The sequence below is a fragment of the Rattus norvegicus genome, chromosome 1, assembly GCF_021556685.1.
Source record: "Rattus norvegicus strain SHRSP/BbbUtx chromosome 1, alternate assembly SHRSP_T2T, whole genome shotgun sequence".
In the NCBI taxonomy this organism is placed as follows: domain Eukaryota; kingdom Metazoa; phylum Chordata; class Mammalia; order Rodentia; family Muridae; genus Rattus; species Rattus norvegicus.
The window spans coordinates 147,998,203-148,059,150 of record NC_141534.1 but is presented as its reverse complement, the minus strand read 5'-3'; the positions used below and the strand labels follow the sequence as shown (position 1 = coordinate 148,059,150).

Sequence of the window (60,948 nt, the reverse complement as noted above, 5' to 3'; positions counted from 1 at the left end):
TAGACATCACAACCAAGGCAACTATTATAAGGAGCTGAGAGTTCTACATCTGAAGGCTGCTAGAAGACTGACTTCCAGGCAGCTAGGGTGAGGGTCTTAAGCCCATGCCCACAGTGATACACCTACTCCAACAGGGCCACACCTCCTTAATAGTGCCACTCCCTGGACCAAGCATACATAAACCATCACAATCATCTTCCAGACCCAGCTCTTCTATCCCGTGAGCTCGCGCTGGAGAGGTGTGGCTACTGCCTTTTCACTGTGTCCTTTATTCATACTGCTTCTGAATCTTGGAATGCTCTGTTCCAATCCTGTGCCTCTTCTTAGGTCCAGGCTAAAGGTCCCATAAAATCCAACTACTCCTAGGGGCATTTCATCCTCTGAATAACTCTGACTGAAAAGCTCTCAGGGAGAACTTTCCCTCGGGATGGAGACCCTCTAACTCCAAAGACCAGACCGAGACACCACAGGATGCAATCAGCAAGAGGATTTGGTTTATTGTCGGGATACACAGGCACAGGCACCTGCGGGCGCTACAGTCACTCGGGGGACTGGCGCACCCCACAGAACCAAGGATGGGCTTTTATAGGATTTTGGGGAGCAGAAGCAAGCATACAGAAGCAGATGCATGGTTACAGGGATATAATTGGTGGATTCTAATATGGCAAGGGTTTAGCCCGGGGGCAAGTTTCCTAGCTACCTTCCTGAAACATAACGACTGACTCGGCCCCCCCAAGGGTTCAGCCTGGGGGCAAGTTTCCTAGCTACCTTTCTGGAACATAACAGCTGACTCGGCCCCCCACCAGGGTGTGGGACCTCTCCCGGGGCTTTTCTCATTGTCAGGTGCTCAACTGTAGTCGTCCTGTTGCCAGGCCTTCAACCAAACACATCTTGCTTGGCAGCCGCTGTGTACTCAGTGTTCTAACCTTTCCCTGAACCAGTCATCTTAAGTACAGCCTTGCAAAATGGCGTTACTGCTGCTAAGCTGGGGTCTTTCATTCCCCCATTTTTTTTGTTAACTTTGAGTGAAATCTTTCACTCGACTTGGTCAAGAAATTTCTGTCTGGTGGGGGCTTATTCCCCCACTGACTCTAGGCCACAAAAGGACTAGGAGGAGCCACGTAGGAGTTTTAACTTTAAGGGGTTTGGAGTGTGCTGAACTCTCCATGTCTGGGGTGTAGTGTTGTGATTAGTCAATTCCTCAGACCGGACTGCCTTGACGTGTGGTGTGTGGATCTAAGCCGAGACTCCGTCTACCTTTAGGGCGGTCGGGGTAGTCAGGAGGACGGTGTAGGGTCCTTTTTACCGTGGCTCGAGATTCTTGGTCTGGTGTCTGTGCACCCACACGGTGTCTCCAATCTGGAACGGGTGTGGCACCACCTGATGCTCAAGCTTGTCCTGGTAAGCAGCGGCCAAAGGTCTCCAGACGTCTCTCTGTACAATCTGTAGGGCCTGTAAATGGGCCCTCAGAGAAGGGCTGTCAGCAAAATCAGCAATGTTTGAATCAAAGAAATGGACAAATGGGGGTGGTGTTTTATATATTATTTCAAAAGGAGTTAGACCATGGGGGCCCGGGGTATTCCGGGCCCGATATAGAACTAGGGGAAGGAGGGCCACCCAATCCTTTGAGCCAGTTGTAAGCGTTAGTTTGGATAAAGTCTCTTTAATTGTTTTATTTATGTGTTTTATCTGACCTGAACTCTGGGGTCTATAGGCACAATGTAATTTCTAATCAATCTCCAGCAATTTGGCCACCAACTGACTTACTTGGGAGACGAAAGCGGGCCCGTTGTCCGACCCCAACGCTTGAGGCATGTCATACCTGGGAAAGATTTCCTCGAGGAGCTTCTTGGTGACCATTTTTGTAGTCTCGTGCTTCGTGGGGAAGGCTTTGACCCATCCTGAGAAGGTGTCTACAAACACTAGGAGATACTTGTATCCATATATATCTGGTTTAATTTCAGTAAAATCAGTTTTTTAATGGATGTCGGGACGGTGTCCCCTAGGACGAACTCCTTGTCCAATCATGGTCCTTCCCAGGTTAACCTGAGCGCACGCTTTGTAACTCTCAGTCACCTTTTGTATCGCTTTGTCCCAATTAAAAAAAAAAACAGATTTATCTCTTCTCGATCTAGTAAGGTTTTTATCTTCTTATGTAAAAAGGAGATCAATTCAAAAGTCCTTTGTAGACCCACTGTTTTAGTTGAGGGTGGTAGATGGCCCCCATTTTTTTAGGAGCTCTATGTCCTCATGGGCATAAACCCAACTAGTTTGTCCCACTGGTGGGGGCGTGAGTTGGTCTGGGCTATTTAAGGGCAAGATTTGTTTGTTCATGGCCGCTTCTCGCGCCGTGGCATCGGCCAGCCGGTTTTTTCGTGCCTCTGGGTTGTGCCCTTTTTGGTGTCCTGGACAATGTATAATATTTAGTCTTTTGGGCAAGAATAGGGCTTCTAAGAGGGCCAGAATTTTAGCCATATCTTTACCCTCATATGTGAGCAGCCCCCGCCTCCGGTAGATCTCCCCGTGGGTGTGTGCCGTGGCAAAGGCATAACGGCTGTCTGTATATATATTTAGCCTCTTACCTTTTGTCATCTTGAGCGCCTGAGTCAAGGCGATGAGTTTAGCCCGTTGTGTGGAGGTACCAGCAGGCAGGGCTTTTACCCAAATCACTTTGTCCTCCGTAGTGACCGCAGCTCCAGCCTTTTGCTCTCCCTCTGCCAAGAAGCTGTTGTCATCCGTGTACCATGTGTGGTCAGCATTCTGAAGAGGCTGGTCCGATAGGTCCGGCCTGGTTCCATGTACTTCTGCGAGGATTTGTAGGCAGTCATGTTGTTTTGCCTCCTCTGGTAGAGGAAGCAAGGTGGCAGGATTGAGGGCGACTACGGGCCCAAACTGAACCCGTTCTGCATCCAGTAACAAGGCTTGGTGCGAGAATTAGAGAGCCAGCGGTCTGGGGGCTGCTTTACCAAGGCCTCTACTGCGTGGGGTGTTAGGATGGTGAGTGGCTGTCCCAAAGTCAATTTTTCAGTGTCCTTGATCAGGACAGCAATAGCAGCCACCATCCTTAGGCACGGTGGCCAGCCGGAGGCCACAGGGTCCAATTTCTTAGACAGGTAGGCCACAGGGCGTTTCTAGGGTCCCAACCTTTGTGTTAGGACCCCTTTAGCATACCCCTGTTTTTCATCGATGAACAGTTCAAAAGGTTTGTAGGAGTATGAGGGTGGGATGTTGAACCCTAAAGTCAGGAGCAAATTGTAAGGGTTTGGAACAGTCAGATGAATATCTTCTATCCTCTTGTTGACCTTTTTCAAGTCTTGTACTGGCCTATAATCTCCAGTGCCAGGTTTCTTACAGGCAGAAGAGGCGTATTCTAAGGCGACCGGCAGGGGATTAGGATGTCTTGATCTAGAAGCCTCGTAATGTGAGGCCTTATACCTTGATAAGCTTCATGTGACAGGGGGTATTGTTTTATGGAGACTGGAGTTGTAGTGGCCTTTAACTGTGTAATTAAGGGGGGCTGTTGGAGCGCCAACCCCATCCCACCAGTCTCTGCCCAAGCCAGTGGAAAATTCGTGACCCAAGTGTCTATTTCTAGGGATTGTGGCTTGTCCTGTCCCGGTTCATATAGTCTATATTCATCCTCTAGTTGTAGGGTTAGAACTTGAAGGGGAGTTCTGTGGGGGCCAGTTATTTGGGCCCCTCCTTCCTCAAAATGAATTTAGTTTGGTGAGCAGGTCACGGCCCAGCAGAGGGTACGGGCAGTCCGGAACATGTAAGAAGGAATGGGTCACCTTACCAGTAGCCAGCTGAACCCGGCGGTCCGTAGTCCATCGGTATTGTTTCTCACCAGTAGCTCTTTGTACCCAGGCCGTCCGGTCGCTGAGTTGTCCTGAAGCTTGAGTGAGGACTGAATGCTGGGCTCCTGTGTCTACCAGGAAAGTAACCGGCTGCCCCCCAACTTTAAGCGTTATCCTGGGCTCAGGGGGGGACTCCTGGCCCTGACCTCCCTAATCTTTATCTAGAGCCAAGAGGGAGGTTCGTGGTCGAGGCTTTCGGGGTCCGCCAGGCTTCTTGGGGCACTCTCTGGCCCAGTGTCCTTTCTCTTTGTAATAGGCACATTGATCTTTATCCAGCTTTAGCCCCTTTCGAGCTCCCCCCCCTATCTCCCTTCCTTTTTTGGCCCTGAACTATGGCGGCCAAGATTCGACTTAGTTCTTTGTTTCTTTTTTTATCTCTCTCTTCTCTCTCTCTGTGAACTCTATCTTCTTTTTTTTTTTGTGTCTCTCTCTTATTAAAAATCTTTTCAGCTTCTTTAAGTAAATCCTGTAATGTATAGCCCTGTAAATTTTCTAACCTCTGTAACTTAGTCCTGATATCTGGAGCAGCCTGCCAGATGAAGGACATAGAGACACTCGTCATTTGTCCTGGGTCATCTGGGTCATAGGGAGTGTATATACGGTAGGCCTCCTTAAGTCTCTCTAGAAAGGCGGAGGGAGTTTCCCCTGTTTCCTGTAATACCTGTTTTACCTGAGCCAAATTAGTAGGGCGTCGTGTAGCCCCTCGGAGACCCGCTAGAAGCAACTGGCGATAAAGGCGTAGGTGTCCCTTACCTTCGGCTGTATTAAAATCCCAGTTTGGTCTCTTAAGTGGGAATGCAGCATCAATTTCCTCAGGCAGCTGGGTGGGACGCCCATCATCTCCCAGAACATGCTTTCTGGCCTCTAGGAACACTCTTTGTTTTTCTTTTGAGGTTAAGAGAGCCTGTAAGAGCTGTTGGCAGTCATCCCAAGTAGGCTGGTGGGTAAGTAAAACAGATTCTATTAGGTCGGTGAGTGCCACCGGATCTTTGGAGAAAGAAGGGTTGTGTTGTTTAAAACGGCCAGTATTGGGTCTGGCCACCGGTTCCCTGTCTAAGTGGGAAAACCTGGGAGGTTGAATCTGGCATCACCTCGCGCTTATTGCGCAATCTCCCTGCGACAGGGGAGAAACCCTTATCAGACTGTGGCCCGGCAACTGATCTGGCCGGCAGCTCTGCCTCCTCCGTTTTAGCCGGACCTGTAGGAGAGAAGATCTATGAGAGGGGAGTTTGGGTCTGCCGGGAGGACAGGTTTCTTAAGACGTGGCCGGCAGACCGGGCGGGGCCGAGGGGACAGGCTGGGGGTTGAGGGGAGGCCAATTCGGGTTCACGAAGGGTTCCGCCCGGGGGGGGGGGGTTAAGGCGAGACTCTCTCAAGTGATAATATAAGAAACCTGGTCAGGATGTCCGTGGACGGCCCGATCTTTAACCTGTAAAATAATGATCTTATTAAATGTGTCATTCACTGGCCATCCCGCTCCGAAAGTGGGCCACTCAGATGTGCAGATAGTCTGCCCTTTTCCTTTTTTTTTTTAACCTCGACAGACTGGTTGTGTGCCCGGTCGTGGACGTCTTTCTAATGATCAAGAGTGAGACTTAGGGGCGTTGTTAGGGACTGTCCCATGTTAGTTCTAAGGAAGATTAGAACACAGAGAAAACAAACAACACCAACAGTCAAACAAACAACAGACAGGCGTGCTGCACGGCTTTGGTACCAAACTGAAAGCAAAAAGTCAGATGGAGGTGGCAAAGGTCCGGGGCCCTCTGAAAGCCAAAAATACAGACAGAGTGCCGTTAGTCCGGATCTTCCTCCTCTCCCAGATTGGGCCCCGAAAAGTCGGGCCCCAACACCCTTGGAACGTCTTCCAGGGCTGCGGGGCGAGAAGTCCGAGCTCGTCAGCTCCTTCTTCGTCCCGCCCAAATTCCAAACAACCTGGCTGAGCACTCACAGAACAGACCTGGCTGAGTGCTCACAGAACCTGGCTGAGCGCTCACAGAACAGACTTGGCTGAGCGCCCACAGAACAGACCTGGCTGAGCGCTCACAGAACAGACCTGGCTGAGCGCTCACAGAACAGACAGAATAAGGTAGAACGAGACAAAATTAGACAGACAGACAGACGTCGGCCGGCTTACCTCCCAGTGGGTGGTCGGTGGTCCCTGGGTGGAGGATCTCCTTTCCCGGCCAACGCACCAAATGAAAAGCTCTCAGGGAGAACTTTCCCTCGGGATGGAGACCCTCCAACTCCAAAGACCAGACCGAGACACCACAGGATGCAATCAGCAAGAGGATTTGGTTTATTGTCGGGATACACAGGCACAGGCACCTGCGGGCGCTACAGTCACTCGGGGGACTGGCGCACCCCACAGAACCAAGGATGGGCTTTTATAGGATTTTGGGGAGCAGAAGCAAGCATACAGAAGCAGATGCATGGTTACAGGGATATAATTGGTGGATTCTAATATGGCAAGGGTTTAGCCCGGGGGCAAGTTTCCTAGCTACCTTCCTGAAACATAACGACTGACTCGGCCCCCCCAAGGGTTCAGCCTGGGGGCAAGTTTCCTAGCTACCTTTCTGGAACATAACAGCTGACTCGGCCCCCCACCAGGGTGTGGGACCTCTCCCGGGGCTTTTCTCATTGTCAGGTGCTCAACTGTAGTCGTCCTGTTGCCAGGCCTTCAACCAAACACATCTTGCTTGGCAGCCGCTGTGTACTCAGTGTTCTAACCTTTCCCTGAACCAGTCATCTTAAGTACAGCCTTGCAAAATGGTGTTACTGCTGCTAAGCTGGGGTCTTTCATGACCATATATAGGATTCTGTTTTGTTTAGGTAGTTGAGTATCCCAGGATGGTCTTGACCTCCGTCCTCTCACTTTTGTGGCTGGCGTATTTCCTTTATTATTAATCCTGTTTTGTTACCTGTTTTTGTGAAGTGGACCTTGTACATCACAGCCTGTGTGGAGGCCGGTGACTGTCCAGTGAAAGCACGATGTACTTGGGGGTACACTCGAGACTGGTAAGCCCTGTCTCACTTTAAGTCGGGATTTTTGAGTGCAGCCCCTGCCTGCCCCTTGAGGTCCTTTTTATAGGAGAGATAAGGAATACACCGGGGCAGGAGTTGGCTGTTCTTTTTTTTTTTTTTTTTTTTCCGGAGCTGGGGACCGAACCCAGGGCCTTGCGCTTCCTAGGCAAGTGCTCTACCACTGAGCTAAATCCCCAACCCCAGGAGTTGGCTGTTCTACATCATTGGAAAGACACCAGGAGAGGGAAGGAGCAAGGAACACGCACAAGCTTAGTGTAGGTTGAAATATATGCCGTTTACATCAGGTTTAAAAAACAGGACTTATGCTCCATGATAAATAAGAACCTTAACTTGTGAGGACTTCACACAGACACCTTAACCTGCATGGGATAAACGGGAACTTCCTCTTAAGTGTCCGTCTGAACTGCAAACAGAACCCCTAAGCCTGCAGGGTACATATTTCCTGCTTTAGTCTCAGACGTGTGTGGTTCCAAGGATGAATTCAGGTTGACAAGCTTGGTGGCATGTGGCTTTATTTATTGAGCCATCTAACCTGGCCTGACGTTACAACGTAATGTGTATGTTTGTATGTGTGCCTGTGTGAATGAATGCATGTGCGTCATACGCATACAAGTGGCCATGGAAGCCAGAGGGGGTGTGGGATCCCCTGGAGCCAGATTTGCAGCAGGTTGTGAGCCTTGCAGTCATCTGCATCAGGGGCTCTTACTGCCTGAGCCACCCTTAGGTCCCCAGAGGTCAGTGCTTCTGAGGAGTTTCAGAGCAGCTGCTCTCTGGGTCATCAGCCCACTTCAGAAGGGCTTCCCAGAGCAATCAGAGTTCTGACCCATAATTGTTCCTGTCTGAAAGAACTACATAGGTGGAGATGGAGAAGAGCCTGAGGAAACGAATGTCCAGCAGCAGGCCTAAAGTGTGACCAAGGGTCTCTGCGGAATCCCTGCGATCTGTCTCCTAGATGGTCTTAGACTAAGAGCCCCAGAGGAACCTGTGACTACTAAAAGGCTTATGAGCGGTTTACCTGCATGGTCTGGGTGGATCCCGTGTACTCCGTTTTCTCTGGCAGAGATCGGAAGATGCTGCCAGTGTGTATGGCCACCCCAGACTCCATATCCCCAGTCAAACCAGCTAGATAGGAAACCCCACCCTGCTAGACTATTCACTTATCTTTTGAGACTGGGTCTTGCCTGTCCTGAGCTTGCCTAGGGCTTATGACAAAGCCAGGGATGGTGTTGAACTCTGGATCCTTAAAGGTTATGCACTGCTGAGCCTGGCTATCCGCCATGCTAGGAATTAAATTCAGGGCTTCGTGCATATTAGAGGCATGCACTCTACCAAGGAAGCAATTCCAGTCACCTAAGTTTCAGAGCAGGACTATGGGGGACAGAGACCAGCAGGGTGGAGACTGGGTTAAAACCTGCAGGGGCAACAGCCGGTTCTCTGAGTAAGTGATCAGGCAGCGGGGCTGGCCCTCACCTTGTATATCAAGCAGCAATGCTTAAGAGACCACTGGGAGGTCAGACTGCAGAGGGCACACTGCCCTCACGTTCCTGAATCCCAGAGGCCAGAGCATGGGTTACTTGAGGGCTTAGCTGAAGTGGCTGGGGTGAGTGGTAAGGGAAATGAGTGGGAGAAGGTTCTAGAGAAGTTTGCAATACTAAAACACTGGATTAGGAACTTTGGGAAAACTTGTTTGTGAAAAGGGTCACTTTTTGAAGGCTTCTCAAAACCTTTGGCAAAAGCAAGCTGAGTTAACCCAAACCTGATGCAGCTTCCCGACACCTGCATTACAATCCTGAAATTGCAATACAGCATGGGAACAAAAAAAAAAAAAAAACTAAGACAAGCAAAGTCCTGTGAAGCTGTGATTCGGATGGTTTTTCAAATACCAAATTCATTCTGGAGGAGCAGGAGGCCTGAGGCAGTGACTAAAGCCCCCCTGAACCTGCTAGGGAGCAGGTGCCGAGGCAGTGTGAGCCTGTGTGCTTCCCACACACCAGATGTCAGAGCCAGGCTGGCAAAGAGGAGCCTTCAGCCGTGTCAGCCCAGGGCTTCCTGACAGGTGGCAGCCACATCTCCAGCCACAGGTCCAAGTACAGCTGCTGAAGGGCTCAGACCTCTCTCCGTCATGCCGGCAGGGACTGGCCAGATGGAATACAGAAGAAACTGAAGGTCTTTGGAAACAAGAAACGTGGGTTCATTTAGTTTGGTAGAAATGCAGGATTGAGGATTGGGGTGAGTGGTTAGAAGCACGGAGGTGGGGGCAGTGTGAGCAGCGACCAGGCTGCTGCTGCTGCATATTGTCCAGCTCCATCCCTGACTTAGCATGAAGTTCTCAGGAGAGCAGTTCCTGAGGTGGGCGGTGCTGGTAGTGCCCTTAACAGTTGCTCAACTGAAATCTTGGGAAATTTTCAACCCAGTAGGAAGAGCTTTGCTTTCATGGTCAGAGACCATGTTCTCCTAACACAGATGCACTATAAATATTGTTTATTATGAGTTTCTGTGTTCAGTACACAAAATAACATTTAAATATTTAAGTATTTCTGGGATATATACAATTCATTCTGATTATTGCTAAAATGGTCACATTCAAGCCTTGAAGTGTGAGGAACCAGTGTTCTATGCATGGACGCTGTCTAACGTGTACCACAGGCCTGTCCCTGCAGGGTCAGTGACTCTGGAGTGGACAAAGTACTGCTCCCATATCCAGCCTACCCACCAGTGGATGGTGTGTGACAGTCAGCACTCCTCACTGTCCTCCCAGTGTTAAAGGCTTCCCAGGGAAGCCTCGCTGACCCAGGCAGGGTTCTGGGCCTGCCTGCATCTGTCAGCCTAAAAGCCTAGCGGTCCCACTCGACAGGGCTCTGTTCATCATTGTCCTCCTCTGAGTCAGCAGACACTTTCTTGATTCTCTCCAGGGCTTCTCTGATGCTCCTCTCCAGGTCGCTGGTGCTCTTCTTGCTGGGGTCCACATTGGGGCCTGTGTGGACTTTCTTCAGCTGCACCCCCTGCCTGATGGCAGCCAGAACTTGTTCATTGACCGAGGTGCGGGGAGGGGGCCGGGCGGTCATTTCTACTTTCCGGAGAGAGGTCCTGCCCTGCCGGAGAGAGGCCAACACTTCATCCATAGAGCCTGAAATTAGAGAGCAAGTATGGTGAAGACCTGGGCTTCCAGAAAACATGGCAGTTCATGCCGTGATCTAACGGACACACATGCCAAAGGGAAGCACTGACCGCACAGACAGACCAGCTCTCAGCGCACACTGTTTCAATCAGGACAACTTGACAGCTGAGGGGTTATCTTGCTTCCTCAAACCCATTGTAAGTTCCAGACCACAGTATAACCATCTCTGCTCACATGACGTAAGACAGACACCCTGAGGAGTAGAGAATCTGACCCACAGGGCAAGACTGAGCTCCCTCTAGATTGTACCTGACATTCCCTTTTCCATTAAAACATCCTGAACGCTCACCCCACATTCCTCTACCTCAGTCTTGGCAATTACTCGGTGACATCACCTCCCCGTGACGCAGGTGGGCAGGTTTCTACACAGGAAGGCTTAGAGTAATAGCTTTGTCATCGTCTCAGTGAGGCTGAGGAGAGGCACAGCACATTTCCTGTACAGTGTGCTGAATTCCACACACCTTACCTGAGGGGCTAAGGGCTCTATTTTTGAGGGTGTAAAATGCTGTCAAAACACAAATTAGCTAAAAGTTCCAAGACACTGGGGAGAAGCTATTTTTCAAAAACTCTGGCACCCCGAGACCATGAGGGGGTGAAACCTTTCATCACCTGCCAGACGCAGGGGCATGAGTAAAGCTATTTGACATCTGCCAGGTGAGCCTTCAGGATTAACACTCATTCTAGCTGGGACTATGGCTAACAATGACTTCCATTCTGGACTGGAGATCTCACCTAATGGAGATCTCGTGGAGAACAGATTGGGCTGGTCCCACAGTTGAGAGCTCTAATTCACACTTTTTTAATCTCTAGTACCACAGAGTAGTGTAAGTTGAACAGAGCCCTCAAAACTGTGTGTATCCAACCCAAGACCTGCCCATATCCAAACTCTAATCTGGGCAGACAAAGACCAGCCACACGGTGTTGCAAGCCTACAGATGGGCTGCTTGCCACCTGAGCCTGTTGGAATTTTTCCTTCAGACCTTGTTCTGAACACACTGAAGCCCCAGACTAACCAGCGTGTAACTGTTCCACAGGCTTCACACTCACCCCTATCCCTGTAAGTATGTGCTAGGGGGAGCAACTCAGCCAGAGCACAGCCATTCACCAGTTTCTCTAAGACAACCCTCCCCGGTGCAGTAGGCATTGAGTCCTGGCAGATTCAGGAGAGAAAGTTTCCCCTGAACGTAATGTCTAAAGCGATGATAGAATTATGCATGAGAACGTGGCCCTTGCTAAACAAATGCTTGAGTGTGTTTAGTGTGAAGACAAAAGGTGGCGCACTTTTCTGGTATTCTCAGTTAACTTCAACACTTCAGTTCTGTGGATGACTCAGGGATGTAACAGCGCCGGTCACAGCTGTACTGAGAAACTCTGGTAGTTTCTGAAGAACAGGGAAGCCGATCTTTGCAGAGACGTGGCTTCAGGCTGAGTTAGCATTTGTCAGGTTGTCTTGTTTGTACTAATTGCAATAGGAGAGTACTAACAAGACTGATGGTGGCATACTCTGAGACAAGATAACTCTGAAGAAGATTCTAAATTGAAACTAAGAGATGTTTTCGACATCTTACGAACCCAGAGAGAGGGGGCAGAAGTGCAGTGGGTTACCTGGACGCTGGAAACCCTCCTGGCAATCAGACCCTCCTGGTCTTCTGGCAGACATATCACAGGCTAGAGGGAACGGCTGGTCCTCTGTTGCCAGAGTCTGGAACCCTATATTCTGATGAGTGGTACCTTGAAAAGAGGGCAAAGCAGAGGGAGGAAGAAGTGGTGGAGGAGGAAGTGGCGGAGGGGGGGGAGGTGGTGGCGGTGGTGCTAGTGACATCTCTTCACTGGATCCGGAGAGCGTCTGGTCACTAACAGGAGCAAGGGCCAGGCCAGGGGCACTGCCACAGGGATCTTGATGCTCAGGGGGTTTCACAGTGGCTTCAGGTAAGGGAGAAGCACTTCTGGTTTTGCTGGAGGCAGGATGAGCTGCGGTCTTGTGCTGAGCTGTTGAGAGCCTCTTCTGAGAGCATCCACCTGACAGGTTTGACAGCATGGATTCTGAGCAACTCGTTTTCAGTGCAGACCGAGGAGCTGGACCCTTCTGAGGATGAAAAGCTAGTGAGAGACTGGCCACCATCCAGGCCGTCAAATGGTGCAACTCTGCAAACAAATCTATAAACCAACACTGCCCCGAGCATCCCCTGGCAAGCACACTCCTGAGCCCGCTTCATGAGTTCACGGACCACTGCCCAAGTGGCAGGAGCAGTGCTGCCTTGAGGTTGGAACCACCCTGGGCCAGAGTGACGCACTATCTTAATAACCAAACAAAAACCCACACAAAACAATACAAAAACCTAAAAGCAAAACCCCACAATTATGTTTGCTTTTGGGGGAAACTAGCCTAAACCTGCCACAGCTCAGAACCTGCTTTGACCAAGCGGCCATAGTACTTTGTGTAATAAATGAGGACGGAGAGGGGGCACTGAGAGGAAACGCTTGTCACCCCAGCGGGGGCACTTTGGTTGTACTTACAGGCAGTGCTTCCTCCTTGGTGACACTTTGGAGATTACAAAGAAAGAGGAAGCTAGGTGGCTCAGGCAGACAGAGTGCCTGGGCAGAGAGCCTGCCTTCACCCCAGCGTGCACAGACAGTCGGGTGTGCTGGCAGGAGCCTGTAACCCCAGAGCTGGGGAGAGCTATGCTGAGCTCCAGGCTTCAAAAAACAAGATGGAATGCGTCTGAAGACTGACACCTGAGATTGTCCTCTGACCCCTCAGGCATGTGTGCTTAAACATACACAAGAAAAATGAAACCAAAGAGAAGCCAGCTAACACCAAGGCAGCAGGAACCCAACCAGGCATGTTTCAATGCTGTCAGTAGCAGCATGGTGGCACACACTCATGCTGTCACCAAGCGTGCAGCACACACACATACAGCAGTTGGGATGACCCAGGAGGACTGAAGACTGGGCTTCATTTTGAACGAGCAGGGCTCCCATATGCTCCCATATTTGAAGGCTTTGTCCCTAGTTAAGGGGCTGTTTAGGAAGGATTAGGTGTAGTCTTACAGGAGGAAGTAGTCACTGGGGGTGAGCCAGTCAGGCCCCACCTCTCTCTCTCTGCCTAATGCTTGTAGATCAAATGTCAGCTTTCGGCCTCTGCTCAGTGCCTGCCTGCTGCGCTCCAACATGATGACACACACAAAGCTAAGCCCCGACAAATGCTTGCTTTTTTTTTTTTTTTCCGGAGCTGGGGACCGAACCCAGGGCCTTGCAAGCGCTCTACCACTGAGCTAAATCCCCAACCCCAAATGCTTGCTTTTTTAAGTAGACTTGGTCATGCTCTCTCACCACAGCGACAGAAGGGTAACTAATAGGCTGCATCTTAAGACCCTGCCTCAATCAAAAGAGGAGAAGGCAGCTACTGTGGCCTTGAAATTCATGTTCCCAATTCATGTTTTTATCCATAATAGCATTTTAAAATTCTATGTTGTGTGTTCATAATGTGTTATACTCTTCTCTAGGGTTGGGGAGACTCCCCAGATAAATGTGCTGAGTGATCATTCTAGAACGTACCTCCCTATATGCTCTTAGCCGCTCCAGTGTTTTCTGGCGTTCATGGTCTATCCATTCTTTTTTCTTTTGTTCCTCTTCTTTTATTTTGTCTCTTTTCTATATGTAAACAAACACATCCTTGTATAAAATGCCCATAATTCCAGTTATGTATATATTTACTAGGAAGGAAGACCCACCCTCATCTGTCCCAGCTGCGTAGTTTCCACAGGCTAGCCCACTGTCACACGACAGCTATGACTTGTTCTCTCAGGTACTTACCATCTGGATGCTGTGATGGTGGTGAAAATGTCTCACGTTTTGTTTGGCCTGTTGCAGTCTAAGCTGATGATTTTCTCGGCAGTGATCCTGGTGAGAGAATTTCAGTCACACATGTGGTTGTTAGTAAGACACGGGCTGGAGTAGAGTTGAAAGCATTGCCCTTTAACTAATACGTAAGGTGGTTGGTTTTTTCAGTGAGGGCCAATAAGAGGTCCTCCTCCATAGTCTTTTGACAAGGGCAGCCCACAGGTTCCCAATGGAGTGCATTGAGTTAGTGTCCCGACCATCTGTTCCATTACATTTAGTTATGCTGGTGGGGGACCAACCATGCACATGCACCACAGCATGTGGAGGTCAGAGGACAACCTGCTGGAGTCAGCTGTCTCCTTATATACATGGGTCAGCAGCACACACTGTCTTGGGGTGCCACAGCCATTCTAATGTGACTGTGTAAACCCATGTCTTCATACAATAAATACTAATTATATTTCCAAACCCATAGCCCGCCTAGAAACACTTGGGAAGACCATGTTTAAAACTGTACTTCCTTCTCCCATGCTGACCACTCACTATAATGCTTCGTATACAGTGGGGAACGCAGTAAGAACGAATACTAACATTCACTATCTTTTCAACCTGAGCCATGGTACTATTTTACCCTCGTGTAACTGTGAGATTTGTATCACTAGATTATCTTCCTAACAAATAAAAAACCTGAGCTAAAGAGAAATTGCAGGGGCTGAGTGCTCTCTGCTCTTGCAGAAGAAGAGTTCAGTTCCCAGCACTTACGTGGGGCAGCTTGCAATGGTCTGTGACTTCAGCTCTAGGGATCTCATGCCCTTATCTGGGATCTCCCATCTATGTACACACACACCTACATCTGAAACCTGCCCTCAGCCCCATCCTGTTAACCCAGTAAAGAGCTTCTAGGCTGGGCAGAGAAAGAAACACCATTTGCAGGATGCTGGCTATGCTCCCACTCACTCTGAGACAGTGGCTGTCATCCTGTGGGTCACAACACCTTTGTGGCTGGGGATGGTGGTGGTGGGGGGGGTCAAATGACCCTTTCATAGGGTCATTAGCCTAAGACCATTGGAAAACAGACATTTACACTACGACTCAAAACAGCAGCAAAATTACAGGTGTGATATAGCCTCAAAATAATTTATGGTTGGGATCACGCCAACATGAGGAGCTGTATGAAAGGGCTGCAGTGTTAGAAGGCTGAGAACCACTGCTCTAAGAGAGCACATTGTCCTGTCTTCCTGACTGAGATGAGGCTTCTTCCATCTACCGTACCACAGTGGCACAGAACCAGGGGCTGAGCCACACTGCCCTCGCTCAGTCTCTCTGAAGTGTAGGGCAAAGGGCAACAGGCTGTGGAGAACAGCTCTAACCCGAGACTATGGCTCACTAGCACAGACTCCCAAAGACACTATTGCAGGAAATGACTTTTGTGTGGAAGAGTGGCATCCTTAGAGGCTAGAAAGGAAGAGGAACTGGGCATCTGCCTATAATCGCAGCCGCTCGGGAGGCTGAGGTCAGCAGGATGGGGCGGAGCACCTGCGTGATGAGCAGTCCCTTAGGCAGACAATGCTTTAGAGCTCCAATAGGAAAAGCACAATAAACATGGCAATTACTGTAAAATGCAGGAACGTTCTCTTCTGTTGGAAAAATTCTACTTCTCAGTGTTTTTATGTAATTATACTATTTAAGGATTAAGGGAGCAAATGAGGGTCTGGAGAGGTGGGTCACTGGTTAAGTCTTAGCGTTCAGGAGGCAGAGGCAGGCACAGCTCTGAGTTTGAGGCCAGCCTGGTTTTGAGTTCCCTGTTTCAAAAAGAGCACTAACTGTTCGATTCCCAGCAGCAACATGGCAGATCACAACTGTACATAAAATAACCCCAGTTCAAGGGGACTGGACACCCTCAGACACTCACAGGCAAAATAATGAACATGAAATTTTAAAAAATGACATTTTTAAAAAAGAAAGTGAATTAGTTTCATTCTGCTTTGTTTTTGCATGTTCTTGCCTTACTAGTCTTTTGTTTGTTTTGAGTTTCACCTTTCAGTTTTATTTTTTTCATTCATTTTTTTTTGGTTCTTTTTTTCGGAGCTGGGGACCGAACCCAGGGCCTTGCGCTTCCTAGGCAAGCGCTCTACCACTGAGCTAAATCCCCAACCCCTCAGTTTTATTTTTTTAAGAGACAGAAAGAACAAAATTGCGTGGGTAGGGAGGTGGGGAGAATCTAGGAGGAGCTGAGAAGGGAAAACATGATCAACACATACTGTATGAAAAAAAACTGCAACAAAAAATCTGCTCTCTTTCTTGTTTTGTTTCACTGGATGTAAAATATGAAGTGAGATGAACACTGCGTCTGTGACCAGCTTTAATACATAAAGAGGAATAGAATGTCATGCTGCACGTTTCTCCTGTGACACCGGGGATTGAACTGAGAATCAATCCTATACTTGCCATCAGTGTCTCCTGCTAAACTAGACCTGCAGCCACTTCTTCAATTGGAAGTGGTGTCTCTTAAGCTCCCCAGCCTGCCTTGACCCTGCCCCAGCTCCTCGAGTAGCTGGGGTTCCAGGCCTGAGCATCAGCACCACACCCAGCTCCCTTTCCGTCTGTTTTCATTTATTAAGTGTCTGTGGGCACTCTTCTCTGTTAGTGTCTGTGGGCACTCTTCTCTGTTAGTGTCTGTGGGCACTCTTCTCTGTTAACTGTGTGTGTGGTCAGAGGACGGCTTCTTCCCGTCATGGGCTTTGAGACTAAGCTGAAACTTTATGAACTGCATAAAGTGCTATGCACTATGTGCTGCACTTTATGAACATCTCATGGTCCCCACTCTTATTGTGATGATGAAAGAACTATGCTTCTAGAAGGCATTCAACAAACAATTACTGAATGAAATAATTAAAATCCAGACATAAAGACAAACATTGCAATCTTGAAAGAAACATAACTTTCTAACATTTTAAGTACATTTAGGTCTAGCCATTGAGATCAAACACACAGAGCATTAATCACTATGTGGGTAAACCTCTTAACCTTGTATTAACAATGAAAGCCTAGATGGGAGGAGGCAGGCAGCTCGCCACGGTACCTTTCTGTTCCTGAGTTGGGCTCTCCTGGAGCAGATGCGGCCCCGCTGAGCCTCCAGCTGCTGGCACTGCTGACTGAGTGCTCTCAGCTCTCTGTTGTCACCAAGGTGCAGCTCCAGGTCAGGAGCCAGGCTCTTCAGCTCCTCAGGGCTTTCACATGGGTCGTAGTAGACCACTTCAGCTTGTTTCTCTAAAAAGATTCATGATTTTCTTAGGCATGTTTTACTATAAGAAATAATTCAAGGGGTTGGGGATTTAGCTCAGTGGTAGAGCGCTTGCCTAGGAAGCGCAAGGCCCTGGGTTCGGTCCCCAGCTCCGAAAAAAAAAAAAAAAAAAAAAAAAAAAAAAAAAAAAAAAGAAATAATTCAAAAACTATCTTTAAATGTAAAGACTGCTGTAATTGCATAATGTAGGGGAAAACAATATTAATATTACATATACACATTTATTATATAGCTGCACAAAGTAACAATGTTCTCTAAAACATGTTCCATGTGCTGGAAATAGCATTTTAATGGCCACATAGTATTCACTAGAACATTCTCAAAATGTCCCAGTGTTCTGTTATTTCTGATTTTATGGTGATAAGTATAATGTGTGTGTGTGTGTGTGTGTGTGTGTGTGTGTGTGAGAGAGAGAGAGAGAGAGAGAGAGAGAGAGAGAGAGAGAGAATGTCCGTGCGGGCACCCACGTGCTTGCTCACTTCTTCCTTAGCAAATGGAATGAGCGCTCAGGGTTCTTCACACCTACTGTCTAAATGCCCCAACACAGCACAAACTGCCTCACCAGTCTTTACTCTTGACTACATATTAGTTTTTAAAAATAGACGTGGCAACAATTCCAAACCCTCAGAAGCACACAGAATAACAAGTTTTCTATCTCTTTCCTAAACCTGAGTCTCAAAGGAGAATGTCCTTCCAGATTAACTTTTTTAAAATAAAAGGGTCCCCTAAATATACAAAGTGTTCACAACTGATTAAACCAAATGCCGAGGCCCTGTGTGAGAGCCATGAACCGGAAGGGGCTTGGGGAAGAGACTGAAGGGTAGAGAGACCTACCATGATCTTGGGTGAGAAGGCTCAAAATTGCAAGACGACAATTCTCCCCCAGTAATCTCTAATTTTAAGCACAATCCCAATCAAAATTCCGGGGAGTTTTTGTTTGTTAAAAGCTGCCAAAGTGATTCTAAAGTTCATCTGGAAGAATAAAGAAGTGAGAAAGTCAGAGACCATGGAGGAGCAGGTAGCGGGAGAGGCAGGGGCTGACATCGGTGTTACAGGTGAGAAGCAACATGGAACCCACACCAGGAGGCCTCACAAGTGAGTGCAAGAGAACCCTCAGACTACATCACTGGTGCTGGCTCTGAGTCTGAGAAGCAGCAGGAGACAATTTTTTAAATCAATGATTGATACCAATTTGAGGAGAAAAGTTTCAATTTTACCATTAGTATGACCAACAATTAAATAAAATCTTTAATGTAGAAAATACTCTAAAATATTAGATACACATGGAGTGATTGGTTTTTCAGCTGCAGAGCCTAGATACATTACAGCAGGGGTGTACCATGCTGAGGTCCCAGCATAGCTGTGGCCATTTTGTTCCACGCCTGCCAGCCATTGACACAGAGAAATAACTTGACTCAGAGCAGGGTCAAGCTGACCGCATCCCTGCTGTGTTCCGTATGAAGTTTGTTAATCTTAAAAAATTCCGCGAAGCTTTACGTAGGAACCTTCAAGTTCGAGGTCAATATGAACTGTCTTGTGTAAAATGGCTTTAGTCAGAGCTGACCACCGGGAAACACGTCCTGCACCTGCACAGGAGCTCATTATGGGTTTTGTGGATTTTTCCTTTAAAAGACTGATACAACAATTAGGCACGTGAGTCCTTTCTGTGGTCCTGAACATTCAGTCTTGGGTGTGCATCAGTAAACTATTTCTCACTTCGCTGAGCTCAGTGTTCACGTGGTTTGTGTGGTGATTCCTGAACCCCACAGTGCAAACCTGCATACCCAGCAGTTGGGAAATGAAGGCCACCACTGACTACACAGAGATCCTGAGTCAGGGGGCCAGTTACATCAGTGTGCCTCCAAACCAAAAGCCAGAAGAATCGATGACACTGTGTGTGTGTGTGTGTGTGTGTGTGTGTGTGTGTGTGTGTGCGCGCGCGCGCGCGCGCACGTGTCTGTAGACACCACAGTGGGAGGATAACTATTGGGAGAGAAAGATGACATGGTGTGGGTAAGAACAAAGATGGGTAATGGGGTGGCAAATTCGAGCAAAGCACAATGACATGCATGTATAAAAATGCATTATAAAGGGGCTGGGGATTTAGCTCAGTGGTAGAGCGCTTACCTAGGAAGCGCAAGGCCCTGGGTTCGGTCCCCAGCTCCAAAAAAAAGAACCAAAAAAAAAAAAAATGCATTATAAAACATAAAAATAGAGCCAGGCCATGGCAGTGCATGCCTTTAGTCCCAGGACTCAGGACACAGGCTGGTGGCTCTCTGTGAGTTTGAAGCCAGCCTGGTCTGCAGAGCTATTTCCAGGACAGCCAGGGCTACACTGAGAAATGCTGTCTTAAAACAACAAAAACATTAAAATCTCAGTAAGGAAGCTGATGTGAGGTGTGGCGGTGTATGTCTGTGGCCCTAGCCCTCAGCAGGGCTGTGGAAGGAGAACTGCAGTGGGTTTGAGGTCAGCTACGCTACATGGTACCACTGCTTCCGTGCCCTTTCGTGTAGCCTCTGAGGGTTTACAAGCCAGGCCTTGGAAACAGCAGAGGGGGGAGGAAAGCATCTCAAGTGACTGTTAATGTCATTTTGGCAGACATATACTAAAATGTTAAAGCTTTGCCCTTAACCCAACCATTCCATCTTTAGAAATTTATCTCATAAATTATCAGAAATCCCTGCTTCACACAAGGACACATGCAAAGAAAATTGTTTACTGCACCGAAGTTCAAGACAGGAAGAAACTAGAAATCACAGCATGCCTGAGAAAAGGAATACTATGCAGCCATTAAAATTCTGTGGGTATTATATTATTATTATTATTATTATTATTATTATTATTACTTAAATGAGTTTTATGTATTGGGTAAAAATAAGGTTACTTGATAGAGTTTATGGTTTTGCTTTTAAACGCTGATATTCACTTTTCCATTGTAGCACATTTTAAAAACAGCAAATTGCTTTCACTGAGTGCCTCTATGTAATGGGCATAGGATTTCTTTGTCTCTTGTATATCTGAATAGACTGTTGAGTAATAAAAACACTGAAGAGAACTAAAAACATTCAGTAGATATAACTGGTCATTTATAAGGAGAAACTGGTAACTGGTCTGTTTCTCCTCAAACACGTGGCTCGCCTTCCTCTAAGAGAACACTAACGTTACCTGCTATAAGTCTCTTAACAGAGTCCAACCGTGTGACAAGGATCGTCTCCTCATTCCTCAGTATCTCAAGCTTAACATCATATAACTCCAACTGCGTCTCGTAATACTGGATTTCTAGCTCATCCACAACACCTACATTCTTTCCTTGGTCTGGAAGATCTTCCACCTGGTTTGTAAGGAGAAACAGATTGGGTAGCATAGCGAGAGAACTGCAAAGCATTCTGGCTGTCCTCTACTCTTCCGTGGTGCTCACTGTCAGACAGGAGACAGCAGAAATACATCAAGAGACACACTCAAACTCATTCAGCATTTTCTTTTTTTTCGGAGCTGGGGACCGAACCCAGGGCCTTTCGCTTGCTAGGCAAGTGCTCTACCACTGAGCTAAATCTCCAGCCCCCATTCAGCATTTTCTACACACACTTCACCTTATCCTTTAAGCAAATCAGCATGTTCATGGTTTAGAAACACAATGGCAATGAGATCGTGCATGGGTAGAGGGTGTTACCCAAGTTTGGATGTTGGCACTCTAAACCCCAACGGGGTTGGAGGGAGCCTTTGGAGGTAATTAGCTTTGATGAGGTTGAGGGCGGGGTCTTGTGGTGGAGAAGGTTCTTAGTGTGCGTCCTCTCTCCATGGACACACAGCAAGAACAAGTGCCACAGACAGAGAGCCCTCACCAGACACTGAATCCCAAGACACCTAGGTCTTGGGTATCTAGTCTCTGCAGCTGTAGAAACAGTGAAATATCTTTGTAGTCACTCCAACTATGGTATCTTCTCACAGCAGTTGGATCTAAGACAGCTACTGACAAGACTGCTTTAAAGTCCCAAGATTATGGGAACTACTTACCTGACTGTGATCCTAAGAAGAAGAGCCATTTAGTTAGGACAGGATGAAGCCTATGCTTAGCCATGCTGGGCTGGGCTCAGTGATGGGGAACATGCTTAGCTCCTGCATGAAGGAGTTGGCTATACAGGACACTGCCACATGCATGCACATGTATGCACAAATGTTTGCATGTGTATGTACATGAGTATGTACTGAACATACTGCTGGACTGATTTTTAAAGTGAGTCCCCACTTCAACCCTAAACTCAGAGTTAGAGAACCAGGAAAGGAATCTTCCTGGCCCACCCACTGTGTGCTGAGAAAACCAGAGCGCTCATTAGCAACGCCCAGCATGGACGGTCAATCTAAATGACGACATGGTGCTAGAGAAAGGTCTATTTATTTTTGCCTTACCTTCCTCTGGATTTCAGCCTGTCTGTGTTTTAGACACAGCTCTTTGGCTCTCATAAGCTGCAGAGTCTCCCGAGCTAACATGAGCTTGAGGTTTTCTAGCCTGGGCATGGCTGTGGCCCAGGCAGCCTGGCCAAATCTCCTCTGATCCTGCTCCATTTGCTTCTGCATTCCTGAGTTATAATTAATAAAGTTAAACAAAACAACAACTCATTAATGAATCCTGAGTTCCTTGTTGACTCTTATTACTAAAACAATTACCACAAAAAGTAACACAAAGCCACTAATGGAAAACTTCAGGTATTCAATTTATGTGCAGGACAATACACACTCATGACCCACCTTACTGAGAGCCCTGCTTTTTTTTTTTTTTTTTTTTTGGTTCTTTTTTTCGGAGCTGGGGGGACCGAACCCAGGGCCTTGCGCTTCCTAGGCAAGCGCTCTACCACTGAGCTAAATCCCCAACCCCGAGAGCCCCGCTTTTTTTTTTTATACCTTGGTCCAGACTATTTCCGTAGTTAGACAGGTTCCTATGAACAGTCTGACCAACACCGGGACCATTACTCTGCTTTCAGTCTAACCCCAAATCCTAAACACTGATGTGCTGGTCAGTCTCACCAACTTGATGCAAACAGTCGCCTGGGAAGAGGATAACAGAGCAATTGACTCCATCAGCCTGTCCTGTGGGCATGTTTGTAGGTCATTTTTTTGACTTGTATAAAAAAGTAGGATGTTGACAGCCAGAGAAGCAGCCTCCAGCTCCAGCAGGCACTCACTGACAACCCAGGACCACTGTGGCCAGGGAAACAGGTAGGTTAACTAGATCGCCTCTCCCTTACCCTCTCCACAACCCCTAATCTTATTCCTAGGTCTGCAGCAGAGCGTCTGCTGAGGCCTCTCTCCCCCTACCCCCTCCTCCAGGAAATCACACAGATCTTCCTCTCCAAACTCCCCTCCCTGCTTTATCCCAGTCCCCAACTCCAGCAGGCATTCTCTGGGGACCAACAGGCAATTCTAGCCAGGGGAGCAAGCAGGCTAACTGTTGATCTCTCCCTCAGCTCCTCCAAATCCCCCACTCTCATCTCCAGCTCTGTAGCAGACCACCTGCTACAGCAGAACACTAGGCTTTCCTCTGTCTAGTGAACCCCCCCACACACACACACACACACATCCTCTCCTAGCCCATCCCTATTCCTAGGTGTCAACTCCCAGTACCTAGAAACACCTGGAACCCACAGTGGCCATACCTCTCAGGGTCCCAGAAGAAATTCCTACCCAGCAACACATAGCCACCAAACCCCAAGAACCAGAGAGGGCAAGAGAAACCAAGGAACCAAACACTCAACAACAAAGACAAGAGCAGATATCAGACCCTAGAATTGCAACCACCCCCAGCCCAGATGCCTAGACACCAGCAAAAAACAACAACCAGGACAATATGTCTTCCCTAGAGGCCAGCAACCCTAACACAATCAGCCCTGAGTAAAGACAAAGATGTTAAAATAACCTTTATGGCTATGATAGAGATCCTTAAAGAGAAAATGAATAAACCCCATAAAGAAACCTATGAAAACACAAACAGTGGAAGAAAATTAATAAAACAGTTCAAGGCTGGAAAGTACATAGAAACAGAATCAATAAAGAAATCCCAAACTGGGGGCTGGGGATTTAGCTCAGTGGTAGAGCACTCGCCTAGCAAGCGCAAGGCCCTGGGTTCGGTCCCCAGCTCCAAAAAAAAAAAAAAAGAAAAAAAAAAGAAATCCCAAACTGAGAGAAATCTGGAAATGAAAAATTTAGTAATTCCAACAAGAACCTCAGAGGCAACTCTCCAACATAATACAAGAGATAGAACAAAGACACTGAGGCAGATAGAAGAAATAGACACCTATGTCAAAAAAAGGAAGAAATTGTTATATCTAAAAAAATTTTTTTTTAAATTCTGGCACAAAACATCTAGGAAATCTGGAACTCTACAAAACAACTAAATCTAAGAATAATAAGGAAGGGTGAAGAAACCCCAGTCAAAGGCACAGAAAGAATTTAACAAAATCCTAGAAGAAAATTTTTCTAACCTAAAGGAGATGCCTATCAAGGTCCAAGAAGCTTACAGAACACCAAATAGAGTTGACTAGAAAGAAAGTCCACTTAGCATATAATAATTAAAACACTAAACGTACAGAACAAAGAAAGAATATTAAAGCTACAAGGGAAAAGACCAAGTAATATATATAAAGTAACATAACCTATTAGAATAACACCTGACTTCTCAATGGAGACTCTAAAAGCCAAAAGGGCCTCCTAGGCAGATGTTCTACAGACACTAAGAGACCATAGACACCAGACTACTAACTCAGCAAAAATTTCAATCACAATAGATGGGGGAAATAAGACATTCCATGATAAAACCAAGTTTAAGCAATATCTATCTACAAATCCAGCCCTACAGAAGAGACTATAAGGACAATTTCAACCTAAGAAGATTAACAACACCCAAGAAAACACAAGGGAATAAATAATCTCAGACCTGCAAATCAAAAGAGGGGAAACAAAGGCACACAGGCACAACAACAGGATTCAACAAACACCACTCACTGATATCTCTCAACACTCATGGTCTCAATCACCCCCCCAAAAGATACAGACTAATAGACTGGCTGCAGAAAAGGACCCATCCTTTGCTGCATCTAAGACACCTTAGCATCGAGGATCATTTCAGGATCAAACAATGGGAAGACATTCCAAGCAAATGAACTACACAGCAAGCTGGCATAGCCAGTTTAATATCTGACAAAACAGACTTCAGCCAAAACCAACCAGAAGAGATAAAGACACTGGAACTCAGAGTTGGGGATTTAGCTCAGTGGTAGAGCCCTGGGTCCCCAGCTCCAAAAAAAAAAAAAAAAAGACACTGGAACTCAAAAGGAAAAACCTACTAAGAGGACATGTAGTTCTTTTCCTTCTTCTCTCTCTCTCCCTTCCTTTCTTCCTTCCTTTCTTTCTCCCTCCCTCCCTCCCTCCCTCCCTCCCTCCCTCCCTCCCTTCCTTCCTTTCTTTCTTTCTTTCTTTCTTTCTTCCGTCCTTCCTTTCTTTCTTTCTTTCTTTGTGGGCTTTTGAGACAGGGTTTCTCTGTGTAGCTTAGGCTGTCCTAGAACTCACTCTGTAGACCAGGTGGCCTCAAACTCAGAGATCTGCCTTCATCTGTCTCCTGAGTGATGGGATTAAAGGCATGGACCAACCATTACCCAGGGACATTGAAATTCTTAACATCTATTCACCAAACACAAGATCACCCAAGTTCGTAAAAGAAACACTACTACAACTTAAACCACATATTGACCTTTACTCACCGATAGTGGGAAACTTCGGTCTTCCCAACAGATAAGTCATTTAGACAAAAACTAAACAGAAAAATGCTGAAGCTGACTGACATTATAAACCAAATGGACCTCACAGATATTTACAGAACATTTTACCCAAACATAAAAGAATATACCTTCTTCTCAGCACCTCACAGAACTTACTCCAAAAATGACCCAACACTTGGACCTAAGGCAAGCCTCAAGAGATCCAAGGAAATTAAGGTAAAACTGTGTTCTAGCTGACCACCATGGATTAAAGCTGGATAGCAACAACAGAGAGCTTACAGACTGAGGAAACGAACAACTCGCTGGCGAGGGAACAATGGGTCAGGACGGAGGGCTAGAAATACAGACTTTCTAGGACTGAGTTAAAATGCACACACAGCACACTCAGCTCAAGGACACAATGGAGGCTCTAAGAGCACGCTCAGAGCACTAGAAGCCCACATGAGAAACTACACAAGACCTCAGACTAGTAAGTTAATAGCAGACTTGTACACTCTAGAAAAAGAAGAAATCACATCCAAAAGGAGAAGACAGCAAGAAATAATCAAACTCTGGGCTGAAATCAATAAAATAGAAACAAAAACATACAAAGACTCGGTGAAACAAAGAGTTGGTTTTTTGAAGAAAAAAAAAAAACAAACAGTTAAGATTGACAAACTCTTATCCAAATTAATTAATTAAAAAGTAGAGGGCTGGAGGGATAGCTCAGTGGTTGAGAGCGCCGACTGCTCTTCCAGAGATCCTGAGTTCAATTCCCAGCAACCACATGGTGGCTCACAACCATCTGTAATGAGATTCGATGCCTTCTTCCGGTGTGTCTGAAGACAACGACAGTGTACACATATACATAAAATAAATAAATTAATTAAAAAAAAAAAAAGAGTACTGACTGCCCTTCCAGGGGTCCTGAGTTCGATTCCCAGCAACCACATGGCGGCTCACAACTATCTGTAATGAGATTTGATGCCCTGGTCTCGTGTGTATGAAGATAGCTACATTGTACTTACATGTAATGAATAAATAAATAAATCTTAAAAAAAAAAAAAAGTAGAGACAGAATATCCAAATTAACAAAATTAGAAATTAAGAGGGACATGACAACAATACTAAGGAATAGAATCATAAGGACATACCATAAAAACCTGTACTCCACCAAACTGGAAAAAATTTTCATTATTAATTTTCTCAGTACATACCACTTACCAAAGTAAAATCTAGATTAGATATGCAGGGTTAGATAGTTTTCGTACAAAATTCTACCAGACTCTCAAAGAAGAGTTAATGCCAATTCTCCTGAAATTATTCCACAAAATATAAACAGAAGGGAAAACTTCCTAGTTTGTTTTGTCAGGCTACAGTTACTGATACCCAAACCACATAAAACTACAACAAAGCCAGAACCACAGACCATTTTCCCTATGAGTAGAGATGCAACATTTCTCAATAAAATACTTCCAAACCAAGTTTAAGAAGATACCAAAAAAGATCACCTACCATGATCAAGTTGGCTTCATCCCAGAGATACAGGGATAGTTCAACATCTACAAGTCTATAAGTATAATCCTCCATGTAAACAAACGGAAAGACAAATTCCACAGGACCATCTCATTAGATGCTAAAAAGGCCTTTGACAAAGTCCAACACCCCTTCCGATAATGCTCCTGAAGAGATAAAAGTCCCTGGATACAGGGTCACACCTCGGCATGATAAAGGCAGTTTATAATAAGCCCATAGACAACATCAATTTAAAGAGAAAGACTCAAATCAATTCCACTAAAATCAGGAACAAGACACAAGTGCCCATTCTTCTTTCCATAGTATTCAACCAGAGTCTGTCTCAACCAGCACCATAAGACAACGGGAAGGGGGCTGGAGAGATGGCTCAGTAGTTAAGAACACTGACTGCTCTTCCAGAGGTCTTGAATTCATTTCCCAGCAACCACATGGTGGCTCACAACCATCTGTGATGGGATCGGATGCCCTCTTCTGGTGTGTCTGAAGACAGCTACAGTGTACTCATATACATAAAACTTAAAAAAAAAAAAAACAACTGAAAGAGAGCAAGGGGATATAAATTGGAAAGGAAGTAACCAAAGTATCTTCATTTGCAGATGACATGACAGTGTATACAAGAGACCCTAAAAATTCCACCAGGAAACTCCTACAGTTGATAAGATTTTCAGCAAAGTAGCCGGATACAAAGTTAACTCCGAAAAATCAGTTGTCTTCCTATAATACAAATGACAAACAGACTGAGAAAGAAACCAGGGAAGCAACATCCTTCACAGTGTCCTCCAAGAATATATAAAGTATCTTGGGGTAAATCTAACCAAGCAAGTGAACGACTTGTATGGTAGAAATTTTCAGACAATAATGAAGGAAATTGAAGAAGATATCAGAAGATGGGAAGATCTCCTATGCTCGTGGCTCTGTAGAATTAACATAATAAAAATGGCCAATGTATCAAAAAGTAGTCTACAGATTCAACACAATCCCCATCAAAACTCCAACACAATTCTTCACAGATCTTGCAAGGACAATTTTCTGCTTTGTAAGAAAAACTCAAGATAGCTAAACCAATCCTGATAAAAGAACTTCTGGAGGTATCACAACCCCTGATTTCAAGTTGTATTACAGAGCTACAGGAATAAAAACAGCATGGCACTGGGACAAAAACAAACACACTGCTCAATGGAATCAAATTGAAGACCCAGATATAAATCCACACACCTATGGAAACCTGATTTTTGATAAAGCAGCCAGAAATACAATCTGAAAAGGAAAAAAAAGCATCTTCAATAAATGGTGCTGGTCAAAATGGACAACTGCATGTAGAAGAATACAAATAGATCCATACTTATCCCCTGCCTGAAACTCAGCTATTGATCAAAAGGATCAAAGGCCTCAACATTAAACCAAATATACTGAATCTGTTAGAAGAGAAAGTGGGAAATAGCCTTGAACTCACTGGCACAGGAGAAGACTTTCTGAACAGAACACCAGTAGCACAGGCACTAACTAAGACCAACAATTAATGAATAGGACTTCAGGAAGCTGAGAAGCTTCTGCACAGCAAAGAACATGTCATTTAGACAAAGTGGCAGCCTACAGAACGGGAAAAGATCTTCACCAACTACACATCGGATAGAGAATAAATACCCAAACTATATAAAGAACACAAAAAAACTAGGTATCAAGAAAACAAACAACCCAATTACAAATGGAGTACAGATGTAGACAGAGAATTCTCAGTAGAACCTCAAATGGCTGAGGAACACTTAGAAGAAATGTTCAACATTCTTAGCCATCGGGGGAAATGCAAATCAAAACGCCATTGAGATTTCATCTTTACACCTGAGGATGCTGGTGAGGACATAGGAACCTCATCCATTGCCTATGGAAGTGCGAGCTTGTACAGCCACTGTGGAAATCAGTGTGGTGGTTCACCAGGATATGGGAATCGTCTGCCTCAAGACTCAGCTATACCAGTCTGGGTTATAGACCCAAGGGACACTCTGTCCTCCTACTGAGACACTTGCTCAAACAAGGCCGTTGCTGCTCTATCCAAAGTAGCCAGGAACTATAAATAACTTAGACACCCCTCAACAGAGGAATGCATGGAGAGAATGTGGGACATTTCCACATTACTCAGTGGAGTATTACTCAGCTGTTTTAAAAGTGACATCATGAAATCTGTAGGCAAATGAATAGAACTAGAAAAAAATAGGAATTTCTTATATGTGGTTATTAGCCACTAAGTCAATGATAACCAAACTACAATCTGTAGAACCAGAGGTTATTTATAAAGTAAGGGACTAGGGGAGACAAACAGATCTCATTAGAAAAATGAAATAGTAAAGATAGTTAATGGATGGGGGAGGGGCTGGAATGGGAAGATCAAGAGGAAAGAAGGGGATGAGGAATAGGGGGAGAGACAGCTAAATTAAGGGCCATCTGAGGAGTAGTGTGGAAACCTAATACAGTAGAAGCTTCCTAAAATATATATATATATATATATATATATATATATATATATGATGATATAAATAAAATTGACAAATAGTGGAGAGACAGAGCCCCAACTGGCCATCTCTTGTGACAAAATGAAGCTTCTAGTGCCTGGGTTGGGTTACATCTAACTGAATTGTTGGCCAAAGGGTCCTGTGGGAATTCCCCAAACCCGGGCTGTGGCCAACATTACAGGTTGCTCTTCAGGCTGATGGCACGGCCTCAGTGCTGAAGACACCACCTACACAGTTCACCAACCATGGAGTCACATCGCTGCCTACATCAAGCCTTTGCCCCTCAACTCTAGTGTCTTTGGTATAGGAAGGTACTCTGCATGCTACTATAAGAGAAACTTAGGGGCTGGGGATTTAGCTCAGTGGTAGAGCGCTTACCTAGGAAGCGCAAGGCCCTGGGTTTGGTCCCCAGCTCCGAAAAAAAGAACCAAAAAAAAAAAAAAAAAAAAAAGAAAGAGAGAAACTTAAACGTCAACTCAGTCTCGAAACCCCTGATCCACAATGGTGTCCTGCCTACAAGATATGCTAGGGCAGTGGTAGCACAAAGCACAACCAGTATCTTATCTGACTTAAGGCCCACTCAGGCCCACTCCACCCACTCCAGAGATGGAACCCATACCCAACACTGTTTGGGTGGCCAAACCTGAGATTAGATAGCCCAGGGACCTAGGGAAAAAAATCAAATAATATTGTTCTTTTTAAAAAAGAAGGTAGTAAGTAATAAAATAACTCCTAATGACATTCTAGTAGACTCACAGATCAGTGCCTTTGCTCAGTCATCATCAGAGAAGCTTCCTCCTGCACACAGGAGGGAACTCTGTGTGTGTGTGTGTGTGTGTGTGTGTGTGTGTGTGTGTGTGTGTGTGTGTGTATACGTGTTTATGCACACAGATAGGAACAAACAGAGATCCACAGTCAGACGATAGGTAGACAGTAAGAGACCTGGAATGCTCAGCCCTAAATGGGTGTCTCCATCCAGTCCTTTCTCTCAGGGCTCAGGGAACCCTGTGGAAGAGGAGACAGAGGGTAGGAACCAGAGGGGCAGGAGAACAAGGCCCTCTAAATCAGCACAGTCAATGCACATCTGAACTCACAGAGACTGCGGCAGCATGCACAGGGCCTGCACAGGTCTGACCAGGTCCTTGGTGTACAGCCTGTGGCTTCCAGGTTAGTGTTTCTGCGTGATTCCTGAGTGTGGGAACAAGTAGGGCTCTGTTTCTCGTGTCTTCTCTTTAAGCTCCTTTCCTTCTGTTTGTTGTTTTGTCCAATTCTAATGTGTTAGTTTTTGTTTTATCTATGTTTTATTTTTTATTACTATCCCTAAAAGCCTGCTTATTTTCTTTTTTTTTTTTTTTTTTTTTTTTGGTTCTTTTTTTTGGAGCTGGGGACCGAACCCAGGGCCTTGCGCTTTCTAGGCAAGCGCTCTACCACTGAGCTAAATCCCCAACCCCTATTTTCTAATGAGAGACAGAAAAAGAAGGTGGTCCAGAAAAGATAGAAGGCAGGGAGGAACTGGGAGGAGTATAGGGAGGGGAAACTATAATCAGGATATATTACATGAGAGCAAAATCTATTTTCAATAAAAGAAAGAAAAGAAGGAAGGAAGCAAGCAAGCAAATAAAAAGCAAGCCAGTCAGCAGTATTCCTCCCAGGGCTCAGCTTCAGTTCCTCTCTTGGCTTCCTTCCCTCAGAAAAACTCTTACCTGGGAGTTTTAGATGAAATAAACCCTTTCCTCTCCAAGTTGCTTTTAGTTATGGAGTTTATCACAGCAAAAGAGGGCAACCTAGGTAGGGCAGCTGGGACTCCTACCATTTGTTTTAAAAGATATCAAGGGTGGCACTTTATGCATATGTGTGTTTATATTATTGTATATCATATAAACACACAGATTGGCAGACATGAGAGTTCCTATTTGGGGCATTATGCACAGTGCAAGACCTTCACCTAGTGTGACCCCCCACCCGGCTGGCTTCCTCCTCATAAAAAGGCCTCCATGCTCTCCAGCACCCAGCCCACGAGCTTGCTTTAGGTTCTATTTGCCAAGCCCTCTTGAGCCAGAGCTCTGGACATGCCTGCACCCCACGTACTGTTCAGGTACAGGACAAGTGCACCCCTCATGACTTCCTCTGTCCACCAGGCTGGCACTTATCACGCTTATCCTTCCACTGAATCCCCAGCACCCCAAATATGCAACCTGATACTGAAGATACGTGCAAATGTATTTGCATAGAATAAAAATTATGTTTATCTTAGTACAGTGGGTCTTAGTTTCACCTGTTAATGCTGTTACTGTTTCCTTAAAATAATTCACAGTGATGTCCTGGATAGAGACCACTGCTTCTTCAGCCCGTCTGGTCCACTCACTGGCTTCCTTCTGTAGGGCAGCCACCCTTTTAGGACCCAGCTCATCCTCTTCCAGGGACTTCTACAAAAGAATGATGTAATGAATGCCATTAGGAAATTCTGAAGTGGCTACGTGGACTGTCCTGACCACTCTTTTTGCTACTGCTTTGTCAGCTCCTGACTGGACATCAATGGGTTCGGTGCTGGGCATCATTGAAGACAAGGGTGTACTCTGGGTACAAGGGGAAAGCACTGTCGACAGACTGCGTTACAACCGTTCCAGGGGCTGACAGGGAATCCTACACAGCGGTACAGATGAAGATGTCTGTTCTTCAGCACTCAGGCGTTGGTTTTGCCATAGTTTCTTTAGGAACCTTAAATACTTTTAAATGCATGTGATATGGCCACTGAAAAGACATTTAAGTATTCCAGGCGGTGCCACTCTTATCTGTGGAATGAATGTTTTTGGGCCCTGACATTCATATAAGGAAGCCTAAATCCTCCGGTATTAAGTCACAAGGATACAGCCCTATGGTAAGGATTGATGCCCTTATAAAAAAAGAGGCATAAGGTCTCTCTGCTCTTTACCATGTAAGCACACGACACATCAGGACAGCCTGCTAAACACTACCAAACAAATCCCCATCAGAAACCAGGTCTGCCAGCACCCTGATCTTCAACTTCAGAGCCACCAGGACTACAAGGGGAAAGTCTTGTTTCCAAATTGCCCAGGCTGCAATGCACCATTCTAACAGTCCGAACTCAGACCTCCTGTGCATCCAGCATCCAGCTCCCTTCCACAAAGGCAGGAACGTGGCACAGCTGGGTCCATGTTACCCAAGTGCAAGTCAAAACTACAAGATACCACTTCCCACCCTAGAATAAAAAGACAGATATAACAAGTGTTGAAGGCAGGCATGGTGACACATGGTAATCTCACTGTTTGGAAGGCTGAGGCAGGAGAATTGCCAAGAATCAAGACTACTGTGGGCTGTATGGCAATATCTGATATCAAAAACAACAAAACATACCAAGAGTTGTGGTTGATGATTCAACTGTGAGCCCACACTTATATGCACTAAAACAGGGCACTTGATTTGGGCAACCGTCTGGTGGTCTTCAAAAGGAGCTTTTTTTTTTTTTAAAAAAAAAAAAAAAAGCTGGGCTGGGGATTTAGCTCAGTGGTAGAGCGCTTACCTAGGAAGCGCAAGGCCCTGGGTTCGGTCCCCAGCTCCGAAAAAAAGAACCAAAAAAAAAAAGCTAAGTATTATCATGTGACCCAGCAGGTCCACTTCCTAGGTTATACACAGAGAAATGAAAGTAAGTCCTGTGGCTGTAATCACATTCCCAGGAACTTAAGGCGGGAAGGTTGCTGAGTTCAAGGTCATCCTGTGCTACATACATAGAGAGCAAGCTGAGATCCTGACTCCAAAAAGAAAAAGAAAGGTAGCCACAGGTATGGTAAAAGAAAGGTATACACACACATTGAGGCAGCAATGTTCATAATACGTAAACCAGCCAAGAGTCCACCAAGGGGGAACGGGTAAACAAAAGCAGTCTGTCCTCCCGATGAGGGTAGTCTGTCTGTCGGCTAAGTGAGGAAGCAGTCACAACTACACACCATATAGTTCCCCTTGTGTGAGATTTCTATGGGCTGGGGAGATGGCTCAGAGAGGAAAGTCGTTGCCTTGCCTGAGTTCAGATTCTAGAACCCACCTAGAGTCCAGAATCCATCTAAAACCAGATACAGTAACACACGTATATCATAATCCAAGCCAAATTGCAAAGTCAATTATGCCAAAATGGGCAATGGAGACAGGAGGATTCCCAGCAGCTCACGAGAGCCCACAGTCACACACAAACATCACATACACACACCATATACAAAGATAAAAAGCTAAGCATAGTAAAATTTCCACAGTAGCCAAGTACAGAGGCAAAGTAGATTAGGCATTACATAAGGTTGGAGAAGATGGGAAATGACTGGTAGCGGGTATGAGGTTTCTTTGGAGGGTAACAAGTATTCTAATATTGTAGGCTGGTGAGACGGTTCAGTGGGTGGAAACACTGACAGCCACACCTGATGACCTGAGTTCAATCCCCAGAGCCCACAAGGTGGAAGGAGAAAATCTATTTTCCACAAGTGGTCCTCTAACCTCTACCATGTGTGCTATGCATGCATGTGTACACACACACACACACACACACACACACTGCACACATAAGGACTCTAAACAACAGTGATAAGAACAGTCCCATCGGGGGCTATAGAAGCAGTATGGCACAGCATCCTGCTGTGGCCATGGAAGTGCCTGTGGAGAGACAGCCAGTGCCGGAGGAGCAAAGCATCTCCCTGCTGTCTCCTGACTCTAGCTGTTTGCACACGAGGCAAGATTGAGATGCCTTTTCTAAATAGGGTCACCCTAATGCAGTGGTTCTCAACTTGTTAGTTGTGAACCCTTTGGGGGTAAAACGACCCTTTCACAGGGGTTACCTAAGATCATCAGAAACCACAGATATTTATGATTCATAACATAGCAACAAAAATAATTTTATGATTGGAAGTCACCACAGCATGAGGAACTGTATTAAAGGTCATCAGAACAGCACTCACTAAAGTTTAAATTTCTAAGCAATCTACCTGTGTGCTTACAGGTGGGAAATAAGCTAAAGGAAACACACATCACAGTCTGTCATGGGGAACAACGCTAATGCTTCCAAACCTGCAGTGTTCTAGGGCGCCAAGAAAATGGGCGAAGGGTACTTCACTCGCAGTCCACGTTCTCTCCTTCGAGGAGAAGGCTTGCACATGCTCAGCAAACCGTATATAAAATATATATATATAAAATCTTACATCTAAATTTAAAGATAAACTCAAAGTGAAAATGAACTAAACCTTATATGAGACTAAAATAATAATACAGAGAAGGTAGTAAGATAAAATACCAGGAAACATACCAAAATACCAAGCTTACATGAGGTTGCAACTTCTCGCATGTCTCTAAATGGCTGTAGTAAATACTGGAAGAATGTGGTTGCCATGGTAACTAGTTCTTGATAGACTTCATCTTCCTCTTGATAAACTTTCATTAATGTTACCATGGTGTTGGCTTTTCTGTGATCTTGAAGAAGCTAGAGGGTAAAATGTAAATAGAGTTTTGAATCTGGATGTTTACAACATCATACCAAAAATAAATAAATAAAAGACACCCAATATTCTTAATTTTAAAACAGCAATTTTAAACTGCATGAACATGAAAACGTTCTCCAACCAAAGGCCCAATAACACAAAAGTAGTTAAATAAAATGGCAGGTCTGAGGACTACTATTCTCACAGTCATTCAACACTATTTTTATGACTATTTAATAGAGGATAATAATTATAATAATATCATAATTATCATGATGGCTCAAGCCTATAATCCCAACACTTGGGAGGCTAATGCAAGAGTTTTACTGTGAGTCTTAGGCTAGCCTGGGCTAAATAGTTCCAGGTCAGCCTGAGCTACAAAGCCAAGGTCCTCCTCAAAGAAAACAAACAAAGACTTCTACACTTCCGTGGATACAATAGCCTTAGTTTTCTACTCCTCTGTTTGTAAGTCCCAGATGGACAGATGGATTCCACACATGAACAGCTCAATAGTATAAGCTAGACTAGATAGAATGTAACAGCAGGGAATGAACTTGAACTTGAGGAGAATGTAACTTTCCGTACCCAGATGTTAAGAATTAGAGGAAGGGACCTGTAATTCAGTTACTCTGGGAAGATAAGGCAGGAAGTGGCTCAGGCCTTCACTACAACTACTCCAGGAGCTGAAACTGGGTCAATCCCAGGACAGAAGGCTTCTGGAAAAAAAGCATAGTGGGCACATCAGGAGAACAGAACAAGACCTGTGAGGCAGGAGCAAAAAGGAGTGAAGGGGTGAGACTATGCCCGCCTGGGCTACAGAGGTCAAGGGCAGCCTGGGCAACTTGGTCAGAAGCTGCCTGAAAACAAAGAAGGGAGGGAGATGACTCATTGCTACAGTGCTTGCCTCACAGGCACGAGAGACTCAAGGTCCAACCTCTAGTAGCCAAGTCTGATATAAATGATCAGGTTAAGGACCAGATGTTGGCTGGGCTGAATGAAAACTCTCCCTAGTTTCCTCATTGTTGTAAAGTGAAATCGACATGCATGAGAAGTGGGTGTGTGAGTTATATACAGCAAAGTGATCCCAACGGACAAGGTCTGCCGACAACAGCCTATAATGCCAGGCAGTTCAGAGGCGGAAGCAGGAGCGTCACCATAGCACAAGGGCATCCTGAGCTACATGGTAAATTCCAGGACAGCCTGGGCTCTGAGACCAGGTCTCAAAACAAAGATCCCACAAACAGAATCCTTCTATAAAGCCATTTTAGTTTTAAAAGACTCACTCTAGATTTAGCTTAAGATAGTATACAACAATCAAGATTTTGCTTTATGGCTGAATTCTTCTTACACCTCCCCTTCCTCAAAGAAACACAGCAAAGCCACTGCTTTCTAAAGGCTCACAGTTAACTTAATGTTTACGTAACACCTGGGAAGGGGAAGCACAAGAGCAACTGCCTCCATTAGATCAGTCTTTTCTTGGGTGCTAAAATGATAGAAGAGGGTCTTGCAAACGGGTAGTTGGGTACCAGGGAGCAGGTGGTCCCAGGCTAAGAAAGGTAGCTACACAAGCCAGTAGCCAGCCTCCATCCATTACCTGTGCTCCACAGATAATGGGATGTAACCTGTAAGCCAAATAAGCCTTTTCTGCCCAGAGTGGCTGTGGGTCAGGGTGTGTATCACAGCTACAGTAAACAAACTAGAATGGTGGTTCAACATCCAGAGAGTGTCAGAGCCGGGAATGAAGCTCTGAGACTTGGGCCTCTTCAGGAAATTGTTGCTGGGTAAAAGATACATTCTCCCTAAATCTTTCAGTGAAATTGAAAAGCCCCCTCTCTTTAGGGTTTGTGACGTTTACCACACAAGTAATAAATGTGTGTGTCTCAAACTATCTCCTTCTGGTCCAAAAGAGCCTTCCTGTTGTTGCCATTCAAAGCTGATGAATAAAGCCTCACTTCCCGAGGGCTTTCCATTTGCTTGAAGAAAATAATAAAGCTATCTTTTTTTTTTTTCTTTTTTTCGGAGCTGGGGACCGAACCCAGGGCCTTGCGCTCGCTAGGCAAGCGCTCTACCGCTGAGCTAAATCCCCAACCCCATAAAGTTATCTTTTAAATGTCATCCATCCTCTGTGACATGTTTAGCCATTCCTCTTCTTCTCCAGTTATTTCCGGTTAGCTTGTGTTTTTTTTTTTTTTTTTTTTCCTACAGGGATGCCTTGTTTTCAGTTTTACTTTCAATACTTCTGGCCTTTCCCATTACAACATCCTGCTCTGCTCAGAATGAGGGAAAAGGTGAAGGGCGGAGCCTGGCTCAGAACTGCAAGTAAACTTTTACCTAATCCCGGGACTGGAGAGGCTAAGGCAGAGGACTGTCCTGAGTTCAAAGCCAGCCTGAACCACAGATTGAGACACTGTTTCCAAAAAACAAGAGCCAGGCTGCGCAGAAACTCACTCTGACTATCCTAGCAAAACACACACACACACACACACACACACACACACACACACACACACACACACTACTGTTTCAACTTCAAGGTCCCCACTCTCTCCCACCAGGCCGCGCAGAAACTCACTCTGACTATATACACACACACACACACACACACACACACACACACACACACACACACACACACACACACTACTGTTTCAACTTCAAGGTACACACACACACACACACACACACACACACACACACACACACACACACACACACTACTGTTTCAACTTCAAGGTCCCCACTCTCTCCCACCTGAGGCGCAGGTGCACCAGCGATGCAGGGTGTGCGCCACGAGTGCTCCGCAGGCCCGCCCTCGGCTCCCCGGCCCAGCGCCACTTACCTGGCGCAGTCGCGCGACCGTCTGGTCCAGGCGCGCGCGCAGCATCCTCTCGCGGAACTCGCTCAGGCCCTCGCAGTCTGCCGAGTCACCCGGGGCCGGGAAGAGCACGTCGCGCACGGTGGCGCCGCCGCAGCCGTCGGCCGCCAGGCCCAGGTAGTGCTCCAGCTGTCGGCACAGGTCCTGCAGCGCCGCGTCGCCAGGGTTCGCAGGCGCCGGCCACACGAGCGCCCACACGAGCGCCCACAGCCCGCGCCCCAGGCCCCAGCCCGCGCCGCTCGCCGCGTCCAGCTCCGGCGGCAGCGGCGGAAAGCAGCGCTCCAGGGCCGGCCACAGCGCCGCCAGCTGCCGGTGCGCGCCGCGGAACCCGGCCGCCGACAGCGCCCCGGCCCAGCTGCAGCCCCCGTCGCCGGCCTCCTGTCGCCCGCGCCGGCGCCGCTGCGCCGTGCGGTCGTGACAGGTGACGGCAAACTGGCCCTCGGCGGCGTTCCAGGCCACCAGGAAACGCAGCTGATGGCGCTCGGGCTCCGGGAAGAGGTCCTCGCGCAGCGGCACCCAGCCCTCCAGGCTGTCGGGCTGCTCGCTGTCCATGGCCGCCGCACACCCTTAGACTGTGCCAGGCCACGACATTTTCCGGGAACAGCTACTGTCAGTCAGAGGTGCAGAAGCTCCCGCCCCCTCATTCTGATTGGCTTTATGCAAAAGACTGTCCCGGGTTGGCTAAGCTAGAGCCAATGAAAAGTCTTTTCGGGGAGGCAGGGCAAGGTTTCCCTTTTACAACACTGGCTAACCTTGAACTCACTAAGTGTACCAGGCTAACTTTGAATTCGCAGAGATCACTATGGTCTGTCTTCTGAGTGCTGGAATTAAAGGCATACAACCACCATGCTCAGCAAAGATTTTTATTTTTAAGCCCATGTATATATGGGCAGGACGACATTGAACCTTAGTATAGGTGCCAGAAGAGGGCGTCATATCCCCTAGAACTGGGTATGTTATGGGGCTGTTAACAGCCTAATGTGCTCTCTAAAAGTAGTAATTCTTAGCTGCTGAGCCGTCTCTCCAGTCCCTATCTTAGTTCTCAACATTAAAATAAGAACTTCCCTCAGAAGGATCCTATTAAGTATGCGGCTCCTGAAACATACTATTAGGATCAAACTTTTATTTGAACTCAATATTTACTTATTAAGGTTTCGGGGTGTCAAGAACTGAGTCGCAGACACATTTATTTTTGCCAATATAGTAAGCTTAATGAGTGCTGTGTTGTTGGTATATTGAAGAGATGGGTGGGGGAGAAATGGCTAAATATTTCTGCTTTCCAATCATCCTGGCTGGCAGCTCAACATACTTAGTACAATCTACCCCAGTTTCATCTTGACAGCAAGAATTTGAGACCTAGAGGGGGAACTCATCTGCAATACATTTACACTAAGGCTAAGCAAGATCTCCTCACTACTGAAAACCTGGGGCTGGGGTATTATAACAAACCTATGGAAAGTGTTTGTGAGGGCTGGAGAGATGGCTCAGTGGTTAAGCACTGACTGCCCTTCCAAAGGTCCGGAGTTCAAATCCCAGCATCCACATGGTGGCTCACAACCATCTGTAATGGGATTCCATTCCCTCTTCTGGTGAGTCTGAAGGTAGCAGCAGTGTGCTCACATGAAATAAATAAACCTTTTTTTAAAAAGTGTTTTTGCTAACAAGCATTTCCTCATGTGAACTTACAAGATCCCTTAAAGATGTCTGTCCTAAACCTACAGTCATCTTAGATTCTGACCACAGACAGATCCATAAAACCCGTTATGCTAAAAGCCACAGTGAACCTTGAAGAATAGGTCACAGGTGCCCCCAGAAGAGGCGATTATCTATGATAAGATTATCTATGATAAAGAAGCTGTACCCTGGAGAGCAAGTAATTATTCCTGCTGATAACAAACCTACTGGGAAGGACCTTGAGATAAGGGTAAACTGAGCCACGCCTTGGTCAGGAGGGCCTGAATATGCAAATCTCCTTTTAAAATGCAATTTAGTCCTGGGGAGGTCTTCCTCCATTCTGGTTCTCTTTGAGCCTTTGTGCTGGGATGCCAAGTTTTCTCCTTCCTTTAGATTAAAACTGAAATCTTTGTCCTCCTCGTACTTAATCTGTTGTCCTTCACCACACCGTCCGCCGCCCTGGGCCTTCGGTTTGCTAACCACAGACGCTCCCCTTAACCTTACGAGCCAAATCTTCAAAGTAAATCTCTCCATTATGGAAGCGCCCTGTAAGACCATCTAAAGAACCTTGATGTTGATACAGCGTGTGTGGGTGTGGGTGTGGGTGTGTGCACACACATGTGCATCTGTGTGTAGTCCTGAGGCCGACTTGATGATAAAGACACGCTTTAGCATGGACCCCGGTTCCACAAACCATAGGCCTCTACATCATTTTTTTTTAATATTTGCAAATATTGAGTCGACTACATCATAATTACCTAATGAAATACAAATTGATAAAAACATTAATTTTCCGTTTCTGAAGGTAACTCAGTGGTATAAGGAATACTTCAGGCCTTGGGTCAACCCTTACCCAACCCTCCCCATCCTCCACCCCCCTTCTCTGCCCCACACCAAAAACCACAAAGTCACACAACACTACAAAGTGGTGACCACCTTGTACAGCCTTCTTTATGTGTTTTTTAAACTTTGTTTTTTGTTTTATTTGGTACAGACTCTTTATATAGCCCTGGCTGGCCTTGAACGCTAGCACTCCTGCCTTTGTCTCCCTAGTGCACAGATTACCAGGGACATGAACCAGCAAAACCGGATAATTTCTTTTCACTTTCTTTCTAATATTTTTTGGATATTTACTGAAATGATGGATTTTAAAACAGGCCAAACAATAAAAACAAAATCCCCAGCTCAAATAACCGCACACAGACTTTCAAAGAAAATCATTTCTTCCCGAGTCCTAAACGGTACACAGCTCAGTAAACTTCTATGGCTGCTTTGAACACTATGAGCTTCACTTAGCATTTTGCCCTCTGGCTACCAATGACACGCTTATGCATAGGACAGATTTGGACCTAGATACAGCTGTACACCATCTTTCATGTCACAAGAATCCTTTTGCCTTCATCCTGTCCTTTCTCATCACCTAATATCACTCAAAGGGAACTGTTTAGAACCTGATTCACACTTCTTGGACCTCTCAAATAAAAAGGTTCCTATCTGGGATAGAGGCTAGTAGGACGGTTGCTCTGGAGGAAGTTGTCAGGTTGGAGAGAGTAGGCCATGCCTCCTCCACCTTCTGCCCCTTCTACCTCTTGGCCCCTTCACCCAATGCTCCCTTTCAGCCCATGGCTCCTCTATCCTGTGCCCCCACTACCCCATGCCCAGTGATGGGTCTTCAAAAGGACCCTTAAGAGAGCAAGCTATGTCTGCTGCTGTTGGGGTGATAGCTCAAGATGGGAGGACAGGCTGTTTTGTGCAGGTAGGAAGACTCCTTGGGGTCGCTTGTATCTTAGAGTTTGCCAGGAGCAAAGATGAGACCTACAGAAGAGAGAGATATCAAGGAGGATCCTAGTTCCCCTTCCAAAAAAGCTCCCTACACAAAGGAAAAGAATTCATTTACGAGGTCACAATGGGACGGCAGACAAGTTTGGGGAGGAATAAGACAGACTTTGGGGGGAAAAGGTCTGTCTGCCTGGTTGGGGGAACTTCAGGAGAGGGCCTTCAAAATGGGTTTCTCTAGACATGAGAGACTCAGATCTGAGAATGATACAGGCCGCACAGCCCAGTGTCACCACCTGTTGTGACAGCCACTCCAGCAGCCAGCTAGTCACCACCACTCTTACAGCCAGCCCACTGCTCTTGGAGGAGTGTGTAGAGGGAAGCCCTACCTTGCTCCTTCTCCGAAGACAAGCATCCTGCTAAAGAGGATCACACTACAGAAGAGGAACAGTGAGTAAATCTACAGAACTGGATGTCCAATTGCCGACTTCGAGAGTCCTAAAACTGTGTCGCCTGAGAAGGAACAGAAATCACAGGTTCTGCTGGATATTCATTCAGTGAGAGGGAACAGTTCCCATACTGCAAAGGATGATGGGAGAGCAAACATGTTGCCTCTGCATTGCCTCCTGAGCTGTTTGCTCAAAACACTCTGAGGTGGAAGTCACATGGCCCAGGACTGTCAGCATCCCCATTCAGCCCTGGCCATGACTGCTCTGGCCCTTTACATGCGTCCAGCCATCTGAGTCTTAGATCTCAGCCCCGACAGTAAATGGACTTCAGAGCACAGCATGTGACCTCCCCTGGTGACGCCTGAGTGGTAAAAAATGGCAAGGCCGCTGTGGTGGGTCTATATTTGGACTGTCACTCAGGGGCAGGCCTGTTGCTATTTGTGGTGGATGCTAGCTCATATTACCATCCAGCTTTGGCACCCCACTTCCTAGGCTGGACTAGCCAGAGCTTAGCTTGCAGAGCACGCAGAGGTCACCGGGAAGGGGAGCTGACCAGACAGAAATCCAATTTTTCCAGCAGAAACCTAGGACCGTGGAGTTAAAGGACACATTTATGGACCTTTAAATGAGCAGGCAAGTTTGGGGATAGTTATAGTATGGTAAAGCAAACTGTGTTATCTCCCTGATATCATTGAACACTACAAATGTAAATTACACTCGATTGGGTCGATGTTTTCCATGCCTGCTTGAACTTGCAAGAATTCATCTCTCCTGAAGATGGTACCAGGCATGAAAAGTCCCCTAAAACTGGCAGAGGTTGACAGTTCTTGACCTGTGTCTTTGGGTGTTTTTAGCACACGGCCCATTTGCTAGAATGGTTTGAAGCTCTAGCCACAGCTATTATCTGGTTATGGTATTGTGTTACAAATACTTTTAAATTCTAATCTGCCAACGCTTTCTAAAAACTCTTGATTTCTATGCTTCAATTCAAACACTGAAAATCGATGTTTCTTGCTGATTTCCATGTGTGCTACAGGCAGCCTGCTCTTAAAGAAAACCTTGGGGTGTGCGCCATGCCTGGGAAACTGGTCAGAACCATAGAGCAAGAGTCCCTAGAAGGAAAAACAAAAAAGACTTTTCCAATTAAATCATAAAGACACATCTTACACATAGGACTTAGGCAAATACCTTCTTTTTTATTTATTTTCAATTCTGTGTATACGGTTGGTTGTACGTGCATGAAGATATATATATACATGAGTACAGACAGGTCTGCATGGAGTCCAAAGGTGTCCGAGCCTGCTCAAGCTGGAATTACGGGCAGTTGTGCATATGCTAGGAAGCAAACCGGATCCTCACAGCAAGAGCATTAAGCAGGGGTAACGGCTGAGCCAGCGCTCCAGCCCCCGTGCTGTGCTGTCAGGGCAGAGAGAGGAGGTGTCTGCGAACGTTTGCAGTGTGGACTGTGGCTCATTACTCCCCTAAACCTTCGCTTCAGACTTTATAAAATGGCAGTTTGTCATCAGTGTGTCGTCCCCCCCCCCCCATCCTGACCCCATTAAGAAGCTGAAGGAAAGGTAAAGTGTGTGGGAGCTGAGGGGGACTGTGCGCTGGGGCCTGTGCGCTGGGGCCTGTGCTACAGGAGCCTGGCTTTGCTGCTCAGCATGCAAACCAGTTGGCCATCACATAGGAGAGCAGATGCTGGCAGGGAAGGCTGTGCTCTAATTAGCATGCGTTAAAGGATTGTCAGTCTTCTTGCTGGTATCTTCCCCAGGGCTCAGGTGGGTACTTTGAGCTAAAGCTTCTCTCAGTCTGTCTCTGTCTCTGTCACTGTCTCTGCCTCTGCCTCTGTCTCTGTCTCTGCCTCTGTCTCTGTCTCTGTCTCTGCCTCTGCCTCTGCCTCTGTCTCTGTCTCTGCCTCTGTCGCTGCCTCTGTCTCTGCCTCTGTCTCTGTCTCTGTCTCTGCCTCTGTCTCTGTCTTTCTCTCTCTCTCTCCTCTCTTTCTCTCCTCTCTCTCTCTCTCTCTCTCTCTCTCTCTCACACACACACACACACACACACACACACACACACACACACACACAGGGGAGTTTTATTTTTAGAGTGCCTATCCTCTATGCATAGGAAGCCTAAGGTTAGATCTCAGCTCTCACTGGACTGGTGACTAGCTGCCACACAGACAAATCCTTGACAAATTGTTCATAAAGAAGCTTCTTGTTGCCCCACCAAAACCTCAGTTTTAACATATTAAAATCTAGAAATTGACTTCAGGGCCCTTCCAACCCTAGAACACCACATCTCTCTATAGGCCACTGGGTTGGTCTTGTGTGGGGATGTGATCTCCTTAGGCCATGTCTTGCCACTCTCAACACTGGGTGATACCAATAAGCTCATCTGTGGTTTGGGGGCAGGAGAGGGCAAATGTCACTTTATTAATGAAGGGGTAGAATAGCTGGTCTTCATGAAGGATGCGGCAGGTACTGGCTGGGTAGGAGATGCAGGTGACTGAGAGCAGCAGAGAGGAAAGGCGGCAAACTGGTACCAGGAAGAACCTGGGGGAGATTTAACTAGAGACACTGAGGTCAATACAGCACAGAAGTCCACTAGCAAAGGGGTGTGTGTCATCACTTTGAGAGTGAAAAGCCAGGGATCCAAAAGAGCTGAGCCTGACCAGTGAGAGCCTTCAGAATCCAAGATGGCTGACTAGGCTTCTGAGTGTCTGTATCAGGCAGAGCCATGGGGCCCACAGCCAGAAGACTGAAGAAAGGACAGCTTCAAGGAATGTTTCTGCCTGCAGATCAGATGCGATATTGGAACCTCAGGGAGAAACTGTGATTTTAGTCTATGGGACCAGAGGCTGGGCTGGGTATAAAGGAAGAGGAAAGAGAGAAGGTAGCATGGCTGAGAAGTCATGTTCCAGTCCCAGACGGGGTGATCATCCTTATTTGATTGTCTGGGGATATCCACAAGGTCAGGACCCATGTCTCACTCCCTGTGGCTAGCACCCGGTGGTGTCCTGTTCTCTGGAGTCTGCACTTTGCCATCCCCAGGAACAGTCAATGCGCAGACGAATGAGTGGACGGCTATAGCCCGACACACAGAGAGATCAACAGCAGGGCTGGTGAGGAACCCCAGGTTTCCCCCAGACGGTGACTGAGAATGCAGACTTCCTGATCATTCCATGTTGCCCAAAGCCAGGAGTGCCAGAACTTCCGAACCTCTGGATGACCTTGGGGCTTGCCTCATGCTGGAAGCTGAGGCAGCAGCCGGGGCCCAGGTAGGGATGAAGGTGGGATACGGCTGAAGCCAGATTTGTTTGCTGAGACACAGCCCCGGGGAAGCTGTGTGCTCATCCTCTTGGGTTTCACTTCCAGACTATCGACCCTCTTCTTCATTCTTCCCCTCGCCCCCCCATGGTGCCGAATCAGAGCTTACAGCAGGTAAAACAGTAAGACTTTATTTTCATGTAGTGGGAATATCCGAATAGCTAGACATTCAGACATGCAGGGTTGAGAAAACAGAACTCTAGGCTCTTAGGAAAGACTGAAATGTTCTATTGAGAATCACCCAGCACAATAAGGAGTGAACTAATCCAGGTTGGATCGTGAATTTCCACAGCTAAAGAGGAAAGTTGGGCCTTGGAAACTACTGAAGGGAAGAACAGACTTACACATGGACAATGCACATGGCAACCTGCAGGTGCCGGAGATCCTCCAAAAATGTGTTATGTAAAAGCATATCCTATAAGCAATGTCATTTGTTGATGATCTGTGTATTTTTCTACAAAAAGTGTGCATGCAGGACTTGGAAGTGGGGAAGGGACAGAGACAGGCAACTACTTTTTAAATTTTTTTATAATCATAAGTCATTAAACAGTAAGTTCCCTTTTCTGCTGAATCAAGATACCAACATAAGGGGTTGGGGATTTGGCTCAGTGGTAGAGCGCTTGCCTAGGAAGCGCAAGGCCCTGGGTTCGGTCCCCAGCTCCCAAAAAAAGGACCAAAAAAAAAAAAAAAAAAGATACCAACATAATTTTTAGTTGAATGTAAACAGAATCTCATGTATGCATTATAATTTTTGGTAAATAACTTAAAAAGTAAAACAAAAATGCAGGTGTAGTGTGTGTACTTATGTTTGTGTGTGTGTGCATGTGTGTGTGTGTCTTTATATGAGTAAGTGTATGTGTGTGTACTGTGTGTATATGTGTGTGTATGTGTGTATATGTGTATAATGTATGTATGTATGTATGTGTATATGTGTGTATGTGTGTATGTGTTTATATGAGTAAGTGTATGTGTGTATATGTTTGTATGTGTATATGTATATATGTGTGTATGTGTGTATATGTGTGTATGTGTGTTTATATGAGTAAGTGTATGTGTGTATGTGTTTGTATGTGTGTATATATATATGTGTGTATGTGTGTATATGTGTGTTTATATGAGTAAGTGTATGTGTGCACATGCACATGTGAGGTCAGATATTGATGTCAGGTTCCTTCATGAATCATTCTCTTCTCCCTGTATTTTTTTAAGACAGAGACTGTTACTGAGCCCGGAGCTCATTGATTGGGTTAGGCTAGCCAATCAATAAACTCCAGGGGTCTGCCTGTCTCTGTCACTTCCTCACCTCTGTGTTGGGTTCAGACACATGCACCTGCACCTGGCTTATGTAACTGTTCATGATCTGAACTCCAGTCCCTGGGCTTGTGAGACAGCTTCTTTACTGACTGGGCCATCTCTCCAGCCCCAAAATGCATCATTTGATGAAGTGGACAGGACTTTGTTTATTTAAAAAAAGAAAAAGGCTCAACTCAACCCAGGAGTGGAAATTACAGGATCTAGAATGCAACAGGAATGAGTGAGTTCGTATTTTGTTTTTCAGTTTGTCCAGGCAAACTGAGTGACCGTGCTCACCTGTGTAGGTAGATGGGAATGGAGGTGGTTATAACATTCCATTCTTTCAGCTCCTTCTGAAATGTACGCCAAAATTATATAATGACCTATCATGAACATTTATTTCAAATAATATATCAGCTGACAACTTGATTAGATCCTCTTGCAATTTTGTTAGAAGCAAAGAGCTGGAAAGCACTTACCTTGAAAAAAAGATCCTTTCTTTCTCATTCATTAATGTCACTCACTCTTGGCATTGATGCCAATCCTCCAGGCTATCCTTTCATCCAGTCCCCTGGAGGCTTTATTAAATTCCCAAGCAATGAAATCTTACTGTGCAATGTAATATTCAGAATGAACAGGAAATATATTTTTGCTTTTCTGATAAGCGAAGGGCTGTTGAGAAGAAAGGACCTCAGAGGCTGCCTTGTTCCCAGGCGAAGCAGCTCTGAGAAAGGCCAAATGCAAACCTGAGACTGTATCTGAACGCTAACTCTTCATACCCAGTGCCTGGATTCCCCATGGAAAGCCCCGTGCACACGTGTCACGGTGTGGAAATCAGCATTATCAATGCCGTCCTTTGAAGGAGCCTGACTATGAACAAGGAGGGGCAGATGGTAGCAGGGGGGAGGAGGCTTAGTTTTACGCTGGCCTCATTCAAACTGTTCTTTCATAACAAATTATTCCACAGCTTGATAACCTAAAATAACCAATATTTATGATCTTGCATGGTTCGTGAGAGCTGTGAATGGCAAAGAGGTCATGCGGTGACCCTAGGTAGGGGTGATGCTCCTAATACACCTTTCTATAGCAGTGTCTCCAGCTCGCCAGCCAGCCTTAGGTCTCTAGGGAGGGTCTCCATGTGTTTCTGTTGAGCAATTGTGAGTCAGCTACGGCTGGGACAATTCAGTGAATTTGCTTGCCATGATGTAGACTGTGACCGTTGACTTCTTGGATAAAATCTGGAACTATGGAATCTCGTGCGCAGACTCTGCAATTCTCTTCTTGGGAACTGACGTTCACTTCTTCTGTGTCCTAGGTCTCAGAATACCCACTGACTGACTAGGAAGGGCTGTTCTGTGTCAATGGAGGAGGAAGCAGGGGAGGAGCCGGGGCTGGGGAGATCAACAGCTCCCAGAGACTTCCACTTTTATCACATGGACCTGTATGACTCTGAAGATAGACTGCAGCTCTTCCCAGGAGAAAGCAGCAGAACCCGGAGGGAAGTAACCCAGGCTGAACTGACCAATGAGCCAAGAGGGGCAGGGGACAGTAAGAATCTCCAGAAGGAAGTGGACGCGCTTGTCCATTTATACGGGCTTGAAGATGAACATGAGTTAGGGGGTGAATTTGTGGATGAACACAGATTGGGGACTCTGGGGTATCCGTACGGGATGAGGAGGAGGGATCCAGGCAGGGAGCAGAGAGACTGGGGGCTTAGTGGTGAGGCAGCTGAGGCCGAGGACCTGTGCTACGGAGTTCAAGGCCCTCCTGACCAATGCCAAGACCTTCGGGAAGCCTACAGGTACACACATGGCCGCGCCAGCGAGGAATATGAATGCTACGTCATCCCAGAGGAGGAAGATGAGGAAGAGCCTGCTGATGTCTTCTGTGTCACTTGCAAAACTCCAGTGAGAACTGTTGAGAAGGATTTTGATATACACAAGGAACACGAAGTAACCCCAATCAACAAGGCTCTGGAACACGCCAAGGTAACAGATCTTACATCTTCCGCTGGAGAGTGCATGTGTGTCTCGGGGAGGTGGGCAGAGGTTCAGTCCTTCATGCCTCCAAGGATGAAATGGTAGCCTGGAGAGATGGTTCAGCATTAAGAGCACTGGCTGCTTTGCAGAAGTCTTGGGTTCAGTTCCCAGCATCCGCATGGTGACTCACAGCCATCTGTAACAGCAGTCCCAGGGACCCCGATGTCCTCCCCTAGGCTCTGTGGTCACTAAGAACACAACGTGGCGTACAGATACACACACACACACAGGCAAACATTGGTGCACATGTTTGTTTTTTTTTTAATTTAAAAAAGATAGAATAAGCTTATCGTTGATACTTTATTCGTTCTGCTCACCTCCACAGGATGAAATTCACAAAAATATGTGCAAATTGGAACAGCAGATTATTGAGATGGAAAATTTCGCTAGCCACCTGGAAGAAGTGTTCATCACTGTGGAGGTAAGGCCGAGTGTGGTGATCTCTCCACAAGTAGCTTCCTTCAGGCAGCTGCTCCCAGTGAGCTACAGAAGCCATGTCTTGGAATGTGAGAGCCCGCCCCTCCCCTCAGCTATCCACTGAACTTCACTGCCCCTGGGCAACTACAGAGGTGACTGTCACTTGCCTTCATCCCCCTACTCTGTCCTCTACGTGGGAGAGGCTGGTGTGTGTGTGTGTGTGTGTGTGTGTGTGTGTGTGTGTGTGTGTGTGTGTGTTTGCTGTTGTTTGGTTGGTTACTTTGTTGGTTGGTTTGATTTCTTGAAACAAGGTTTCTCTGTGTATCCCTGGCTGTTCTCGAACTCTCTCTGTAATCCAGACTGACCTCAGATTTGGAGATCCACCTGCCTCTGTCTTCTACCTGCTGGGGTTAAAGGTGTGTGCCCATACTACCCAGATTTATAAATGTTTATTACATGAATAAGTAAAACAGAAACTTTCCAATCAAAGTACCAATTGCATGGGGTTTAATTTTCGTTGTTGCTGTTTTGTTTTGTTCTAACAGTGATGACACCATGGTGGCACCATCCAGATGGTGAAGTGAACAGTTTCCTTCTGTCCTGGGAGTTGGGGTGGGATGGGGTGGGTATGTGTGTTTCTGTGCATCCGTGTTTGCAAGTACATATGCACATGCACTTGCATGTGAAGGCCAGAGGTCAAGTTTGGGTTTCTTCCTCAGCCATTCTGTACCCCATTTTTGAGACTGGATTTGGAGTTCTGTAGCTTTGCTAGTCTAGCTGGCCTGAAAGACCTGGAGATCCCCCTGTCTCAGTCCTCAGTGTTAGAGCCACACAAGCTCACTGCTACACTGTCGGAACTACATTCACTCACTGCTGACCTACATATGAACTACATATGCTCACAGCTGCACTTACATACAAACTACCTACGCTCACTGCTGCACTGCTGACCTACATGCGCTCACTGCTGACCTGACCTTTTACACAGGCGCTGGATACCCTAATTCAGGTTTCCATGCTTGCTTTGGGGCTCACTCTGAGACTCCCCTGGGTGCTGTCTGATGTCCTGCTGTATAAGCAGGCATAGTGTTTCCTTGCTCTCTGGAGTTTTTAATTGTCTGTGTGTGGTGGGGTGGTACCCATCATATCACAGTTTTCCCCCTTTGAAAATGTTTATTGTTTATATCCATTTTATATGGTATTATGCAAAGCAAGGACATTTTCACACGTGTATATAATGTGTGTTGAGCATACTCCTCCAAATCCACTTCCCTCTTTTATCTCCCCCGTTCTTCTCCTCTTAGTACTCTCTGTTCCCTAGACAGTTTCATGACCTTTGTACATACATAATTTTATGAATCTATGTGAGATTCAGGAGCAACAACTGAGAGAGAATGTATATTTGTCTTCTGAGGCTACCTTAATTATATTTTCTCTAGCAGCATTCATTTTCCTGCAAACAGTTCCATTGAGTATGTAGACATTTCTTTACCCGTCCCTCTGTGATGGACACCTCGGTTAGTTCCATAACTTAGCTAATGTGGATAGCACGGATGTTCGATGTCCGTGGCAGGCTGACTTGGGCCAGATGGGAAGTGTATTTTCAGCTTTTTAGGAAACTGTGTACTGAGTGTCCATGGTGTGGGGACCAATTTACATCCGAAAAGTGGCGTGTGCAGAGTCCCTCTTGTCCACACGCCCGACAGCAGTTACTTGTCAAACAGGTCTTCATGTTTCACGCTCCCCACTCCGTCTGGTTATCGTTCCTCCAACACAGACACACTTCTAGCTGTGCGCGGGTCATACAAAGAAGCATCTGTATGGTCTCTTTTAACCTAGCCACTTTGCAAGCTTTCCGACAAGACCATCGAGACCGTAGAATTCCAAAACTGGTGGCTGCATCCTGGGCCAAGTGTGTCCAGATTCTCAGTCTCTTACTCAAAAGTGAGATGAAAACCCACACAAATTGCCAAACAGCTGAGCGGTAGAGCAGATCCGAAATGCTCTGCTGAGATCTCCAACAGAGCTGGACGTGGTGGTGCACACCTTTAATCTCACCAGCTGTGAGGCAGAGGCAGGAGGAGCTCTGTGAGTTCTAGGTCAGCCTGGTTTACATAGCGAGTTCCAGGACAGCCAGGGCTACATAGAGAGACCCTGTCCAAAAAGCCCAAACGCCAAAATGTTGACAACAGGACACATGAATGAGAGTACTCAAGGGACCTGATCATCGCTTGGGGTTCTCTTTATTGTTTGGGGTTCCCTTTGTTGTATGTGGTTTCCTTTATGAGGTTGAAAAAAAGGGTTACGATTTGGGAAATTTGCTACTTTGACTGATGGGCTTTGGTTACATGAACCCTCATTCACTGCCTATGTCCCTTCCCAGGATGTATCTGACTTTAATCGTTATGTATACCCAATTATGTGTGAGCATAAGACGGTAAATAAAATGTTCTGTCTTCTCTCTAAAAGTTCGCTTTGAGGACACAGTTTGACATATTTTTTTTTTAAAGATTTATTTATTTATTATATACAAGTACACTGTAGCTGTCCTCAGATACACCAGAAGAGGGCATCGGATCTCTTTACAGATGGTTGTGAGCCACCATGTGGTTGCTGGGAATTGAACTCATGACCTCTGGAAGAGCAGTCGGGTGCTCTTAACCGCTGAGCCATCTCTCCAGCCCACAGTTTGACATATTATGCTTGCACCCAAATCCAGTCTAGGCCACATCTGCCCCTATCCCATGGTCCTGCATTGTGATCTGGGATGTGTTTGAAGGGAAACGGGGTGTTATCAGGGGTGGCTAAGAAGAGTGTTTCCACTGTTCAAAGCATGCATGCATGCAATTCTGTGCAAATAGGGAGGGGTCCTAGGTTGCTAACAGGTTGTTAGGTGCACTGTTCAGAGTAGGGGATGTGCAGACCCCAGAAGAAGGGGAGTCCAAGGTTGCTACGCTATTCCCTGTGTCTGCATTGCCTCAAAAGGGACCTCTCATCCTTTAATGCCCCTTCCATTCCTGTCCTGACACGGGACAAATGTAATGTGCGTTCTTCATCCATAGACCAAGATCACTGAACTAAAAGCTGTTCTTAGTTGCCCAGTGGTCATACTGACCCCTAGAGCTCCACAAAGCAAGAGCAAATCCTCTGTCCTGGCCAGCTTTAGTTAAACACTGAAACACACACACATCCTCCGCCTCAGAGAGAGAGAGAAAAAAAGAGGGAGAGAGAGAGAAAAAGAGGGAGAGAGAGAGCTGCCCCAATAATCCAGTGGAAGCCCTTCTATTTCCAAGCACAAGATGGAAGGAGAGGGATAAGAGTGAGACAGCAGAAAAAAAAAAAAAAAGAACTCTTGAAAAAAAAAAAAAAAAGAGGGGTTGGGGATTTAGCTCAGTGGTAGAGCACTTGCCTAGCAAGCGCAAGGCCCTGGGTTCGGTTCCCAGCTCCGAAAAAAAGAAAAGGAAAAAAAAAAAAGAACTCTTGAAGAGTGAGACAGCAGGGCAAACTCCCATGCTCAAACTGGAGATATTTCTCAGGGTTAAGAGCACTGCTCTTCTTCCATAGGACCTGGGTTTGATTCCTAAGTGATTCACAATGGCCTGTAATTCTAGTTCTGGGCATCCAGTGCCCCCTTCTGGCCTCTATGGACACTGCACCCATGTGGTGGACAGACATACCTAAAAGCAAAACTCAAAAGTCTTAAGTTCCTTGTATTCAATTTTGTCATCCAATTCTCGGACCTAAGTCACTTCATCTCCAGCAAGGACACTGGGAACATCCAGTTACCCTCACCAGGGACTTGCCTATTGCTTTACCCTCTCTATTCTGAGAGGATTTTATGCTTAGTAACGACTCTCAGCGTGACTCCTAGAAGCTTCATAGGATGAAAGTGGCAACAGTCAAAATCCACTAAGCCCCCACAGGCTTCCAGTATGAGAAATGGGGGCTGGAGATCCCCCTGCTCTTTCCCAACCTCTGTGCTCCCCGTTTAAATAGGATAGGTATCGACCAGATGGTGCATGCCTGTAAATCCCAGCACTTAAAAAGCTAAGGCAAGAGGATTGCTGTGAATTCCAGGCCAGCCTGGCCTGCATAGCAGGTACCAGGCCTTATAGGGTCACCTAAGAAGATGCTATGTCAAGAAAACAACAAATAAATACATAAATACCACACATTCCAGATCGAGTACCTTCTTCCTGCCTCGCCTCCTCTATCAAGCAGTGCAATTTCCCACAACCCCTCCTTCTCCCTCAGCTCTCATAGCTCTCCTCACTGGCATGAGCCAAGTGGATATTCTCTTGGTGTTTATATAATCCATGTGACAGTTAGAGAGGACAGATATCGTGAGGTGTGAGAGCTCAGGACAGAAGGGCAGGTGGACATCTCCCAGGGCCAACATTTCTGCCTTGAAGTCAAAGCATCCAGCAACAAGCTGATTAACCATTGATGAGCTCCCAGGGTGGTTGCCATGGTGATGGGAGGTAGCTCAAACAGGGAGAGGATTGCAACAGCTGTCAGGAAAGACAGGAGCGCTTTCTGGTAAGAATATTCGGGGTGGGGTGGGGGACCGAGCATACATCTCAGTCGGGGAAGTCTGGGGGCTTGAGTTTGACCCCTAAGAGCCCACACAGAAAAGCTGGGTGTGGAGACACATGCTTGTAATCCTAGCCCTGTAAGGCAGAGACAGGAAGATCTCCGGGGCTTGCTGGCCAGTCAGCCTACCTTAATTGGCATGTTCCGTGTCATGAGAGACGCTGTGGCTGGCTGGTACCTGATTGTCCTCCGGCATGTATGGGTACATACATGGTCCTAGGTATGAATTAATTAGTTAATTAATTAGTGACCATTACTTAATGATCACTCCTGGGGCTCTAAGAAGGAGTCTCCTCTGTTTTCACTCCTCAGCATTCATGACAGCACTCTGCTGAGAAACAGAGCAATGTGAAGGGATGAACAGGTCAGGGTTTCATGTCCCCCGTGACTCTGGCCAACCTACTCCACCCACTATAATGATGGTTGAGATCCACTGTCTTGTAGGAGAATTTTGGAAGACAAGAACAAAACTTCGAGTGCCATTACAACGAGATCTTGGAAACCCTCGCTCAGAAGTATGAAGAAAAAATTCAAGCTCTGGGGGAGAAAAAGAAAGAGAAGCTGGAAGCCCTATATGGACAGCTGGTCAGCTGTGGAGAGAACCTCGATGCCTGCAGAGAGCTGATGGAAACCATAGAGGAGATGTGTCACGAGGAAAAGGTTGACTTCTTAAAGGTCCGTGAAGAAACAGGAGAGAAAGCAATGAAACCATGATATTTTAAGATGCCAGGTCTAGCCTCGGGTGGGCTAGCCTGCCCTCTCTCCTGGAGCTCTGAGTTGACCATGGTGGTCAGCATCTATCTGTGGGTTATGGTAGGAGGCTGTGCCTCCAACTATCCACATCACACTGTTGGTGGCCAGGCAGGCAGGGACACCACTGGTTCTTTTCCTCCCCCAATTCCCAGGTAGTCCCAGGCTTTGTCCCTCAGACCCTTGGTCACTGACTGTCCCTTGATCATGGAGTTGAGCTGCCTCTTGGACCTCTGGGGGAAAGCTGGCACAGATTAATAAACTACTTTAAATTGCCCTATGCCGAGGGTGCAGTTATAGATCTTGCTTTATAACTTTATAGATGTACCCAAATCCATTTCTTAATTATATGTAAGTCATATCAAATCTGGCCCAAACCCTGTATAGCAGAGTTATGGGAATTTCCACCTCAGTTAGTGGTCCCATAATCCCATAGGGCAGATGTGGTTGGTTTCACAAAGGGTTGAGGAGGATTCTTCAGAATCGTCCTAGATGCCGTTTGTTCCCCTCATGGTCCAAGCCCATAGCTGTTCCTGGAAGCCCAGTCACACTCCCTTCCCACTGTGATCATGGTAAGAGATCCATGAATAAAGGCAGACAGCAATGTGGCAGATGCCACGAGAAACACCAGTGCTCAACCTCTTAAGCCAGTGGTCCCAGGGTGCCACTGTATCTCACATCCAGAACATAGGAAACAGCGCATTACTTATGGTGATGAAAACTCGCAGTCAGCCACAGGGTCCTACAGCAGAGGAACTGTTAAGTAAGCACCAGTGTTTCTATGCAGACCGTGTCGTCAGTGGACGCCTGTGTGGACGAGGGAGGTGCAGGAGAATGGAAGGAAATGCACAAGTGTGGTAGTTTTGTTAGGGTGATTTCCCCCTTTCCCTGATTTCCAACTAAAAATGTTTCCATTGTTACGTTGTTGGGAAAAATGATTTCCTAAATCAGTCTACTATTTTCTCTCCCTTTGCAGGATGCAGTGGCTATGACTGACAGGTAATATTTCTGTCCTGACCTAGTTGCTTTTCTCTATTCTTTTCGCCTCTAGACTCCGTCTCACAGGGTTATTGCTTCCCTTTTCGGCTTCAGTGACACTATAAATAAAACTGTGCTGGCTTTGAATGGCAGCATGGGGTCAGTAGGCCCTTTTAGGGTGGACGCTTAGAATCTCTGAGCTGGAAGGGAACACGTGTGGTGAGGCCCATCCAGTAAGCCTGTGCTCAGGTCTGCCTCACACACACAAGAACTTAGGTTTATCGGGAGAGATTGAGGACTGGAACATGTCCCCAGCTCTCCTCAGCCCTTGGTCATGGTGCAGCAGACCATAAATCCTGCTATCACAGTGATCCCAAGTTCAAGGCCCCACCTTCCCTATTAACAGACAGGCGGTTCTGTGGGAACTTAAGACGGGGTCTGTAAAGCTTTAGGGGGACTTATACTGTAAGGACCTAGGTGCATATGGTTTGGCAGAAAAGTGGGACTGGATCTCAAATCTGCCTTCGCCAGGTAGAAGTCCTGTGACTGCTGGGAAGCAAATAGGTCTAAAGCGGTGGTTCTCAACCTGGGGGTTGCAACCATCAGAAAGCACGTATTTCTGATGGTCTTAGGAACCGAGACACTGCTCAGTAGCAAAATCATAGTTATGAAATGGCAATGAGGGTTGGGGATTTAGCTCAGTGGTAGAGCGCTTGCCTAGCAAGCAGAAGGCCCTGGGTTCGGTCCCCAGCTCCGAAAAAAAAAAAAAAAAAAAAAAGAAAAAAAGAAATGGCAATGAAAATAATTTTGTAGGTGTGGGTCATCACTGCATGTAGAAGTGGGTGGCAAGCACGTGGGCGACTGAGAGCTGCTGATCTAGAGCCTTCGAAGCAGCACCGTGAGGGACGGCACTTGACAACGTGGAACGCACGTGGTGGAGCTGTGGGATGATGTGGGAGTGGAGAAAGCACGGGCTGCCACCTGCTGATGGATGAACTCCTCCTCCGTCCTTGGGCTCCACTCTTCCTCTTCCCCCTGGAAAGGCTTGGGCAATGACAGATGCTTTGCATAGGAAGTGTTCCCAAAGGCTCATGGGTTGAAGGCTCAAAGGCTCATGTTCTCAAAGCAGCTCTGTTCAGAACTGGGGATCGGGAGAAATGATTGGATGGGTAGAGCTCTGATCTTACAAACGAGAATCCTTTGGAGGGTTTGTCTTGTCCCTGGACTCTCTCTCTCTCTCTCTCTCTCTCTCTCTCTCTCTCTCTCTCTCTCTCTCTCTCTCCCCTCTCCTAGCTGCTCCCAAATGAGAAACTTTCCTCCATTTTGTGCCCCCCCCCCACACACACACCATGCTTCTATCACAGGCCCAAGAACAATAGAGCCGGCTGATCATGGACTGAAACCACGAGCGAGCGTCTACTAAAGTTACTAAAGTAGACGCTCCCTTCCTTTCAGCTGCCTGTCTCAGGGATTTGTCAAAGTAACAAAATTTTAATACAGTAACCTCCAGGCCCACCATCAAATCGGATACCAGAATCCAGAAGCATGTGAAGAAATGCAAGTTTAGCAAAGAGGCCTCTCCATTCCCCCTAGTGGCCCGGCACTTCAGGTGTACCCCAAGAAGAAAGATCCTCCATCTTTGCGTGGATGTGTGCTTTTAAAAAACATGTATGAGTATTTTGCCCACATGTGTGTCTGTGCACCAGGTGTGTGCCTGCTGTCCACAGAGGCCAGAAAAGGGTGTCACACTGCCTGGAACTGGAGTTACAGAGGGTTATGAGCTGCCATGTGGGTGCTGGGAATTGAACCTAAGACCTCTGGAAGAGCACCCAGTGCTCCTAACTGCTGATCCAACTCCCCATCTGCGGGTGTCTTTCTATACCAACAGACTGGGGAAATTCCTGAAGACCAAGACAGACGTGGAACTCTCTGCAAAGCCTGAGTTTGAAGACCAGACCCTGGACTTCTCAGATGTGGAACAGCTGATGGACTCCATCAATACCGTTCCAGGTTTGACTCTGACCTGTGCATCCTCCTCACAGCAGCTCAGGAGAGAGAGAGAAGGAGGGAGGGTGGGAGGGAGGGGGAGAGAGAGAGAGAGAAAGAGAGAGAGGTTTGTGACAATCTGAATGGACTTGAATGGACACTACAGTGAGTGAAATAAGCCATTCAGAGAAAGATAAACACTGCACGAGTCTCCTTCGGTGAGGGGCCTGAAGCAGTCAAATACACAGAATTGGAAAACAGAATGGCAGCAGGCCAGGACTGGGGAGGGGAAATGAGGACTGCCCAATGAGTAGGACCTAGTTCTGCAAGGTGAATAAGTCTCAGAGATGCGCTGGACAAGCACAGCACCTGGAGTTAACAACATGGTATCCATGGTATCCGTCACTGCCATGGTAACCTTTTCTCCCTCCCGGCCCTCTCTCTGTGTTGGGGCTGACATGCATTCACATGTATTCACATGCACATGGGAGGCCAGAGTGGCATCTTCCTCAATTGCTCTGCACTCGTGGTTTGAAAAAGGGTCTCTCACTGAGCCCGGTGCTCCTGGGTTGTCAAGACTGTCCAGACAGTAAGCTTTGAATAGGGTTCCTCCTATTTCAAAGGTATACACTACTGTCTGGCTTTGTATGTGGGCCCTGGGGATCTGAACTCAGGTCCTCGGGCTGATTTGGCAAGCGCTTTACTAACTGAGCAGTGTCTCAGCTCAGGTGTCTTTCTCTTCCAAGGATCAGTAGCATTCCATTGAGTTGCATTTCATCCATAAAAAAGTTCTCTGATCTTGGCCAGTGTGAATAAGGCTACTGGAAATAACTGCAAAATATCTACAATTCCGATTTAATTCTTTTAGATATATACCTAAATGTAGTTACTGAGCCATTTGCCAGTGTCTTCTCTCCCTCACTCCTTTTACAGTGCTGGGGACTGAGCCCAGTAGCTCACATTCGCTCATACGTACTGTATCTCTGGGCTACATTCCCAGCCCCTCTGTTATTTAAGCTGAGGTCTCTCACTGTACTGCCCAGATGCTCTTACCAAACCCTGGCCTCCTGGGTGTGACACCACCAGGCCCCAGCAGTTCCTTATGAGTTTTTTTGGTGATTCACCTTGCTGTTTTCTACAATGGTTGCACAGTACACATGGCCTCCCGTTCTCCAGATCCTTCCCAACACCTGTCATCCTTTGCTTTCTGAGCATAGCTGTTCTGGTAGGTGGGAGAAGATAGCTCACTATGGCCTTTCGAGTTTTGTTCACGTGTTGTTTTTAGTTTTGTTGAGATAGGGTCTAACTCTGTACCCAGCCTACTTCAGAACTCACACTGTGGCCCCCGCTCACCTCACGCTTGTGATCCTTCTGCCTCAGCCTCCCAGGTCCTGGGATGACAGGCACGCACCAGCACACGCGCTCCGGTTATGGTTTTGGCCTGCATTTCCCTCATGATGAGTGATGTGAACACCTGCTCATCCTCTTGGTGGCAGATTCGTGTGTCTTCTTTAGACTGAGCCCTGTTCCAGTCCTTGCTTGCTGTAAAGTGACATTATTTAGGGGCTTGTCGGCTTTGTTCGCCACTGAGTTTTGGAGGTCTTCAGTGTTTTGAATATCAGTTATAAACACTTCCTATCCATCCTCTATGGGCACCAGGCGTGCGCACAGTAACACAGACGGAACACCCATACACACAGAATAATTCAATGAAACAAGAAGTGGCCACTCCCATCCCACTCCTGCACATACAGCTCCTCAGGGCTGTTCCCTCTCTTTTCCCTTTTCAGCTCCCTCTGCTCCAGTGATAAATCCCCAGGCACCCAACTCAGCAACTGGCTCCTCGGTGCGTGTGTGCTGGAGTTTATACTCTGATGACACCGTGGAGAGCTATCAGCTGTCCTACAAGCCGGTGCAGGACAGCTCACCTGGCAAGGACCAAGCAGGTAAGGTCTAGGGCCCGACAGAGCTGCTGCTGACCGTAACGCTGCCGGAAATGGCCCCTGGCTCTCTGGTAGCACACTCCACCCCACCCCGGGGAAACGGCTTGTATTAGCCAGAGCTGGGGCCAGCCATCCTTCTACCATCAGCCCTTCTCCTGTGAGCAGTGTGTTTACTAGCCACTTGTTAGCTATTTTTTCTTTTCTTTTCTTTTTTCTTTCTTTCTTTTTTTTTTTTTTTTTTTTTTTTTTGAGCTGGGGACCAAACCCAGGGCCTTGTGCTTGCTAGGCAAGCGCTCTACCACTGAGCCAAATCCCCAAATCCCCCAAATCCCCAACCCCTATTTTTTCTTGTTACAGTGAACAAATGTCAGCTGAGAAGCAACTTTAGGAAGGGAGGGTCTATTTTGGCTCACGGTTTGACGGTACAGTCCACCACTGCAGGGAGGGCATGGTAGCCAGGGCAGGAGGCAGCTGGTCGCACTGTATCCACAGTCAGGAAGCAGAGACAAAGCCTGGTGTCTACTCACTTTCTCTTTTATATTCAGTCTGGGACCTCAGCCCATCGGATGGTGGCACCCACGTTCAAGATGGGTCATCCCTCCTCTTTGGAAGGGAGCCTCTTTGGAAATGCCTTCTTAGACATGCCCAGAGGCCTATCTCTTCAGTGATTCTAAATCTTATCAAGTTGAAATATTAGGATTAATCGTCATAGCCAGCTTTGTGTTACGATAACAAAAATCAGAGAGAAATAAAACTTTTTCTTGTTGTTTTTGATTTTTGGAGGATGGGGTTTCTTTGTGTAGCCCTGACTATCCTGGAACTCGCCGTGTAGACCAGATTGGCCTCAAACTCATAGAGATCCACTTGTATCTGCCTCCCTGGTGCTGGAATTAAAGGTGTGTACCACCACCACAATTCAACTATTAAGGAGGAAACTTGATGTTAGCCTACGGTTTCTGTCTTTAATGGCACAGTATTATCGGCACAGTTTGGCATTCAAGAGAAACATGGAGGGGCTGGGGTACAGTACCAATATCCCTTCCAAGGTCACGTTCTCAATGATTTAACTTCCTCCCACAAGGCCCCACCTCCTAAAGGTTTCACCTTCTAGGGTCACGGACAAGGACCAGCCTCCAACACATAGGTAGCTATTGGGGGCACATGCTTAAACCATAACAAGAAGGCAAGATCAGACTGCAGACACAACTCCCCAAGCCCCACAAACCTGAAGTAATCAGGGCTTTCCAGAGTGAGTCAGGTCAGAGTGGAATTTCTGGGCTTGGCAATCTGCATTTGACTGATGAGGATGGCGGAGGCTCATCGAGGAGCAAGCCATCTAACTATGTCACAGTGAGTGTGGTAGAGCCAGGCTATCAGGTCACTACTCACTGTGGAAGCTCTGCAGTTGGCAGGTAAAAGCTCTGAGTGAAGGGAGGTTACAGCATTTCTGCCCCGGGGACCAGGAAGGAGGAGGTCTTAACAGTTTTTTATTTTTATTTTTATCTTTAACAGTTTTTATTATTTGAAACTTCCATACGTTTATACAATGGATATTGATCATATCTGCCCCCTCTTCCTTCAGAAGCCATCAACTACCTCCACTAGGGGTGGGGCCTCCAGGGCCCATCCCCCATCCACACTAGAAATTTGATTGACTAGATCTGTGCGGGTGATCACAGCCGCTGTCAGTTGATGTGTGCAATAGTCATACTATGCTAGAAGTGTTTGGGGGAGGGGTTTGGGGAGGGAGGTGGAGAGCAAGTCCCTCACTATGTCCCAAGCCTCTTTTTGTGTCATATTTGTCACAGGACCACTGCTAAGCTAGTCACCACGGTAAACCCCACTTCAAGGTCTAGGCAACTAGGCCTCTCAGAACACACAGTGCGGCTGCAGGGTTGTGCCTGCAGCAGAGGGAGGAATCTGCAGCCTAGGCTCCTCTTTTACAACAGGGCACAGAAAAGTCCAGTGGCTGTTTAAGGCTTGAATTCTTACGTTTTTTTTTTTTTCTTTTTCTTTTTCTTCCAGAGTTCACCATGACGGTCAAAGAAACATATTGCTCAGTGAAAAATCTTGAGCCAAATACCCAGTATGAGTTTTCGGTCATAGCTCAAAACAGGACCGGCCCCAGCCCCTCTAGTGAGCACGTAGTGTATATGACAGGTACTGACTGGGTTGTTCATTTTCATTCATGCAGGTTTCTAGATGTGACTGGGTTTTCTGTGTCCTCTGAAGGATAGAAAGAACCGTGTGTGGTTTCCCCCTTGTCGTACTCCTCTTTTTTTTTTTTTTTTTTTTTTTTTTTGGTTCTTTTTTTCGGAGCTGGGGACCGAACCCAGGGCCTTGTGCTTCCTAGGTAAGCG

General features: G+C 46.6%; 3 protein-coding genes across 10 annotated transcripts in view; 1 reads left to right on the top strand and 2 right to left on the bottom strand.

Annotated features, from left to right (window-relative positions):
- Positions 1–472: 472 nt before the first annotated feature.
- On the bottom strand, positions 473–6,288 carry LOC148007739 (uncharacterized). Of its 4 annotated transcripts, XM_087607355.1 has the most exons (7): positions 5,992–6,226; positions 5,251–5,286; positions 4,925–5,055; positions 4,611–4,794; positions 2,583–2,804; positions 1,823–2,405; positions 473–1,477 (listed from the first exon to the last, which is right to left on the bottom strand). In XM_087607355.1, the coding sequence occupies exons 3-6, from the start codon at positions 4,943–4,945 to the stop codon at positions 2,200–2,202; spliced, it is 633 nt and encodes a 210-aa protein (XP_087463481.1). In that variant the 5' UTR covers positions 4,946–5,055; positions 5,251–5,286; positions 5,992–6,226; the 3' UTR covers positions 473–1,477; positions 1,823–2,199. The 4 variants fall into 4 exon arrangements, 1 of the variants encoding a protein (XP_087463481.1); XR_015651841.1 differs by lacking the exons at positions 1,823–2,405; positions 2,583–2,804; XR_015651839.1 differs by lacking the exons at positions 1,823–2,405; positions 2,583–2,804 and having other exon boundaries at positions 4,949–5,055.
- A 3,033-nt stretch (positions 6,289–9,321) lies between these two features.
- On the bottom strand, positions 9,322–37,973 carry Whamm (WASP homolog associated with actin, golgi membranes and microtubules). Of its 4 annotated transcripts, none has more exons than XR_015685307.1 (11): positions 37,329–37,973; positions 34,318–34,491; positions 31,291–31,441; positions 21,632–21,801; positions 20,390–20,555; positions 18,059–18,196; positions 17,003–17,190; positions 13,894–13,980; positions 13,636–13,731; positions 11,683–12,163; positions 9,364–10,026 (listed from the first exon to the last, which is right to left on the bottom strand). XR_015685307.1 is itself a non-coding variant. In NM_001130728.1 (10 exon segments), coding segments are annotated over 10 exon segments (2,394 nt in total). In that variant the 5' UTR covers positions 37,917–37,959; the 3' UTR covers positions 9,322–9,733.
- A 3,817-nt stretch (positions 37,974–41,790) lies between these two features.
- Fsd2 (fibronectin type III and SPRY domain containing 2) overlaps positions 41,791–60,948 on the top strand; it is a 33,487-nt gene continuing 14,329 nt past the window's right edge. The window contains 10 exon segments of one of the 2 annotated variants that reach the window (NM_001438190.1): positions 41,791–41,896; positions 44,314–44,540; positions 44,638–44,703; positions 47,198–47,870; positions 48,247–48,342; positions 53,376–53,606; positions 54,658–54,680; positions 56,548–56,669; positions 58,436–58,591; positions 60,614–60,748. In NM_001438190.1, the coding sequence (NP_001425119.1) occupies positions 47,244–47,870; positions 48,247–48,342; positions 53,376–53,606; positions 54,658–54,680; positions 56,548–56,669; positions 58,436–58,591; positions 60,614–60,748 (1,390 nt within the window). In that variant the 5' untranslated portion in view covers positions 41,791–41,896; positions 44,314–44,540; positions 44,638–44,703; positions 47,198–47,243. 2 annotated transcript variants of the gene reach the window in all.

Bases quoted from the DNA above. Each gene is read 5' to 3' on its own strand.
- LOC148007739 (XM_087607355.1), bottom strand. From the start codon at position 4,945: ATGCCAGATTCAACCTCCCAG. The intron at 4,795-4,924 runs GTTTTCCCACTT...CTTACCCACCAG, and splicing joins TGCCAGATTCAACCTCCCAG to CCTACTTGGGATGACTGCCA. The intron at 2,406-2,582 runs GTAAGAGGCTAA...TACATTGTCCAG, and splicing joins GGCGCTCAAGATGACAAAAG to GACACCAAAAAGGGCACAAC.
- Whamm (XM_087656041.1), bottom strand. From the start codon at position 37,916: ATGGACAGCGAGCAGCCCGACAGCCTGGAGGGCTGGGTGCCGCTGCGC. The intron at 34,492-37,328 runs GTAAGTGGCGCT...TTTACCCTCTAG, and splicing joins CGGTCGCGCGACTGCGCCAG to CTTCTTCAAGATCACAGAAA. The intron at 17,191-20,389 runs GTAACGTTAGTG...GAATCTTTTTAG, and splicing joins TGTTAAGAGACTTATAGCAG to AGAAACAAGCTGAAGTGGTC.